This window comes from Bidens hawaiensis, unplaced genomic scaffold (assembly GCF_021521415.1).
Source record: "Bidens hawaiensis isolate Kalapana, Puna unplaced genomic scaffold, B.hawaiensis_p1.1 tig00053104_1, whole genome shotgun sequence".
Classification (NCBI taxonomy): domain Eukaryota; kingdom Viridiplantae; phylum Streptophyta; class Magnoliopsida; order Asterales; family Asteraceae; genus Bidens; species Bidens hawaiensis.
In genome coordinates, this window is record NW_027499559.1 from 1 (window position 1) to 72,089 (window position 72,089).

The window sequence follows — 72,089 nt, forward strand, 5'->3', positions numbered from 1 at the left end:
ATTATAATGCATATTTATGGAAAACTTTATAAATGATACCTAAAATTAGAAATTTGTTTTCATAAATGCTTATTTTGAGAATTTTCCCTTCTTAAAATGGATCATTTGAAGATAAAGAAAAAGAAAATGGCTAACAAATATTCAATATTCTCAAAATGTCCAAGAAATCTGGACCGAGGCGACACTTAGGTAGCGTTTCGACGAGATTTCTCGATAAATTAAAATCTAACACGTGTAAAGAATTTGACAAGTCCGGCCAAAAAGTTTAAAAAAATTGAGAGAGCCGTCCATATTTTCTCATTAAACTTTTTCCTCAAGACGCATAGTTGAGAAAATATTGGCGGCTCCCTCAACTTTTTAAACTTTTTGGCCGGGCTTGACAGATTCTTTACATGTGTCAGATTTTAATTTGTTGAGAAATCCTATCGGAACGCTACCCAAAGTATCGCCACAGTCAATCTTTTTAAGATATTTTGGAAATATTAAAGATTTACGGACAATTTTTTTCCTCTCTCTTCAAATAGTCCATTTTAGAAATTTTCCCTTAATTTAACCACAGCCATTATAAATACTTGTTTGAGCCCTACTCATCTTAGCAAAAATAAATTAAATAATACTTGTTAGAGCCCTACTCATCTTAGCAAAATAAATCAATTCCAATTCTTCAGCACACATAAAATAAATTTCTATTTTTGATGTCGCTTAAGAGCGTAAAAATGACAATAAGAACGCAAGAAGGGTCTCAAAAGTCAACAAAACATTTGACTTGTGGTTGTACACGTTATTAACCGTTATTATAGTTGTGCATTTCAGTCATGAGCATATAATTCAAGTACTAACAACTAACCATTGTGGTGAAATACATACAAGAGGGTGGTGTTGCCCTCTCGATCAAGCTTCTCAATTTGTTATTGCCAAATGTTTTCAGTTCTGATGCGTATTGCCAATGTTGCCACCTCCATTTTCAGAGAAATTAATGTTTTGGATTGTGCTATCTAGAAGTGTTCATGAATTGCACTACTGATAATAACCTTAATATACAGCAAGTCCTTGAAACTTTGTATTTGGATGTTGATGAAGCCTCCCAATATTTATTATGATTCATCTTTGTAAATTATATATGAAGTTAATGTTTCTTTTCTATAATGACCAAATTCCCCATCAGACTGATTCAACACGTTTACAACTTGTTTGCCATCTGCCAACCTGCTTGGCACGTTTACATAAATGGATTAAACATTTCATGCTCGAGTTACACGATTATAACTTATAAGCGTGTAAGGGTTAGGGTTAACATTTTTTGCACTAACAAAAATGCATGTCATGTTCAAGTTAAATAATTCAACCAGTCAACCTAACATAATTGACACCTCTAATGACTTGGGACCATATTACTAGTCAGCTCCAAAAACATACAACCTCCTTCCTACACATCAATCAGTGTGAAAGTTACTCAGGAAAAATATACACCATATTTTCGGCATAAAGAAACGAAAACAATTGTTTCCTAAAACACCAACTTTTCTCCCATTTTAAAACTCATGTGCTGGGATTACATGATTTCAAGTGTGTATAGGTTATGGTTGACAATTTTTGCACGAATAAAAATATGCCGTGTTTTGGTTAACCTAACACCACCAAGCACAACTGACAGATTCCGAGTTGGCTTCAAGACATATACTTACTATGCATCAATCACTTGCGGAAGTTGGTCAGGGTTTCAAAAGAAGACAAGATGTGGCAGTGTCATAACAAGTGAATACGAGGTCTACCTATTACAACTTAGGCTTTCTCTGTAGATTTTAAATAGTTTTTGGCACAATGTGTTATATTAAATTAGCAATTGAATAAGTCTCGCATATAATATTTATGCTTTGCATGGGCCTACATAACTCGTTGATTAAAAGATACCATCATATTTAAAAGAATATAATGCCTTGACCAATTCATTAAGTTTGGTTAGCAAGTTTCCTTCTTTTCCACGACTGGTAGGTTAATCACAACCATTATAAATACTTGTTTGAGCCATACTTGTCTTAAGCAAAATAAATTTCATCAATTCCAACTCTTTTTTCCTCACATCGGAAAATTGAATTTCGGTTTCTAGTGTCACTTTCGTGCATAAAGATGACAATGAAAGATCATGGAGATTCTAAAAAGTCAATTAACACATTTGACTTACGGTTGTTGTACGTATTAATAACTGTTATTACAGTTATGCAATTTAGGTACGTGTATATCACTCAAGTACCATCCATTGTGGCGAAAAACACACATGAGGGTTGTGTCACACTCTTGATCAAGCTACTCAACTTCGTCATTGCCAAATGCTTTCAGTTAAGATACGTATCACCAATATTGCCACCACCATTTTCGGGGAAATTGATGTTTTGGATTGTGCTATCTAGAAGTGTTCATGAATTGTACTACTGATAATAGCCTCAACATACAAGTCCTTGAATCTTTGTATTTGGATGATGATGGATTAGCCCACCAAATTTATCATAGTTCGTCTTTGTAAATTATAGTCACACTCGGGATAATTCAAATTATAAAATTATAAGTAAAATAAATAATTACATAGCGTATATAAAAAAAATATATTACATCTATGCTTGTCTATATACAATGTGTATATAAATTGATTTTATTTATATCATAAAATGATTTTTTTTAATGAACTTAATAAAAAAATGCGGATGCAAAATCGTACCCGAGAATGCTTCTTTCTATTAAAAAATTCATTCGCGGTGTCATATATGTATAATTGAAAGAATTTTGGTTATGAACCAATGTCAAAAATAAAACTTCTCATACGATAATAGTTCTAACCACTCAGCCTAAATACAAAAGAGGCGCTACCTTTATTCATATATTTATCAATTTACCACCCATCAAAGGAAAGTAGGATATTAAATTGTAGCAATGGATGTTCTTCAAGAACTATGTTTTTCTGATCTACACCATAAAAAAAGATTTGATAAGTTCAAAGGGCTTCTCGACTTTGTCATAATGACAACATAAAAAATAACATGCTAACCCATTCAATTCATTGAATATTTTATTTCATTTGAGCATAGTTTTAGATGACATGCTTCCTATACAACATTCTGATCACCATTGAAGGAAAAATTAATGTTGCCATAAATATTTCAAATTTGATAAAAGTTAGAAGCATTGATAGGCATGGGTGTGGCATGTCGAAAGTGTTCGCAATCTTTTCTTAAATTTAATAATTGAGGGAAAAACAGTCAATTTGCCAAATCCCGAACCTTTTGATTATTTCAAAAAATTCCCTTAAAAATAAATTTGAAACCTGAATCATGTTTAAAATTCTAACTTTCATACTTTTGACATTTAAAGTCAACACTTTGAACCCATAACAAATTTGACGATAAATCTATTTTGCATTCTCAAACTTTTAAAAATACTCAAAATTTTCGTTTTTAACCTGTAACAAGTTTTGACCTAAATGTAGTTACCTTGTACCAAACAATCTATTTACCAACTTTTGACCCATAAAATCAAATTTAACTTTCACAAAAAACCCGAAACAATTTTCATTTGAGAAACATGATTTGTTGTTGATTTTTGAAATTCACTAAGTATTTTGAAATATATAGTAAAATAATATGTTAATATTTATATTTATAAAAATATATAGATATTATATAAATATAGTGTAAAAAAAAGTGAATAATTATTGATTTATTACATATATTAGGGTATATTAGTTTTGTAGAGAAAAAAATTATAAAAATTAACCAAAACATGACAAGTATTCACATTTATTTTACTTTATTAGAATATGTAGATAGATATGTGAAGTTAATATTCATCAAAAGTTATATAATAAGAATATATATATATATATATATATATATATATATATATATATATATGGAAGGCTTCCTTTAAGGCTGAGGGGTGTGGAGCGCTAGGAAGGGCGCAAGAGGCCGGACCCTCGCGCCCCGGGGCGCGAGAACCACACCACCGAGGCGCGAGAGGGGCGCGAGAGGGGCGCGAGAGCTGAAAACGAGGCAGGCGCAAGGGGGGGTAGCGGCTGGAATGGGCGTGAATGATGTGTGGAAATGCGTGAAAAGAGCCGTTGGCTCGGTTTTTATTAAAAAAAAAAATTTTGTGCGCCTGCCGGAGCTTCGCCGGAAATCCAGATGGCCGGAAAAATGTTGAGGGGGAGGGGGCTGCGGGGATTATTTTATTTTAATATAATTTGAAATATTTACAGCTTAAACCCTTGGACTTTCATATAATATTAAATCATAAATTAAAGTATAATTGTTAAATAAACCTTGAACTTTGGAAAGTTTTAATGATCCTATAAAAGTTTAATTTCTTGGATACTCTACATATTATACCCGTTTTTTTAATAATACGTTTTTTTAATACATTTATAAAAAAATAAAAAAATAAACCGCTCGCAGAGCCCCCTCTCGCGCACCTCCACACCATGCCCCGGGGCGCTATCACCACTACCAACACCCATCTTATCAAGTTTCTCTCTCTGCCACACGTCACAATATTATTGGATGGCGCCCCCACTCACGCCCCCTCTCGCGCCCCCCACACCCCTCAGCCTAAGAACTCAATATTTTTTAAGAACTTTAAGAACCAACCATAATCAATCATTTAACTTGTTTCATTTTCTTTTCATTTTAATACAAGGGTATTTTAGTAAAATAGGTATATAAGTAGTTATACCAATTCTTTTTGAGTTTTCTTAATTATCTCCTTATGTCATTATTATCCTTTACCTTTTTTATTCATAAATTTATTTAATATGAAATTTTTGAACGGAAGATAATATGATATCGTTGAATTTTTCTATAATAAATCTCCATTAGTGCCATTTTCGAAACAAAAATTAAAATTATTTTGTTACATAGTTTACAATTTTTTTAACATATAGTAAAATGCATATATGTAATTCTTTTAATTTTGTAGATTTGAAAAATGAAATTCTTCAAGAAATACATATATGTATATTTGTAAATTTTTACTTTTCAATTATGTATATTTGTCTAATATACATATATGTAATCTATAGTATCTAACTTTGTTTTATATACGTAACATTATTTTTTTACATACGTGTAAGTTAAGTATATACATATGTGTAAATATTCAACACAACACGTGAATAAATTATTTACATGCGTAATTATTTTTCAAACTAACAAGCAAATAAAGATTTATTTTTTTGAAAATGGTTTGATGTTTATTGTTAAGATACTAAGGGAATTATTATACTCCTTTAAAATGTGTTAGCCATTCATAATGTATAATTACGTTATATGTTTTGATTTGATTGAATGAAGCAAAACAAAATAAAAAGAGAATTATTATACTCCTTTAAATAGGGAGTTTATTTAGGAAAAGAATTCTCACGGTTCTATCTTATTTTTTAATAAGCCTAAACTGCCCTTTTTTCTATATTAAATTCTCTCTAAATATTAGTATAATGACAATCATGCCATTATTGTTTTAAACCGTTGATCAAATAATCTAAGGATTATTATGAGTTCTTAAAGTTCTTACAAAAATTAAGGGTTCTTAAATGATACTAACCCTATATATATATAATAGACCCATTTTATACAACTGACCAACCTAACGCGTTTACAACTTGACCCCCCCCCCCCCCCACAAACAAAAATGTCATGCCTAGGTTAAACAAGTTAACCCGTCAGTCATAAACATGCCTAGTGGGTCCAAGTAGACGTACACAAACCGGGTATTTTTAGAAGCCGGACCGGGTATGATCAACAAAAGTCAAAAACCAGGTCCAGGTAGGAACCGGTTCCGGTTTTTTTTCGTGTTTCGGGTAAGGCTGGGTTTTGACCAGGTATTTCCGGTTCCACCAGGTCCGGATCGGTTCCGGTTCCGGGTGCGGCTTTGAGGAGAAATCCTATATCAAGTCCTACCCACAGGTAGGGTAGGAACCGGTTCCGGGTGTTGGGTTCGTAGGCCTTGTTGGCCCGGTTTATTATATGAAGTCAAAAGAGGACGGGTGTGGGCGGTCGGGCCCAAGCCCGGCCCGGTTTAGATTTCTTGCATAATAATTTACTAACCCTAGTTCAGTCTCTATATAAACAACATTATGTACTTGTAATATTTGGTCACTCAATAAAGATATACCTAGTTGCCACCCGTGGACGTAGGTCAGTTTAGACCGAACCACGTTAAATCCTCGTGTTCGTTTACTGCTTTCGTGTCGTGTTCAGTTTCGTGTGTGCGTTTAATCCTAACAAGTGGTATCTAGAGCTTAGGTTCGAGATCACACGAAGAACACAGGAACCAGTCAAGTCGCCGCCAAACCATCCAGCCGCCGCCACCTACTGCGCTAGGGTTCCGCCGCCGCCTACGGTTTTCCGATCGCCGTTAGGGGTTCCGCCGTCGTTTCGCCGCTACTAAACCTAGCCCGCGCGATCTGCGTTTTTTTTTGTTGGTTCTGTTTGGAAGCAGTTATACACTACGCTCGCCTGAGATCTGAGGACCGTCTGGTCAGGTTTAGGGCAGGAGCAGTGTGTTCGTGAACAAGAAAGACATTAAGGGCTTGTTGGATTGAGAATAAACAATTGAGTTTGGTGAAATACCATAGTGTCCACAGCCGCCATCAAGATAAGTGTTGACCTAGTTTTTTTTGTTTGAACCACATATTTATTTTCATTTAGCCACGTTCAATTGAAGTTGTGTTTGGGCTTAGGAGTTAGACCAGATCAGTTTTTTTTTGGGCTTTTAAATTATAAGGGCAGCAGGCCCTAATTTGATTAATTGTGTGGACCAAAGTTTGGGTAGTTTAGCCCATAAATAATATTGGGTCAAGATCATAGTTGCAAAATACGAGCCAAGAATAGTTGAATCAAGATCCTTTTTTTATTGAAGAACCGTTGTCAATCAGAAGAAGTCGTTTAAAGAAACGGAGAACCAGTGCCAACCGCGTTTGTCAGGTTTTATCGTTTCGGTTAAAGTTTCTGTTTTCTGATTTACAGTTCGTATTTCCGCTGCGGTTTAAATAGGTTGATTTTTAACAGAGTTCAGTAGAACAGTCGTTAAGTTCAGGCTCGTGTTGCTGTGTCTGTCTCTGTTTTTTATCCAGTTTTTCGTTTTAGTCATTGTTATGGCAGAAGACGGAAAGTTTTCGATACAGAAGTTTGACGGACAGAAGTTCGGTTGGTGGAAGATGCAGATTGAGGCACTACTTTGTCAGAAAGACTTGGATGTAGTGTTTGAGGATGAAAAACCAGAAAAGATGTCAGAAGCAGATTGGAAGAAGTTAGACAAGAAAGCTAGGGCTTGTATTACATTGTCGTTGTCGGAAGATGTGGCGTTTAACATCATGAAAGAAACCACAGCACGTGGTATGATGGAGGCGCTATCCAACATGTATGAGAAGCCTTCGGCAGCGAATAAAGTCTATCTTATCCGAGAGCTAGTGACAACAAGAATGAAAGAGGGTGGGTCAGTTACAACTCATATCAATAATCTTAATTCGATCTTGTCCCGCTTAGTGTCAGTTGACATTAAGTTTGATGATGAAGTTCAAGGCCTCTTGTTATTATCCTCTTTGCCCGACAGTTGGTCGCAAACAGTGACTGCAGTTTGTAGTTCGTCTACAAATATTATTTTCGATGGGATTCGAGATCTGATTCTGGGAGAAGATTCAAGACACAGAAGTTCAGGTGAATCATCAGGCAATATGCTAGTCACAGAAGGTAGAGGTAGGGGAAAACAGCGAGGCAGTGGGAGCAGGAAGAGGAGTCAGTCTAAGACTCGTAAGGATATTGAATGTTGGGGTTGTAAAAAGAAAGGACACTTCAGGAATCAGTGTCCGAATGGTAAGAAAGAGGTGAACGTTACAGAAGACGACACAGATGACGGGGTCAGTAGTGATGAGGCTTTGGTTTGTAGTGTTGAGAGTAGCGTTGATGCTTGGGTGATGGATTCTGGTGCATCGTTTCATGCCACTCACTGTAGTGATACGATGAAGAATCTTAAATTTGGGGATTTTGGAAAGGTTCGACTAGCGAATGATGATATTTTAGAGATTACGGGTATGGGAGACGTTGATTTGATAACTTCAGCCGGTACTTCTTGGACTTTGAAAGACGTGAGGGTTATTCCAAGTTTGAAGAAACGTTTGATTTCAGTTGGGCAGTTGGATGACCAAGGGCACGATGTTAAGTTCGGGAATGGGCAGTGGAAAGTAGTCAAAGGGAATCTTATGGTTGCTCGTGGCACGAAAATGGGTTCATTGTATATGGTCGGCATGTCATCGAAAGGAGTGGATCCAGTTTTGGTGAAAGACAAAATCCGGTTCACAGAATCTCGTGGGCAGAAGAAGGTTCGTTTTGCAAGTAACAAACCCAGAGCCAAAGTGAAGATTCAGGATGAACGAGCTAGGAAGGTTAAATCAGTTGGGGGACATCGTGACAGTGGGAGCACAGGTCGTGTTTCAGTTACAGTTCCAGGTCGACAGTGGATTAAGAAAACCAGTATTCCAGCTGTAAAAGTCTCTCCAATGAATTACTTGCTGAATATGGAGAGTGTTTGTTCTCAGGTTATCTCAGGATCCGGTAGTTCGTTACAGTGGGAGCCGGTAGGGACAGAGAACGGGTCAGGGGCAGTTTTAGCCGTGACTGACATGTTGGAGCTCCGGGGAGCTTCAACGGGCCTTCAGGTTAATTGATGAGAAGGCGGTGGCAACTAGAAGAAGTTTAATGTTCAGATTACAGAAGTACAATCAGGAGTGCAGACGGGAGTACTCAAGGCCTCCGAGTGGGAGATTGTTGGGTTCGTAGGCCTTGTTGGCCCGGTTTATTATATGAAGTCAAAAGAGGACGGGTGTGGGCGGTCGGGCCCAAGCCCGGCCCGGTTTAGATTTCTTGCATAATAATTTACTAACCCTAGTTCAGTCTCTATATAAACAACATTATGTACTTGTAATATTTGGTCACTCAATAAAGATATACCTAGTTGCCACCCGTGGACGTAGGTCAGTTTAGACCGAACCACGTTAAATCCTCGTGTTCGTTTATTGCTTTCGTGTGTGTGTTCGGTTTCGTGTGTGCGTTTAATCCTAACACCGGGTTGGGTCCGGAACCAGGTATTTTGTGCACCTCTAGGTCCAAGACAACCTGTGCACCTCTATGTCCAAGACATACAACCTCCTACACATCTACTCATCTGTGCACCTCTAGGTCCAAGACATACAACCTCCTACACATCTACTCATCAATCGCTTGTGAAAGTTGATCAGGCAAAATATACACCATATTTCAGCATAAAGAAACAAAAACAATCGTTTCCCTAAGATACAATAACTTCTCTCCCATTAAGTAAACGAAAACGACCGACCATCAAATCTCGACAATACACAACTTATAAAACTCAAAAAACACAAATCTTTACTTCACTCACCCGAACAGCCTGATCACACATGTTTCTCCTTCTATTCTCTTTTAATCTTTTAAACAAACCTTCCCCTGTGCAAGTTCAGCTTCCAATATTTAAAGCTTGTCTTATTAAAACTAATCAACCGAGCAGATCACTAAATAAATTAGGATTATGGCTTGTGGGGTTCACACCCATTTGCCTGACGAGTGCGTCCTTGTCCAAAGCATCTTTCAGGTTCGGACCCTTAGTCAGTGATGCGGCTTGGTTGCTTGGATTTGGTGCACCGGTCATGTTGTCTTTCAGGTTCTGACCTGATGGCTCTGAATAAAGAGCCATAAGATCAGGACCACTTGAACTGGCTGTACCAGCATTACCATCCTGGCTCAAATCTAGAAGACCTTCCAGTTGTTTAAACGGGTCTGCAACAGAAGAGTAACTACTCACAGCACCAGTTGGTTCACCCAAATCAAGCAAGTCGGGTGGAGGCGGCTGAACTGCTGCAGTCACGTTTGTGGGCTGCTGCACTTTATCTTCTCCATGATTGGTAATTCTTGAAACCTTACTGTGAGCCGCAGCACTACCAGATTGCTTCCTTTCAGACTTGCCAGTTTTACCCCCAAACAGTGATGCAGCCAGCTTTTGCTTTTCTTCTGAAACCTCAACCGCTGGCTGCCTCGATTCACGTGCTTTAGCAGTTACGTGATCCGGTTGTGTTGCACCGTTAACCGTGGTCGTACGCGAATCAAAGTTTGAGACGGATGAAGATGAAGAGGATGAGTAAGCGGCCTTACCCCACTTCTTTTGAACCCCATCAAGACGTAACCTCAGTTCATTCGAGCCCGAGACCGAGCCCACATCAGGTCCTGAAGACGAGGTGGGTTGATAAGACGACTCTGGTACAGATACAGGTACTAGCTCCGTAGGGTAAGTATCCGCTGTGGGTAGTTTAGTGGGAACCACAGGTTTTGGAACCTCATAAGCCTCAAACCTAAGAGAATGAGTTGGATGTTCATACGGGCTACGGTTTGTAATGTTGCTAATATTTAGAGTTCCAGATCGTTCATTCTCGGAGATATACGGTTCAGCCCCCTGTTCTAATGCCGTCTGGACATAATTATCAAGAAACGAAAGCGTTTTATCGATCTGCATGTAGACATTGGTAAGATATTAAGTCATTGTGTTTGAAATTAGGATTAATAATTTAACACTCACAAAAGGTTACCTCAATATCCTCACAGCTTGCATCTAATGGCATTATATTCTCTATGGCATTGGCATCCAGATCGAGGATTGCTCGGAATTCATATGCACGTTGTTGGAGATCGGTTGAGTGAGATGCTGATAACTCCTCTAGCAATGATTGGCACTACAACAAGAAATGAAAACTCTTAACTTTCAATTACTTTTGTATTTTGGAAAATTTTTAAAAACTCGGGTAAACATTTACTGACCTCTGGTAATAAACTCGTTTTTCTTCCGGCTGCTTTCTCAAAACAATATACTTTCATAAGTGCTGTCACTACATATGCCTTCAAAATTGCAGAGAACAGTAAGTCATTATGTTCAAAGAAAACAATATCCGCCGTTTGTTCATAAAGCTAGTAAGCAATATATGCCTTCAAAATGCTTATTTGTTCATAAAGCTAGTAAGCAATATCATCGTACTCAGTATATCCCACCAATAGCAAAGCTATGGTAGGGTCTGAGGAGGGTAAGATGTAGGCAGCCTTACCTCTACCCCATAGGGATAGAGAGGCTGCTTCCGGTGAGACCCCCGGCTCGATAGTAGTTTTGCATCAAGCCTTGGACATAAGGCACATAGCACTCAATCATCGGGACACCAGCTGATCGGTGCATGTACCCTTATCTTTCAGCTATCAACGCCACTACATGATGCCTGATTAACCGTCCGTCACTTTTAACGTTATTTTCACGAGATTAGTAAAATAACGTCAAAATTAGTGCAATTTCACTTTTGCCCACCCGAGGGTTCACACATATATACATCATATGTGCGCACCGCAAGCAGGGCTAAAAGCTAGTAAGCAATATATGCCTTCAAAATGCTTATTTGTTCATAAAGCTAGTAAGCATACCTTAACAGCATCATCACCCGAATGTGCTTCTGCCACGTCACATAGCTTGCCACTAATGTAGGAAGCAGAATATTTACCATCTGCAGTTCCATATTCACCCAATACCCAGCATATAACCTGTTGTCAAACTAATATATAAGATTTAAAAAGAAATAATGTGTTAACCATGTCCACATCAAAATGATCATGAAACGTAAACATACCTGGAGAAATGCCGATGGAAGTTTTGGATCATCAACTATTTTCAGGTAAGATTCCACCTACAAAACCAAAAGAATATATCCCGTATCTTAAAAATATATGTGAAATAAAAATAAAGGGTGTCACATGATTTAGAAAATACATACAGCGGATGATCTCAACTGAATATCTGCTGCATCATCATCCTCTCCAAATCCCTCAGCAATCAACCGCATCAAATTATGAGCCACTTTCGGGTTCACTAAATCCCCAGCATGCTGGAAAACTTTGTTCATAGTCTGTAAATCCAGAAAATAAAACTTTAAATTCATGAAAACAAATCTATGAAAATGTCATCTTAATGTGTATGCAAGTGTATACCTGGATAAACCAGTGGTTGCTGGGAGCAAATTGCTCTGCAAGCTCCACACATCTTGATGCGGTTTCAGTTTTATAATGACTATCATTGATGCTAATCATGTAATCAATCATACGGTCTACTATCACTTCCACGTTGGAGGACTTTGTCATTTTATAAAGCAATTCAAAGGTTTTCCTCTTTAGAGTGTCATCCGGATCCTGCATCAACAAGTAATTAATCTTAAGATTGATTTCATATATTACTAGAAAATATATACTCAAACCAAAATTAAAAATATCATATATACCAAGCATTAATGAACTTTTACATAATGGCCATCCTACCCCTTTCCATTATATATGTTCAAACTTTTTTTTTTTGGATTTGATCAATGTTGACGACAAGCAAGAGAATTGAAGCGTTGTCTCGCTTTCTTAAAAAAGTTTTTGAAGTTAAAGATGGGCATATATGACATTTTAAAGTTTTAGAAAAATAAGAGTAATATGGCCACTTATAAATTGTTTTTAATGAATTGATTACATTTGAGATTTTAACTACTTTTTAAGTGCATTTACAATACTTTTACTTTGCATTGTCATATATGATATTTTCCAAGTTTGTAGGGGTACATATGAATTGCCCTTTAATCTTATTTCCAAACTAGATAAACAAATATTTATTGATTTAACCGAGTACTGACCTCTAGGCAATCAATCACAGCAAGTTGATGTTGTTCAGCAATTTCTGGACTTATTCGTATCAATCGACCAAGAGCATCGATACCCATGTACTTCAAATTATGGCTGTCACCCTAAAATGAAAAAATATTTTCATATAAGACTTAGCATATATTTAAAAAAACCTAAACTTTTATAGTTTATAGAAAGTATAGAAGTAAGGAAACACCTTGAGGAATTTGGCGATTGCATCAGCAGCTGATTCCAATAACTTGGGGCTCGGTTGTATTGAAGAGATGCAACATATGCATTCAAAAATAATGGCATTTCCTATGTTGCTAGCTGTGTCACTTTTCCTCAATATGTCCCCGATGACTGTATACATTTGCTCACTGGACTTTTTGTCGCCACTACCAAGTAATGCCAAGATTTTTAGCAACTTAATCTGATATTGAAAAGAGATAATTATGACAAAAATTACGACTTGTTTTTAAAGAATCCAACATGAGGTAATAATATCAATAAATCAAAATTACATGTAAATCTAATAGAAGATAAAGAACTAGTTTATACAGTTTTTCCATAAAGTTAAGAAAACAGACACAGAAAATTTTATGTATAATAACCATAAGTATAATGAGCAAGGAATTATCTACAAAGACTTGCTTTATAACAGTGATGACAATTCACCAAAAAAAAACTACTTCATATATTGGACACACATGTAATAATCAATTATATTGGCCTACGTTCCTACAACTCCATCTAGAGTTTGTTATCGTCCATGTGAACGGCGTCGTGTGAAACCTGCGTCACAATCTTTTTATATGTATCAAGTAGCACGTCGGGTATGTTACAAGGTAAAAAGTTCTGTGTAAATGTGATATTGCAAGTTGATGGGATGCGAAATATATTGTTCAAGTCAGTTGATAGGCATATTTTACTATTTTTATTATTTTGTAATCCATGTTGAACTAAACATATACTGGATAAATCGAAGTGTAAATTCAAGTTTGATTATTCATGGCTGGATTAAGCAGTGGAAAAAAAAGGGAAATGAAAAACTGAGATTCAAGGAAAGTTCAAAACCCTTATCTTGTGCATGTATTAGATATGAAAATTTTAATACTACAGTTTATCCGGTAAAAGGAATGGTAAGATGATGATAAAGAGCACATCCAATCGAAGATGCATGACTTTAATTTGATTTGGGTATAAATCCAGTAAAAAAGAAGTCAGATATGCATCGGGCATTGCATGTATGTTTCTTACCAAATATGTTAAGATGTCGAGATCATATGAAATGGATAAAAATAGGGCATGTGCAGTGTTTAGATGATTGATTTAAAGTTAAAATCAAAAAAGTTTGCAAGTTCCAGCTGGTCAAGATAAGAAAATAGGCATACAGCACATCCTTACAGCTATTCTAACAAAATATAGAACATGAATTTCCTCTATTTGTCCTTCATATTTATATTCTTACAACTAGAATTGCAATTAGATTTTATTTTAGAGCTATGCAGTCAATCTCGGTGGTATATCGGTTATCGTTCCTCATGTGAAATATCGGTCATAATATCGGTACCGATAATATTGGCGATATTGACCAATATTTCACCGATATTCCCGATTTCCCGATATCAGTGTTGAGTCCTAATTTTCAACTTTTAGTGTTTAATACTGGTGTTTTGAGTCTTAATCAGTTCCTACTTGCTACAATTGTTAGTGATTTGCAAGTTGCAAAAGGATAATTTGTTAATAGTAGGAGAGTATGCTGAACTATTAGTGTTAAAGTGCTATATATATAAATTATGCATGATATTAAAATTACCGATATCCCACCGTGATAACCGATATCTCAAATATCAGTCCTCGACCGATATCCGATATTTTTCCGCATTAACTGCTTAGTTTCAGAGTCCATTACTATTAGATACATAGTAGTTTATACAATTACAATCATACCTCTGTTTTTGCATACGTTCTAGTCATGCCTAGTTACTAACATAGTATGATTGAGAATTTTAATCCATAGACGTAGATACAACCTTGAATAATGCCTTTCTATTTATGGGATGTGTGTAAGCGGTAAGTGAATACTGAGAATCAGAAATTCTAAAGGTGGTGAGTTTATAGATGTAAACTCACATCTAAACCAACCAAAGAAAGAAAGAAAGTTATTGCACAATAATATATTAAGCATGCCTGATATATCAAATATCTTAATATCCTTTTTTCCTAATGTGTCCAAATTTTTGCCAGGTACGATTGCGTTCCTGGATAGCTCGGGGTCGCGTTTCCAAGCATAAATCTGGCGTTCCAGTTTATTTTCGTTATAAAAGAAGAGTAGATACGATTAGAAGAGGGAGCTGACATGCCAGAAAATTTGTTGAAAGCGGCTTTGCAGAGCAATCGGATAAATAAGAAGAAGGGAATAAATAACCTAATTTATAGGGTGAAGTGGGTTATTTTAAAAATTAATGGCGGGCCTTTTTATATTTACGTGAGCCCAATATTTCTCTTATACTTAAAAGAAAATTTCAAAGGGAGGACCGAATTAATAGAGGCATGTGACTAATGTAAAAAAAATCAGTGTTTTGATATTTAAAATATATATTATTTCTTTTAATTTAGCTTATTGTTTATTCATTTCGTTTATAGCACCAGTTTAACTGGCACATCGTACCACATAATGTGGTACAACGTATCGGAGCAACCGGAAATGAGCCTACCCCTCTCGTACCGAATTTTAGGGGCCTAGCGAATTGCGATCCCGTTCCACATTCCCGTACCGGAGCATACCGCGAACCATTGACTATTTTCTAGTATCCCTATGAATTCATGGCGATGGTTACTAATTTGAGGATATCGTTGATTTGGCTTTAGGTGCGGGTGCACACCCTTAAGCGCCTTAGAAGAACTACACCACCAAACTCCAAAGCATCAACTTCTCAGCTAATAATAGAACTGCTGACCCATCTTATTATTCTTGAATAGTGCTAAGCACATTAACTATGTTCAAATGTACTTCTCATGATCCATTATCCTTGAATAGTACTAGAACTAGCGACCCTTGTGGATCCATCATCTCAAAGAAATTAACAATAACAAATGATTGTACTAAAATGAATACCAAAAGTAAGTGAAGAGATATATATAAATTTGCAGCAAGCAGCATGATACGCTCTAGGAACTCGATCAATCATTTTCAAAGAGCTTATCTAGTTCGGTTCTTTTTAAATACGTCAATTACAAATTGAAAGTTCATTTTAAACTAATTTCTAGAATTGATAACTAATAATCTTCACACAGTGTATGTGGTGCACAAATGGTGCATACAAAAAGGAGTTGGCCTACGATAAAAGTTAATGTTGAACTCTCTTCGTGTGTAGTGCCCTAGAGGTTCATTATATTTGCTTCTTGGTCGAAGGATAATTCGTTTTAAGTTCCGTTTTAGTATGCCTTAACTATGTCTAAAACAGTTGTTAAGCTTTTTGTTGCTTATGAATGTTTTCCGATTGAGAAAAAAGAAACGGAGCACATCCAAAAGCACTCCTATTAAAGATGTGCCCAAGCTTGCAGTTAAAGTTAGGCACACAAGTAGTAATGTAATCAATATATCTAGTAAATCATATATCTGATCTAGCTTCCAAGTTCCACCTTACATTTAACGCCATCAAGCTTTGATCCCAAGAAAACAAACAGAACATGAGAAACTAAAAAACCCAAATAAAATTAACACTCCTATCCGAGAAACAACTGCAATATAAATATTTGACTTGGCATGTAGTTCATAAAAATGTTTGGCTATTGATCAAAAAGCAAATCAAGATTTGTAGGCCAATAACAAAGTTACTAATTCAAGTAATATTACTAATGAGCAACAAAAGTAGAGTAGAACCGAAAACTCATCGAAGAGAAAATTATTGCATCCCATAACGATCAACCGAAAAAGGAATATTTCTTTTTTTAAGAAATGAGGAATCACATATTCTAAGAATAGAGCTAGAAAGTACCTACGCGTAGGGCTACTTGAAGTGCATACCTGTATAAAAGGAGCAGGTGTCGAATGATAGTCGTAAGTTTTTGGCAATCTGCGTTCAGCAACTTGTTTAAGAATGTTCACAAAGCTTGCAACTAAATCCTTGTAAGGATTTACATCTATTGTGATAAGATCATATAAAGGGCAAAGTGTAGCACCCATCACACCAGGGTCATTATCAGAAAGTTTCTGCAAAATGGAAAATATACAAATCAAAAATCAGGAAATCATGATATCATCACAAAATGAACTTTCAACGGTAAAGAATGCTGCCAGTAACGAAAAATAATAATATAATAAAAGGTCGACGCAAAAAGACTTAGCAGAGTGCATTTAATGGCACCCGTAGTCATTCATAACTCAACTCAATGCGTTATACATAATCAAAAAGAAGCACATACGACAAATATGAGCAATTTATAGATTCAGCTGTTATAAATCATTTGCCGGTTATTTGAGTAGTTGTGTTATTCTAGGCTAAGTTTTTAGCCTTTAACTCAATAAAAGTATTAGGCTGGCACTTTGGCACTAGCAGAGCCAACATTTTTTAAAGCTAACTTTGTTTTTTAACTAGAAAGATGAATCAGGTTGTATACAGTATACACTCTTTTTAAGCCAAGAATACAGGATATCATGTAAAATCTTCCCCTTTCAGACAAGCTTGATTCAGTTTCTTAGGTAAACTGACCCTAAAACGACAAGCTAACTAATAAATGCAATGCATTTAACAATAATATACCATTTCAAACACAAAATTCGCCCCATTAGTTCGAAAGCGTCCCAAAGCAATCTTATCATTCCCAAAACTATTCAAAAAACAATAGAATTACTCAAAATTGTATTTTTAAAAAGTTATCCGAAAATTCCGAAAATTCGATAACCAACAATAAAGCACCGACCTTCCGAAAATTCGATACAAGATGATTCACGGATGCGGGCGACCGCTGATGAAAACTATGCAACACCATGACCGCCTTCTTCCTCACCGCTTCCTTCTGATGCCCCAACAACTCCACCACCTGCTGAATCACAGCAGGCACAGTCTCCTCATTAATCAACTTACAGCACGCGTTCAACGCGGCACACACGACCAAAAAGTTATCCGATTTCAAATCCTTCTGGATCGTATTCACAATCAGAATAATCAAATCATGATCCTCATTCAGAAACAACGTAACCGCCAAATAACCAGTCCGTTTAACCAACAGCGAGTCGTCATGCGTCATTTTAACCGCGTGGATGTAGCCGAAGGAGGCGTCGTGGCCGAGCATCTCGATGTAGACGAGGCGGATGATGTACTCCTTCATCTTCCGCTTGGGGATGTCTGGATCGTTGACTCTGCGTTTAAGGGTTTCGATCTCGTGGAGAATGATCCGGTCTTCTTCGGATTTGGAGCGGGTTTCGCCGATGGACTTGACGAGGTCAAGGAACTCTTTTGACTGGTTGAAGCCGCCCTGGGATCCCATGGCGAGCTCACGGCCGATGGTTTTTAGCTGCTCCAGGGTTGCAGTCTGTGAATTAGGGTTTTGGATTGTGAAGATGATTTGGGGATGGATTATTGTTATTGTTTTAGTGAATGGAATTGGGGATTTTTGGAAGTTGGTGTGGTCTGTTGAATCTGGAGAGACACGTGGAAGGCACGTGGCTTGAGGCCTTGAGTTACTGTAATGTGTGTTTTGTGATAGGGTGGGGCGTTTGGAAGTTTATTGATTGTGCATTAACGGGGATTGGGTGTATTTTTATTTACAGAGGATCGATACAAGATTACAAAGTAATTGATTGTTTGATTATGGGGTTATTTTTTATATTTTTATTGTGTGTAACGGTAGATTGGGAAATGGGTGAGCTTTTATATGGAGTTGGAGCGTTATGTCTGTCATAAAGTTTTTCAAATTTTATTACATAATCAGATAACTAATAACAACTTACTTTAGGTTAATGTTGATGTTAACCTATGTGTGTTTGTGGATGCATATAAGTTGACAATGCCAATAACTAACAAGTTTTTTCGCTTTTTAGAGGATTCATTATTGCGGCCTATGATGAGTCATTAGATTTTCATCTACCTAGCGTTTTTATATCGTTATTTATTATATCACTGATGATAGTTAGCTTTTATTCTAAAATTCTTTTTGAATGTCGACGTGTGGATCGGGAATCAACAAGCAACAAAATACGAACTAGAAGAATTTAAGGGTGTTGTTATAGGCAAACACATCTTTTCGCAATTATACACCCTCTTATTTATCAACGCCCTTTACAATGTGGCCATACAACGAGGGGAGACCCACAAAATCTAGGAATAAATCTATGTTTTTTGTTTCTATTTTTTTGGATGAGAAGCAAAGAAAAAATTCATATTAAGAATAAAACCACATATGTATCCCTTGTAACAGATTTTTTTGTCTTTAATGAGGTGGGCCATGTTTTAATCATTTTCAGCGATCGTTGCGTAGAACACATAATCCTCATCTTGACATCATATTAGTCATCCGTATGCAATGCGATTGACTACTAAATAACAAGATTTGATGACATAATGTGAAGGCCAAAAACCCTAATAGTGTGTCGTTTCTTAGAAACGTGTATAGCATAAATTAAAAATTGCAAAGGGCATGCTTGAATCCATACACATTCTTTTAAAGATTTTACAAAGTGCATGTTTTGTATACTAGATGAATATAAATTTATAAATAAACTAGCATTTTGACCCCTCGCGTTGCGGGTGTCGGTCGAGCTAAATGTTTCCAAATTCAATTAAGAAGTCGGTATTGGTGAACCGTTTGACATCAACAATGTCACTAAACCGACTCAAAGTCGTCATACGCCACCACCATTGATGACCAAAAAGCCGTTGGCAATAGCATCACAAATAGAAATTTAAATAATTGTAATACAGTTGCTATGCATGTATAATGTAAAATTCTTAATACATACTAAAAGTTATTATATAAAAAAATTCAGGACACTTAACTTATTTTAAAAGGCTAAATCATTGCAGGACACTAACTCGTTTTAAAAAGACTAAATTATTGTAGACCGCTTGTTTATTGTGAGTACATAAGCAAATCCGAGTTCGTTTTTTTTCCAAATAAAATTGGAAAACCAATTAATAATCAGAATAAGCAAACGTTGGTACCTTGAGAGGAAAAGGAAAAAGTTGGTACCTTGAGAGGAAAACGAAAACAATGGAATTAGAATAGCATATGGATGTTCTTCAATATCGCTGCAATTTAGCTCCTGATGTGATAGAGTTTAAGCAATAAACCACTTGAGCCTCCTCATTTTGACATGTTTTTTGCCCGTAAACTGACCCGCTAACATAAATTTGATTCAAAACTACAGTAAAGTTGCCTCAAAATAAAAAAAATGTGTCGTTTTGAAGTGTTTTTGATCTATAACAATACACCCAAAATTGAAACACTCATACCCAACTATCCTGAACGCGAATCGTATCTATTGTTCCACTTTCATATCAACAAATAGATGTAAGAGACAAACCGACACCTACAACATTTTGGTTCAGGGTGATGTTCATGCCTAACCGTTAAATCGTTTAACTAAAGGGGTTGTGTTTGATTGAACCCCACAGGTTTATGTGTTGACCCTTTGAACCGAATTATGATATTTACCCATTCAAAAATATAAACCAAAGTGGTTCAGACAGCATCATCGCCTACAATAGTTGTTGGCTTCACAATGACCCGTTTAACACATCACAGTCTTTTAACCCAGTGAAGCCATCCAAAGAAGAAACAAAAAAGGCCCAGACAACATCATTGCTTGTAGAAATCCGTTTAGCTAAAGGGTTATGTTTGGTTGACGCCAACGGATTCGAAGTTTGATCATTTAACCTAATTACAATCGCTAACCAATTAAAACCATAAAAAATAGGTACAAAAAAGGCTCAGTCAACACCATTGCCCATAAAGCTTAGAATACCATTACAACTTTAAATAATCTCAACGAAAATCAAAAGCATAATGTTAAAGGCATATTGAAATTTCAAAACGCAATAAATAAAACCAATAATAAAAAACTCATAATTGCATAGATCCAACTGGAGCACCTGCATATGTTACCATCAAAATACACCACAAAAAGATAGCATCAACAACTCAAGAAAGTAACCGCCTTTTGACCTAAGCATTATGTGTTCTTTGCACCCGTCACATAAACGCAACAATAACAATAACCCCCAAGATCAAAATTCACCAGTTAGAAAAGTTAAACCTGATTGACGACTCGTTTCCCCTTTACATGTGTATAGGTATTACTCTGAAATCAAAAGCAAATAGGTATAAGATTTAAATAAAATTCAAATCAAATCAATTTTGCAATCTAAGAGTAAAGAATGTAAACTGTGTGCTTGTAAAACGCGGTATGATCATGAAAAAAATGTTATTGAGTATACATACCATTGACACCGGTGCCCAATTTTCGGATTTAGGTAGCCAGCACATACAAAGAAACTGGATGCGATTGTTATTTCTCAAACGTGTATGAATGTAATGGGATGGTAGGAAGAAGAGTGACCACCGCCACAGCCACCTAGGGTTTCGAAATCCAACTCGGTAACAATAAACGATAAAAACACCACACCGCCGCCACCAATGGTTCAAAGACTAACCCGGCAACAGTGAGCAATGAATCAGAGTGCGCGCGAGAAACTAAAGAATCATCATGGCCATTGCCTCCGAGGCATTGATGATATCGAAGGACCGTGGAGGCCTGGAAGAAAAAAATGAAGAAGCGGTGAGTGGGATACACTTTTAACTGCAGGATGTACAACTCTCAATGCCTAAGTTCACCCGAAATTGAATAAATGAGTTCAAAGACATTTTTTTTCATCCTAACAACCAACATCACTTGTGATATGATGGTTGTTGGAACCCCTACCAAAACGGTGATGAGGTGTTCCTAACGATACTTACAAGAATGGTGATGTATTAAATGAGTTATTGCTATGATTCATATGATTTGTGTGTCCCTTATACAATCTCCCTTTCCTTTATGAAGGAAGGGAGTTATACATATTATCCAAAGGATATGACCTTATTACACATTTCTTATGGTTCGATCATGCTTTAGCTCTTTGTCTCTTAGATCATGCTCCCTGTCTTAAGACAACATGCTTTGGGCCACCAACCGGGTCAGATGAACAGAGACATATTTCCCTTCTAAACTCCTTTCCCTCCAAGTTTACTTCTAGAATTCTCTTAATATTGGGTCTTCCTTATTGGACTTCAGTATTTCTTTCATTATGATGAACCTGAGCCTTTTTTTGAAGCCCAATCCAAAGGTAGGCTCTTCAATGTTCATCGTCGACCCAACTTGTAACGATGAACGCTACAAGACAAATAGGTATAAAACATTTTGTTGTAACGTCAGCAACCCAAAATTTTTCATTGCATTTGTCTTCATGCAACCGAACTTGGTGATGAATGGTCAACAACACAGAAATAATAATAATAATAATAATAATAATAATAATAATAAGTTATGTATCAAAGTATGATCAAGATAATATTTTAATATAACTAAAGCAAGCTATTAGTATAACGAACTTAAATTATAAAAAGTACAATCTTCTGTTGCAGCGAAAGTGAGATTTATAATGTTCCTGTGAACTTATAAGAGTATTGAAGTTTTGGATATACATGCCACTGTGTTAGATTAATGTATTCTAGAGGGCGCTTGTTATACCAAAAGATTCGTAAGAAATTGATGATGAAGTCAGTAATTATGATGTCAATAGAAATGTTCAGGGAAACCTTTGATGAATAGTCAAAAGAGGGCAACAATGCTTGGTTGAGAAAGCCAAGGGGTTTAAGCCAACAAAAACTATGGTCGGTAAGCCTTTTCTCCATGTCCTTAAAAAAAACACTCATGGGCGTCTTAGTTGAAAACCACAACACCATGAAAGATCACGCGATTTAAAACCAAAAGACCAAAAAAGACTATGGTTGGTGTTAGTTCCTGAAACGTAATTGTTATATATGTAACTGATGGTATTCGGTTTATCTTGAACAAAAAAAGATCTTAACATTCTTCTAAACTTGAATTTGGGAACGTTACCACTTCAAATTACTTAGATGCTTATATGATAATTTTTAAATCTCATAAAACCCTAATTCCTTCATCCTGATCAGTAGTTTGAGCGTACCCATGTCGTCGCTAAAATATGCTCACGATGGTGTCGTCGTAAAAAAGTTGGCCGGCTTATCAGACAAAAATTTTGCGGTGTCTTTCACAAAAGGATAGCCAGATTCAAAGAAAATTGGGGTCCCAATTTTAGCTCATCCACATCTACAAGTAGAACTAAACATAAGTTTCTTACTATTAGCATATGTACAATGTTAGCATAACTCAACAAGTATGCATAAGATTCTTTTTCATGACATAGTGCATACTTACATAGTAGAATGTTCCACTTTCTTTTGTAACAGAATGAAAAATACCTATATTGTCTCATCTGAAAAAGCTGGAAATTGGTCTCAACTCTCAAAACCAAAAGTAAAAAAGAGAAGATATCAAAGCAATAATAATATCCTGGCCACACCAAAGATTAACTAACTTAAAATAAGGGTAACCACTTTAACTTTGTCCCCTCAAAATGGCATCTTCATATACCTTCATTCCCTTACACACTTCAAAATCCCCTACTTTCATCATAAACAATACATTTCCCATATCCCACACTATGCATGCTGCCCAATGCCAAAGCCACCATACGCCCTCGGCACCGAACGCCGCACCGGCTTTTTCACGTGGTGCTGTGCCTTCATCTGCGCCTTCATCTTCACCATAATAATCGTCATTGGAATAGTCGTCTTTGTCGGGTACCTAGCAATCCGCCCCAAAGTCCCACTCCTCTACGTTCACGCCGCTCGCCTAGACAAATTCGACTACAACCAAGCTGGGGTCCTAGCCGTCCAATTAACAATCATCATGAGAGCCGAGAACCAGAACATGAGAGCACATGTAAGCTTCTACGACACGAAGTTAATACTCGATTACCATGGGCTGAGTATTGCACAGCTCGTGGCGGATCCCTTTGAAATGCGCAAGAACACGTCGACCGAGTTGAACTATGAAGAGGTATGCACCCGCCTTAACATCGAGCGGGGCGGGTCAACCCACAAGATATAGACAAGAGGCTTGAAATCAAGATGTCAGGAAGGCACAAAGCCAAAACCTATGCGCATGGCGCATATCACATATGCTCACGCATCACATATGCTCACGCATATCACATATGCTCACGCATCACATATGCTCACGCGTATCACATGCTCACGCACCATATATGCTCACGCATATCACATCTGCGCGTGGCGCATCTGCGCGTGGCGCATATCACATATGCTCACGCATCATATATGCTCACGCATATCACATCTGCGCGTGGCGCATATCACATGCTCACGCATATTACATATGCTTGCGCATATCATATCTGCGCATGAAACATCTGCGCGTGAGAATAAAGAGAAGACCTCGTGCATCCTCAGGATAGGCGCATATCACACATGCACATAATCAACCTCGTCCTTATCCAAATCAGGATAAGGACAACCCTGATTGTGCTCATCATACAACCTTCCAGAAGGTATCCTTTAAGGAATAAAGAATATGCTGATGTTGACAGCTGCCAATGAAAGGTGGACAACTCAGCAAAACTCATGTGCTACCACGTGATTGCACATGGGTCAGGTGAAATACCTTGGTCAGAGAATAATCAATGAAAAAGCACCAGGTGTCCTAAGGACACGTGGCGCGAAGCAATAGGAGGAGGCCAAAAAGGCCCTAATGGGGTCTGAGCCCAATCATTGGAAACCCTAACACTATAAATACCACACCACCTCCACAAGGGGAGGTAAGCAAGAGAATACATTCTAATTCCTTACTCACTTTCTGATTATTATTACCTTCTCCTACAATCTCTTATTCTCACACCGGAGGGTTACCCCAAAGAGGACCCCTCTGTCCCTTTCTGAGGGGTAAGTTCACGGTGCTGCTCGTTTTGTAGGTGGAAGAATTCATACTCCGGGAAACCATCGGTGATATAGAACACTCATACCCGAGGAAGGTTGATCGTCTACCAGTGAGCCGATCCACGTTTCTTCATTGGCGCCATCACCTGTTACAACGGTAACAAAACCACTATCTCATCTGTTCTCTCTAAAAATCTTCACCATGGTTTCCGGTGTTCGAAACAGCGATCAAGTTCTGGAGGATAATGAGCTTGAGGATGTTAATGAGGGACAGCAGTTTCTGAGGGCGCCGCGTGATTCTGCGCGCACCACCAGTAACCATCCCTTCATCACAACTCCTCATAGCCAGACAGAAACTCTTCCAGACGATCTCACGTTCCAAAATCTGACTGGTGCAAAACAAAAAGGACCAATGGGTCCAGAAGTTGAAACCAATGACCCTAAAGAATGGCTCATAAACGAACAACGGAGTTTAATGGACAAATACAATGAGCTGGTCAAACACAAAAAGTTAGCCGACTTAACACAAAGGCTCGCATTTGATAAGCAAACCATTCAGGGAACAACAAAAAGGGCGCGCGCGCCGGAAGATGGTCACTCTGTTCACACCGAACACGCTGATTTTAGTGATGAAGAAGTGCACAGCATGAGGAAGACGCGAGATACTCATGCAGGAGGCTCACAGCTCCGCGCGCACATGAACATAGCGCCTGGAGCCAAAGCCGATATGGATCTGTACACACCGTACAACCCACCAGCGAGAGGGAAAGTGGACGTAACCACACCATATAGGCCAGCCATCTTGGTGAAACATTCAAAATTCACTGAGCGCATCGCGAAGGCTCCCATTCAACACAAAACCAAGATGCCAAGTGGTTTGGGCAAGTACGATGGCACAACAGATCCAGACGATTTCTTACAAGGTTTTTACAACACTGGAAACCTAGAAAGCTGGACGATGCCAACATGGTGTCACATGTTTGCTCGCTGCCTCACGGGCGCAGCGCGTGTCTGGTTCGAAAGCTTGCCGACTGGACAAATCGATGGGTTCGAAGAGCTATTGGAGAAGTTCCAGGCTCACTTTGTACAGCAGCGCAGACACACGCGCGACCCCGATGACATCATGCACTGCGTGCGCAGGAATGATGAAACCATTGAAGACTACATAACCCGTTTCAATCAGGAATCTCTTGCAATTGGAGGTATCACTGAGCAACTCTTGCGCGTGGCCTTTATACAAGGTGCGCGCAGTGATCAACTCCGCAGAGCTCTCGTGAGCAGAGATGGCATGCCAACCACTTGGGCTAAGCTAATGGAAGCATCGCAAGTCTTCACGCGAAATGAAAAACAAATTGCCCAAGATAGAGCAAGAGATAGAGGGCATCAAACAGAAGCACCACGCAACAATGAAAGGAGGGGCAAACAAAACTCCGTATGGTCCAGGTTGCAACAAACCAGTTTTTCTCCCGCAGAAAAGCAGGCGCAACCAAGTTCACCCCAGCCCCAAAAAGACATTCGTAATCGCGGAGAAAGTGACAAGAGGGAAGGCGGCATAGAGCCTAACAGACCTCTACCAAGAATATGGACTCCCCTCACTAAAACGCCTTCACAAGTGTTAAGCACAGAGAATGTCCAGTTTAAAAGCCCCAAGCCATTACTCCATAAGGGACCACCAAATAGTGGCAAGTATTGTGAGTTTCACAAGTCCACAGGGCACAACACCGATGCATGCCACCATTTGAAGGGTGCGATGGAAAGAGATGTGAAATCAGGCAAGTTGGCTCACCTGGTGAAAAACCCAAGACCAGAGAATGAACAACCAGATGGAGCCTCAGCCAGTAAAAAATTCAAAAGAATCTGTGTAGCCGAGGGAGGAAGGCAAGGGCAAAGATCGAGAAAGAGAAGCACGCAAGTCCAAGGAGATTGGCGCGAGCAACAAGTAATCTTCCCAAGAATCAGAGGAGGCCCGTCTATCAGCAGTCCTCTAGTCATCACTACACACATTGCTCATTATGAGGTGTCAAAAGTCCTGGTGGACACCGGCAGTGAATCAGACATCATGTATGAGCAATGTTTCAGGAAGTTGGATCCAGCAGACCAAGCAAGGCTCGAAATTGTGAATGCACCAATCTCGGGTGTCTCAAATGAAATTATTCACCCCCTAGGTCAGATACAATTCGAACTAACTATGGGGGATGAGAAACACAAGCGAGCTGAAATTGTCAACTTCTTGGTCTTGCCCACCACTTCATGCCATAATATGATCTTGGGTAGAGGAACGATTGCCCAATTCAACGCCATACCGTCACCAGCGCACGGCGCGTTGGGGTTCCCAACACCAACAGGTGTAACATTTGTATACCGAGATCATTTGTGCGCAGTGACAAGTATACCGCGAGAAGGAAGAATGAGACTTCCAAAGGCAAACAACGCGCCGGAGGAATGGATTCTCAACCCAAAATTCCCAGAGCAAACAATCACAATTGGAGCTACAATATCAGACGACACAAGGTTGAGAATGAAAAGATTGCTCACAACGTATATGTCGGTCTTCGCGTGGCAACATTCTGATATGACTGGGGTTCCGCGAGACCTGGCGCAACATTCTCTCAACACGTTCAAGTCTGTAGAGCCAATTGCTCAAAAGAAGAGAGTCATGGGGGATGAGAAGGCAAAGGCCATGAATGAGCAAGTAGAAGATCTACTGCGCGCAAATATCATCCGCCCAATACGATACCAAACATGGGTAGCCAATCCTGTGATGGTTAAGAAGAGCAACGGGTCATGGAGGATGTGCATTGATTTCAAGGACCTCAACAAAGCATGTCCAAAAGATTGTTACCCCCTCCCAAACATTGACGCGAAGGTGGACTCTGTGGCGCCATTTAAGCTCAAATGTTTCCTGGACGCCTATAAGAGCTATCACCAAATTCAAATGGCACCACAAGATGAGGACAAGACTGCCTTTAGAACTGACAAAGGTGTTTTCTGCTACACAAAAATGCCCTTTGGTTTGAAGAATGCAGGAGCCACTTACCAAAGACTCATGGATGCAGAGCAAATTGGAAGAAACTTAGAAGTCTACGTGGATGATTTGGTGATTAAAAGCAGGGAGGAAAAACAAATGCTCAAAGACATCGAAGAAACCCTTTGGCGCCTAAAGGAAGTAAACATGAAGCTCAACCCGAGCAAATGCACATTCGGCGTAGAAGAAGGGAAATTTCTCGGTGAAATGGTCACCAAGGATGGTTTCAAGGTGAACCCAGAGAAAGTGGAGGCTATCCTTGACATGCCCTCACCATCCACCATGAAGGAAGTTCAAAAGTTGAATGGTAGATTGGTATCAATTAACAGGTTCCTAGCGAACCATGCAAGCAAATCTACCCCATTCGTTAACACATTGAGAAATTGCTTAAAGAAAAGCCAATTCAAGTGGACGCCTGAGGCCGAGCAAGCTTTCAGTGAGATAAAAGAATGTCTGATAAATCTGCCTGCGCTCACAGCTCCACTACCTGGCGAAACTCTAACGTTGTACCTGTCAGCAGGAGAGCGCACCATTGGCGCAGTGTTGTTGGTGGATCGCAAGGGAATCCAAACACCAATCTATTATGTAAGTCGGGTGCTGACAGATCCTGAGACGTGCTACACCATCATAGAAAAGTTAGTTTTATCACTAACACACGCGTCGCGCAAGCTTTATAGATATTTCAATGGTCATCCCATTGAAGTCTTGACGGATTACAACATCCAGCAAGTCTTGCGACGTCCCGCGCTCTCAGGAAGGCTGACAAAATGGGCGCTGGAATTAGGAGAGCACACGATCGCCTATAAGCCTCGTCCAGCAATCAAGGGACAAGTCTTAGCTAATTTCATCGCAGAAATCCCTGAAGAAAAAAATTGAAGAGGCTCAGCGCGAGGTAGACCCTCCGCAAGCCAATAATGAAGAAAATGTTTGGAGATTATTCACTGATGGAGCTTCAAACAACGAAGGGTCCGGCGCAGGCCTCAAACTGGTGGATCCAGAAAATCATGAGTATACTTACGCAATCAGGTTGGATTTCAAGAGCACCAACAATGAAGCTGAGTATGAAGCCCTGCTGGCTGGTCTGCGCATCGCGCACAAGTTCGGAGTTAAAAAGCTAGAGGCCCATGTTGATTCATACTTGGTAGCAGCACAGGTCAATGGCCTTTATGATGCCAAGGAGAACACTATGCCTCTGTATTTAGAGCAGGCGAAGAAACTCACCGAGCAATTTGACTTCTTCAGAATCATACATATTCCGCGCAGTGAAAACAAGTCTGCCGACGCGCTGAGTAAGATGGCATCAACCAGCTTCGATCACTTTGGCAAAGATGTCAAGGTGGAAGTAATGAGCAACCCGTCGGTGAGAGCGAAGTATGTCCTTGTAATTCATACAACACCTTCATCATGGATAACTCCATTAATGGAATTCTTGAAGGAGGGAAAGATACCGGACGATCGCGCACAGGCGAGGAAGATAAGACACAAGTCGCAGAACTACGAACTGCTTGATGGTACGTTATATCGACGCTCTTATCTTGGACCGCTCATGAAATGCCTAGATGCTGAGGAAGCAAGCTATGTGATCAGAGAGATACACGAAGGAATCTGTGGAATACATGCTGGCCCGTGCATGGTGGTTGCCAAGGCAATGAACGCAGGTTACTATTGGCCAGGCATGTACTTGGACGCGTTAAAAGAGATCCAAAAATGCAAAGCGTGTCAGAGCTATGCGCCAAACACCATGCGGCCAAAGAACAACTTGATTCCGGTGACCTCCGCATGGCCTTTCCACAAATGGGCAATCGATATTGTGGGTCCCTTACCACAAGCGCAAGGGCGAGTAAAGTTTTTGGTAGTGGCAGTAGACTATTTCACAAAATGGGTTGAAGCCAAGCCACTAGCAAAAATCACTGCCGAGGCAATGAAGCAGTTCATTTGGAGCCACATCATATGCCGTTTTGGCCTGCCAATGGAAATTGTGAGCGACAATGGCAAACAATTCACTAACAGGAAGATATCCAGTTGGCTCAAGGAATTGCGCATCAACCAAGTCTTCACTTCAGTATACCACCCTCAAGGGAATGGCCAAGTGGAGCGCGCGAACCAAAGCTTGCTGAATGGGCTGAAGAAAAGGTTGGAGGGAGAATCCCATTCATGGGTCGAGGAGCTACCTAATGTCCTGTGGGCGCACAGGACATTAAGCAAAACCAGCAATGGCGAATCCCCGTTCAGCCTAACCTATGGAACGGAGGCAATGATCCCAGCAGAAATTGGATGCCCATCCCATAGAGTGCTCATGATGAGTAAGATGGATAACGAGCGTGAAAGGAGGTTGGATCTCAACTTACTTGAAGGGCGCAGAGAGGCGGCTATCATCAGTGAAGCCAAATACAAGAAAAAACTAGAAAAATATTACAATCAGCGCGTGAAAGATTGCCACTTCAAGAAGAATGATTTTGTCATTCGGAACAACGAAGCTAGTCGCGCGATACCCCGGGAAAGATGTCCCCCAACTGGGAGGGACCTTATCAAGTCTCGGAAGAATTGGGAAAAGGCGCATACGCTTTAAAAGATTTGAATGGAAAGAAGATCCCGCGCGCATGGAACGTAGCACAGCTTAGAAAATGTTTCATGTAATAATTGTCAAGTTTGTAATCAAGGCTTTTTAAGCCATTATGAATAATGATACGCGCTATTTTCTCTTAATGTGTGTTCTATTACCTTTTGCATACATGTTTCACACTTCCCTTTATTAATTTTGAGCAATATGACAACATTGTATTGACATCAAAAATAAAAATAAAACGAAGTAAAACATACATGCGCGAGCTCCAAGCTCAAACGCGTTAACGAGTTTTAACTCTAAAACGTCAGGGCCTTAGCCTAATAATATGAGCCTTAGCTCAGGGCCTTAGCCCTATAATATGAGCCTTAGCTCAAATTACTCACAACATTCATCCTACATGCTGCACAGCTAGACCATAAAAGTACCTAAGCACAGCTAAGGCAAAGCGCATGCCAAAACATAGTTGTTAAGGTCTCAGGTCGAGGTCGCGCATGAGATTGTAATGGATATCATAGTAACACATACTGACACGTAAAGGCTAAAAAACTCATAATTCCCTATAATAAATGCGCGATAATGTCGCGCAAAAGGGGGAATAATAAAATGCCAAGGCACGTGTCAGCATATTCAGAATATTGTAGAATAACTTGAAATATGACAAGGATTAAGTAAAATAATTTCCTTACAACCTTGTTCAAGTTTCAATGTGCAAGCATATCTTATATTCAGCAAGCAAACACATGCAATATAAAGTGATGAATTGGGAATGCGCAAGATGCGAATAAGGGAAAAACAAAATTTCATTCCAAAACATAGAAGTTTACAAATTTACAAAATGATGAGATACAAACTACAAATAAAAAAAAAATGAAGGGCTTCTCAAGTCTCTATATCAACATCAGCCTCTTCATCGCCCTCATCATTACCTCCCTCAGCATCTGGCGCAGCCCGCTCCTCGTCATCTCCAAACTTACCATAATCAAGCTGTTCGTCTTGAATGGAGTCGTCTTCTATCACGATAGTGTCAGGAGTGGGTCCTTTGGCCACGCCAGAGCCGCTAGCAGAGGCAGCATTGCCCGCGCCATCATCGCTGCCACCAGTCCCTTCACACTCGTCAAGTAATTTCTTTAGGTCGCCGAGATCGGGCTGGTCAACAAGCGCGGCTATCTGCAAGTCATAAGGAAAAGTATGAGTACAAAAGACTAGGAAAATAAGTCAAGGTAAACTCATTAAGGTTAAAATACCTGCTCAAGGATGGGAATTGGAGTATTCAAGTACTTCTCCCCCACCTCGGCCATATCAGCGCAGACAACGTCGAGCTAATAAGGGTAGTCGGATGGATTCTTCTTCAGCATGCCATATTCATAGCCATCCTTAAACCCTTCAGCTCGACCCACCAAGCGCGACGCAGCATTGCAATCCATCACAAGGGTCTGAAACTCGTCTGAGTATTTCATCGCATAAGCGCAACGAGTCATACCCTGTGAAACTAGCCATTGGCGATCCTGTGCGAGGGAAGAAACAGACGTCTCAAGAGCAGGAATCTGAGAGTTTAACAACTCAACAGTTTCCTTGGTCTGTTTTAGCTCTTCTCTGTCGGACGCTGATGCCGCCAAGGCCTCATTCCTTTCCGCTCGCGCAGCATCGAGCTCTTCGCTGTTAGACGCTGCTGCCGCCAGGGCTTCATCCTTTTCTGCCCGCGCAGCTTCGAGCTCTTTCTTCAGGCGCGCAACCTCACTCTCTAATAAAGATTTGTCAGTGATAGCCTGCACAAGAGTTTGATCACGCGCCACTGCCTCTAACTCCAAATCACGCGCTCGCCGCGTGTACCTGGCCGCATCCGCCTCTGCATCCTGCAGCTTCTCCCGCGCAGCCTGCAGCTCATGCCCGTGCTTCACAAAGGCAGCGTTGGCACTTGCTCGGTTCTCGCTAAGTTCTACTTGGAGTTTCTCAGCTCTCTCTCGAGCGTCAGAAAGATTCCAAGCAGAAACCTTAGCCTCTTGCTTGGCCTCCGCAAGGGCATCACGCACTTTTATATAATCATTGCGAAGCTCTTGGGAGGCAGCAAAGAACGCAGACCCAGCAAAAAGATGTTCGTTGAGCAAGTCCACGCGGGCGCGGTCCTCCTGAAACCTCCTTTCAGCCGGAGGCACGGAGTGAGCCCAGAAGTCTTCACACACACCCATGGATTGAAATGAGCTATCCTCAGTAATATTCCATCTCGGGCGATATATGTGATCGGCTTCCTGCAAACACAAAGCAACGCAAAAGCAACGTTTTAGTCATCTAAACATTAATATGGAAGTCCGCATAGCGGAGCAAAACAAACTTATACCTGCGGAGAGCCAGCAGAAAAGTCAGCGCCAGCCCCACGAGAAGGCTGCGCCACGAAATCTCGTGGCGCTACAGGGCTTGCGCGGCCGCCATCGGAATATTCAAAATTGACCTCCTCATCATCCTCTGTAACAGGTCTTTTCTCCTGCGACTTGGAAAAATCAAAAACAGTCTCGCGAGGAGGGCTGCGCGCAGGAGGAGGTGAGGGAGGTCTCGACGCCGTTAGATCAGCGCGTAAAATGGTCTCCTGCTCCATAGTAATCCCAATGAGAGGAGATTCAGTGCTTGTAGGAGCAGGAGCAGAACTAACGGCGCCGGCGCCGGCCCCAGCAGTGCCACCAGCAGCTTGTGTGCCAGCTATAATTCCTATGAAAAAACCAAAGAGAAATGATTCATGACTTGATCTAAAAAAAAAAAGTCAGAAAATCAAAGCGCAATAATACCTTGGCGCACCGCCGTCCGCGAATTGAGCATCGCCATGAAGTCCATTTTCCCCCTTTTCGAGGATAAAACAGGGGACTTCAAAGCAACCTGCGGCGCAGCCTCGGTACCTTGCTGCGCCTGAGGTTGATCCACCAAGGTCGCCGGCTCTATAAACATTTGAGTGAGCAAAGATTCATTAATAACTCTATCGGAATCACGCTCATAAAACCACAAAATATAAACAAAGTATACCTGTTGGAAAAGAGGAAACAGCAGGCGCAGCGCCGCTTCCCTTGTCCGCCGCGCGAAGAGATGAGGTGGCGGCACCATACCTTGTGTGGACAAGAGGATTGCCCACACCTCGAGGCAAAGAAGACGAGGAAAACTTGGAGGTAAACCCCTTGGTTTTCTCAAGTCCCTTCGCTTGAGTAGGAGGATCCTGAGCAACAGGGGCATCATTTTTCTTCTGTTTTTTACTGGCCCCTGTGCCAGTTTTGCCTTTAGCTTTGCGTTTGAGTTGTGGCGCCTCAGCTTCTTCCTCCACCTCTTCTTCTGCGAGCTCCAGCTCATAGTTCTCGAGCGCATCTACAATACGTGCAACAGAAATGTTAACCAAATTTGGTATTCTAAAGGCATAAGCATAAGTACAAAGGCTTACCAGGCGCGTCGCTGTCAAAGCAAAATCCCAAATCAACAGGGATGAACATATCAGCGAAGCGATCGGGGAAAGCAACTTCCCCAGCGCGACAGAGCCACCCTCCATATGCTCATCATAGGCGGCGTGGACGTATTCCTTGCTTACTGCATAATACAAGACAAATGATATCAGCAAAACGAATTATATTCGCGCAGAAATAATGCAATGAGCTAATAACTCACCTAAGCCATCAACTTGAATGACAGGCTCAGTCGCGCTGTCGGTCCACCTCTTGCTCATACCAACCCCCACCAGCGCCTCCTCGCAAATATTCTTAGCGGGGGATGGTTCAGCAATTAACTTGTTAACCCACGTGCCCGTGGGGTTCTTAAGAACATTCTCATCCGCGGGCGCAGAAGTGATCGCAGCGCATGGTCATGCGGATGGGAATCACACCAGCCTTAATATAAAAAAATTTCTCAGACCAGTCGTGAAGGCTTTTGAAGGAAACAGTGCAGCACTTAACCTTCTGACTGCGAGGTATGAATGAGAACCAAGAATCTTGGATTTTTGGCTTGTAAAAATATTGAAAGCGCCGAGGGGTGGGCTCCTCGCGCTGAGCTTTGCACATGAACTCAAAATGAGTCATGCGCACTAGTCCACAAGGATGGACTTGGGATATGTGAATCCCATAAAACTGAAGCAGCGCACCCATAAACCTTGTCATCGGGAGACGAATGTTACAGTGAGTGAAAAAGTGACAGTATAAGGAGATATAGCCGGTGGGCGGATCTGCCGCCATTTGCCCGGCCGCCGGGAGCAGACAGCCGTACTCAGGGAGAAAACCCTGAGAGGCGATGAGATTGTTGAAATCAGACTGTTTCAGTTTGCAGGGAATCTCATCCCATCTCTTCACTGTTTTGCACTTCCCCACCTCCTCGACGAGGCCTCGGCAGCCCGTTTTCCCTTGCCGGTCTTCTTCAAAGTGGACATGACTAATGATTTTACACGGCGTTTGCTGGGAGAGATTGTGGTGTCTGGGTTATCAGACATACAACTGTGAATCAAACAGCGGTTACTTCAAGAACGGAAATCTGGAAGCAAAAGACAGGCTCTTAATCGGAATGAAAATTGAAGGAAAGAAAAAGCTCTGAAATAACAATGAAGATGAAGAAAAACCACTCAAAAGGCTTGCTTTTATAGGCCCAGGAGAGAGAAAGAAACAGGTACTGATCAGAGTTCACGCGCCCCCACTCGCAGGTGCAGGCCAACATGAGCGCGACACGTGTTCCTGACACTATGTGAGGAGACATGAAAGGCCACTGTAGCACCTCGAGCACACAAAAAGTCTGACACAACGTCTCCATCTCTGACGCATGTCAGCACCAACCAACCACGTACATGGACGATTCATTTCAACCAAAAGGATAGAATTTCGCGCAACGCACATATGAGAAATGAAAAAAGAAAAGACAAACCCTATTAAAAGAGCAAACTATTAAGTCTAATATCTATCTTACCCTCGCTCGCGCGAGACAAGACACACATTAGACTGGGGGGGGCTTGAAGAGGTATGCACCCCGCCTTAACATCGAGCGGGGCGGGTCAACCCACAAGATATAGACAAGAGGCTTGAAATCAAGATGTCAGGAAGGCACAAAGCCAAAACCTATGCGCATGGCGCATATCACATATGCTCACGCATATCACATATGCTCACGCATATCACATATGCTCATGCATCACATATGCTCACGCATATCACATGTGCTCAGGCATCACATATGCTCACGCGTATCACATGCTCACGCACCATATATGCTCACGCATATCACATCTGCGCGTGGCGCATCTGCGCGTGACGCATATCACATATGCTCACGCATCATATATGCTCACGCATATCACATCTGCGCGTGGCGCATCTGCGCGTGGCGCATATCACATGCTCACGCATATTACATATGCTTGCGCATATCATATCTGCGCATGAAACATCTGCGCGTGAGAATAAAGAGAAGACCTCGCGCATCCCTCAGGATAGGCGCATATCACACATGCACATAATCAACCTCGTCCTTATCCAAATCAGGATAAGGACAACCCTGATTGTGCTCATCAGACAACCTTCCAGAAGGTATCCTTTAAGGAATAAAGAATATGCTGATGTTGACAGCTGCCAATGAAAGGTGGACAACTCAGCAAAACCCATGTGCTACCACGTGATTGCACATGGGTCAGGTGAAATACATTGGTCAGAGAATAATCAATGAAAAAGCACCAGGTGTCCTAAGGACACGTGGCGCGAAGCAATAGAAGGAGGCCAAAAAGGCCCTAATGGGGTCTGAGCCCAATCATTGGAAACCCTAACACTATAAATACCACACCACCTCCACAAGGGGAGGTAAGCAAGAAAATACACTCTAAATCCTTACTCACTCTCAGATTATTATTATTCTCCTACAATCTCTTATTCTCACACCGGAGGGTTACCCCAAAGAGGACCCCTCTGTCCCTTTCTGAGGGGTAAGTTCACGGTGCTGCTCATTTTGTAGGTGGAAGAATTCATACTCCGGAGAACCATCGGTGATATAGCACACTCGTACCCGAGGAAAGTTGATCGTCTACCAGTGAGCTGATCCACGTTTCTTCAAACTACGTGGTGGAGTCGTCTCTGATCCCTTTGGATCCACCCGAGTAGTACCTGACCGAGCAGTCGCTGGCGAACACCAAAAGGATGCCGTTTTTCTTGAAGGGGAATTCGCGGGCGAGATGGAGGGTTGGGCCTTTAGGATCTGTAAAGTTTTGGTTGCATATTAATTGTCGGCTTCAGTTGTCGATTGATTATACCGCGGTGTATCCACACTGTAGCAGCAAGTCGCATTAACAAACTATTAAGATGATGATGATCGATCACACACATATATATGCAATATTATCTTGAGATCTTGAATTAATCCTGGAGATGGTTCGTTTGTTTTTGTATAAAGTATATATAGACACTGGTTCATTAAAAGATATGTGATTGTTGAAAATGCATGCCATGAATAATTAATGTGATCTATACTTTGGTTCATGGGGATTGGGGGTGTTTTCTTATAATTTAGGAAAGGGAGTACTTGCTTTTTTGAATGGCTAAATTCATAAAAGGAAAAGAAGAAATGAGCAACTTGTAAGTAGCAATCTGACATATAAAACAAAGGAAAACATAATTAAATGGGAAAGTTTACAAATTTAAACATGCATCAATTCGCTTCCTAATCCAAGGTCACTCTTCTACTCCTATGCTTAACCCACAAGAACGATGTCGCTATAATGTCGTTTACCACCTTGTCGACCGATATCAGGATGCTTTTGAATAGCTTGTCATTTCTGGTTCTCCAAATCAACCAAAAAGTTATGATTGTTTTGTATCATCTCACTTTCCAGCTTATTGTTTTTATTCTCGCAAGGGAGATCCTATAGCTCTTTAACCGACACCAAATCCGAAAGAACCGGAATTTTAACCCAATTTGGAATGATGGCCCAGATCTATTTCGCCACTCTGCACCGGATCATGAGGTGTTCAGGGAACATGTCACATAACACACATAATCATTACTCTATTAACACCTCTTATTAATAAGGCCATCTTTGTAAAAATTCTATCCAAAGCGAGTCTCCATATGAAACGATTTATTCTCCGGTCTTTGTAGAAATTCTCAGCCTAATTCCCTACCATTAATCCATATATATCATAAATTACACTAAAATCACTACATTTTCTCTCACTTGTTCAATTAAATAATACTTTTTATACTTTTATCATTATATTTTCTCTCTACTCTACTCATAACCACTTTTAAAAAATATTAAAAAACTATACAGTATGAACAATAAAATCTCAAATTAGCTTTCCCATTTAACATTTTTTCTCTAATCTACTCACAACACTCATAACCATGCCATATAACTTGCAAATATCCCTTACATATTTTTAGGGAATGGGTTGAGAATGCTCTTAACCATGCATTCCCTTCTATATTTGGATGAGCTATGTTGTCCAATTCCCATCTAAGATTCTTAACGAGGAATCTTTCTACCGAGCCCTTGTTACCTTTCCATTTTCATTCGTTCGGTGTTCGCCTTTTTTTAAGAAATTATCTGATTATCTCCGTACACTTGTTTAATTCTTCTCTAACAATGGCAGTAGTAGGTTCACGGGTCCATCTCCACGCCCAAACCACTTCATTATTGTTCAACTGATAACTATTCTTGACCAAGATACGTATCCTTTATTTTTTCTAAGGCAAACAAAAGAGGAAAAGAGATGCTTAAGGGGTTGTTCACATGCCTAGCAATCCAACCAAAATTGGGACTTATCCCCACACCCGAGTTGAACCTGTAACCTATCCAGCACCCTTAAATTCTCAATCGTATCATCATCTTCTAGTCTGCTGATGCTTCTCCAAGTTCCATTCAAGGATTTTTTTTATAACCGGAATCGTACCCCCAATTTTGTATACTCATATGAACCGACGATATAGTTCTATCGTTCTTATACTTTGACCACCATTTAGCGAAAATGCAACAACGAATACTGAAACTTTCTCCATGTTTTTTTAACGACGAACTTCTTATAATCCTTATCGTCCGTGGATCTTGAGTCCAAGGCATTCCCCTTCCAAACCCAAGTGCTTAAAAGTTTTATCTTTGCCAATGAACTTTCTTTATATGTTCGTCGTTTGAGATTGTTTGATTGGAAATCAATTAAAATAGTCTTTGTGATATGATCTTTAGGCCATTAACCCAATGTCCTTGACCTGACCCATAATGAGGATCGATCAAAGAGACTAATTTTTTAGTATAATTCATGGGTTCAATATTTGACTCCGTAAATATTTTTCATGACGTTAGTCTTATCTTTAATGCTCTTATTTGTCATTAGTATTTTTTTAGTATTCATAGTCTTCTAATATGAACTACAGAAAGCATGGAAGAATAAAATGTCTTAGTCTCTTCTTTAATCTATTATGTTTTTGGGGAGTAGTTATCTCGAATCAATCGTATCACTTTGTTTTCAAATTAAATAAAATTTGTTTGGGAGTTTCAAGTTTACTAAAGAGGTAAATTAATAATCAAGAGTAATTACATTTTTTCTTCGTTGTAAACGATTGGTACCAGCCTCTAAGTGTAATTGATATAATAATCATCCTCGTGATGTTGGGGGGGGGGGGGTTGGTGGACAAAACGCTAAAACTCATGGAAATAGTTGAGTGGCTTCACTCAAGGAACAAAAAATATGGATATATTTTTGTCACGTGTTTTTTCCTTTCTAACAACGTTAAGACTGACTATAATGGATAAAAGGAGGAGGAGGTCAACCCTTCAGGTGGCTCCGTTGTGGGGTGGTGGCTGTCGGTGGGGATGTTAATTACAGCTATGGCAGTAGAAGAGGGGAAGGCGCTAACATAGCGGGTGGTGGTGACGTGGTAGAGCTAAAGGGTGGTTTAGAAAACGGGTCAACTAGTGTAAACCGGACCGGTATGATTTTCTTTGTTTTTCTTCGCGTTTCTCACTTGTTTCTTTATTTGAGGTTGGAATATACCTGAAAATAGAAAAAAACATAATAAGTAGTTAATTGATCTAGATAATATGGTAAAATATGCAGTTTGAAGATTATTTGATGCTTAAAAGATGTATATTTTTGTATACATCGGCTTTTGTGGAGGAGCAAGTCAAAGGAACGTCTAGGGCGTATGCTAGTACTCTCATTCTCAAGTTGGTGACTACTAAGTATGATGGAAGAGTGGCATTCGTGGGCACATTATGATGATGAACGACATGACCATAAGCTGAAGGGATTAGACAAGTGATGGTTTTCTGGTGCACTTCATCATGACTTCTCTTCCAACTGCCTATGAAGCTTTCAAGATCAATTACAACACCTAGAAGGAGAAATGGACTATGAGTGAGCTGATAGCTATGTGCGTGCAAAAGGAAGAGTGTATGAAGATGGATAAACCCGAAGTTGCTTACCTTGCCACCAGTTCCAAGAAGAGGAAGAACACTCATCCAAGAAAGGAGTTTGCTAAAGTTCAGAAGACTAATACCGGTGCTTCATCCAGTTCTCTGAACTCCACTAGAAAAACCTTTCCACAAGTTCTGTAAGAAGTACATTCATAAGTAGAAAGACTGCCGAGACTTTAAGGAGTTGCTGGCTAAGAAAGATAATGATCTCTTTATGATATTTGAGTCCTATAATTTAACTGTTCCTGCTAATACATGGTGGTTTGATTCTGGTTCTATGGCTCATGTGACCAATTCTACTCAGGGATTCCTTTCAATCCGGAAGCTAGAAAGAAACCAAATAACACTAAGACTAGGACATGATAAAGAACTTGAAGTCAAGGGTGTGAGAACTTTACAATTAATAATGAAATCTGGTTTATGCATTAGACTTTATGACACCTTATATATTCCTGAGATTACTCGGAATCTTGTATCAGGACCAAAGTTAGACATGGAAGGTTTTGATGTTTCTCATGGTCATGGCAAACTTACTATTTCTTTTAATTCTCAAGTGACTGGTTATGGCTTTTTGGATGGTGGTCTTTATAGATTAGAACTAGATGATAATTTTTCTAAATCTTTGTTGTCGTATAATATGAATGAATCACTCACAAAGATTAAAGAGTAATGAAACTTAGAGACTTCTTTTATGTTGTGGCATAAACGTTTAGGCCACATCTCATGAGACCGGTTAACCCGACTCATGAGAAATGAATTCTTACCACATCTCGATTTCACCGATTTTGGAACATGTGTCAAATGCCTTAAAGGCAAAATGACATCAGCAAATAAGAAAGGCGCCACTAGGATCTCTAATTTATTAGAACTCATTCACACTGATATTAGTGGTCCTTACCCATTGCTGGCATAAACTGGACATACTTCATTTATCACTTTCATTGATAATTATTCCTACTATTTGTACCTGTATCTCATTCCGGAAAAACTGAATCTGTTACAACTTTTAAAGATTATATTCAGTTACAACTTTTAAAGATTATAAAACTGAAGTTGAAAAACAATTAGATCGTCAAATAAAAGTTGTCAGATCAGATAGAGGAGATTAATATTTTGGAAGACATACTGAGATGGGTTAGGCTCCTGGTCCATTTTATGAGTTTTGTAAGGGCCATGGGATCGTAAACCAGTACACCATGGTAGGTACTCCTCCGCAAAATGGTGTCGCTGGACGGAGAAATCAAACCCTTATGGATATGGTACGCAGTATGTTAGCCAACACTAATTACATCTATTCCTCTGGACTGAAGCCTTAAAAGCAGCCGTTCATATACTCAATAGATTTCCTTCAAAGTCTGTCCCTAAAACTCCTTATGAACTTTAGACAGGAAGGAAATCGAGTCTTAATTATATGAAAGTACTGGGATGTATTGCCGAGGCAAAACTTTATAACCCTTTCCTAAAGAAACTTGACCCTAAAATGTTTCTTTATTGGGTATCCTGAAAATTCAAAGGGTTATCGTTTCCATTGTCCTTCTAATGTCACTCATATTGTAGAAACCAAGTGTAACGCCCTGGAATTTGACTGGTAAACTAAAATCAAGAAATCATCGGAAACTATACACTTTGGGTTCTGGACGATAAGTTCGGAATCCATATCATTGGAAAAAATCTGTTTATTTTAGCTAAAAAAATGTTTATTTCATAAAAAGAACATTTATGTTTGAAAAATATTAATTTTTGTGTTTTCGAAAAAAAAATAAATAAAAGGTGTTTATTTAAAAAGATTTCAAGCGATTACTTGAAAAATGATTTTTTATAAAATTGTTACTGAAAAGTTCTAGCTCGTTAAAACTTATGAACTCAGCTAGCCTTGACCCGTAGGTAACCGAAACCCGAACCCGATAGAACCGAGTATATAAGCGTAGTGCAAGAACAAACTCCACCATTTACTTTCATCTCTCCCACACCCACACCCAAACACCCCATTCCTAGAGAGAGAGTAGTGAGAGAAAGTTGTTCGATCCAAAATTCGAGTTCACCAATCTGTTTATTATTGTTTTTGGTAAGATCTTCTTGAAAATCATACGTTTTTATCATCAAATCCGGCCTCGAATCGAGCAAAAACCCCAACTTTTGTTTCAAGTGTGTTCTTGGTCAAAAATCGTCATTTTTGGTGTCAAAAAGCATACTTTTGTTGTTATAAACGTTAGGAATCAATAGCCCTATGGATTCCGAGCATCTCCATGTATAAAACATTGATTTTGGGCGAAAAATCATGAAAATCGTCAAAATCCCGTAGGTTTCTCCGTCATCCGGCTTGAAGGAGTCGAATAGGTCTATTCGGTCGAATAGACCAATCGAACCATCTCCTATTCGGTCGAACAAGAGACCATTCGGTCGAACCAGTGGGCAAACGAACAGACTAACCGAATCAGAATACACATTCGACCGAATACGATTGTATTCGACCGAATGTACATCCTATTCGACCGAACGAGTCCTCAATCGTCTGAACGTGTTCTTCCCAGCCCCTTTGACCGAACCAGTACCATATTCGACCGAACAAGTAGCTGATTCGATCGAACCTGCCCTTATTCGACCGAATGTGCCAGAATCAGCTTGTTTTCAACTTTAAAACTTGGTTTTTGCTCGAGGTCGCGTAGGCTTATACTCTAAGACTTAAAGCGTGTTGTTAACCTATTATGTCCTTGTTTTTGACTTAGAGGATCGACGTTTGGCAGCACTCGACCATCCTAGCATTTTTGGGCAAACGAACAGACTAACCGAATCAGAATACACATTCGACCGAATACGATTGTATTCGACCGAATGTACATCCTATTCGACCGAACGAGTCCTCAATCGTCTGAACGTGTTCTTCCCAGCCCCTTTGACCGAACCAGTACCATATTCGACCGAACAAGTAGCTGATTCGATCGAACCTGCCCTTATTCGACCGAATGTGCCAGAATCAGCTTGTTTTCAACTTTAAAACTTGGTTTTTGCTCGAGGTCGCGTAGGCTTATACTCTTAGACTTAAAGCGTGTTGTTAACCTATTATGTCCTTGTTTTTGACTTAGAGGATCGACGTTTGGCAGCACTCGACCATCCTAGCAACCATACTTAGCCAACAAGGTGAGTTCATAGCCCCCTTTTTCTTTTAAGCTTTTCAAATCATTGGGATGGAAACATGGTAACTGTACACGTTTTGACAAAACTCATTTATTCAAACATTCTTTATCATAGACATTCTTGGCAAATCTTTTGCAAATAATGAACATTGGGGAAACAAGTAATCATGGCAGGTTACTCATACCTTAACTTTCTCGGAAGTTGTGTATGTCTAATCAGTTATTCAGGAGTAAACATGGGAATCATTGACCGCTTAGGGAACATTGGACGTTTGGAAATCAAAGTCATATGCCCGTTATACATTGTCATGAGAACACATCATTCATTGGACAGTCTAGTGGTCGTGTGAACATAGGCAGTATAGGTCACACTAGTGCATATGTTTGGTCCCCAAGTGGTCGATTGGTAGACAGGCAGTCACTAGATGTGGGATTCTAAAGTGTTCGATTTAGAATACACGTGACCTATGGGGTTCTTAAAGTGTTCGATTAAGAATCCGAAGGATTTCCTAAGTGATCGATTAGGAATCCAGGAGATACTAAAGTGGACGCTTTAGAATTCTCTCATGGTATCCAAAGTAATCGATTTGGGTTACCATCATGGAAATCAAGTAGCATCGTGTGGTCTTGTGTGGGTTGATGTCAGGTCTCGTGTGATCATTATGCATTATCATCATTATCATCAAGACATGGTTACATATGATTCTTTGGTATCTTTATACATATATCCTTGATATCATTACACCTGTATGCATGGGAACAATACATGGGATCATTATACATAACTCTTGCAGTCTTGGTTGAGTTGATAAGCATACCCAAGCATAGTGGGATATGTAGTAGGAGTGGTGGGTTAGCCGATGGTACACCCTATACATAAACCCCTACAACTTAGCCTAGTATGCTTGTGTAGGGCTTATTACTACATTATTAGTTGACCTATCTTTATACCTTGGATTTACAAATATAAACAAGCTTAGCAGAGTAGGTTGTAGGAGTGGAGGGTTAGCCGATAGTACACCCTATATAACAACCTAGTCTGGTACGCTTGTCTTGTCTTACAAACCTTTTTAAAACCAGGCTTTATACCCAAGCATGGTAGGATAAGTTGTAGGAGTGGTGGGTTAGCCGATGGTACACCCTATATATAAACCCCTACAACTTAGTCTAGTATGCTTGTGTATAATCCCTTTTTCCTTAAACCTATGAATTCACTCATCTACTTTATGTAGTTGACGTTTTGTTACATGTTTTCAGGAAATGAAGCAGGAAGTAGCAAATAGCTGATAGAGGCCTTAGATGGAAGACATTTAGGATTGATGTTAGCATTATCTGTTGTAATGGAACGAATTTGCTACCTGTTGAATTGTTGTAATGTTGGCATGTTTTAAGTTTATGCATTTAGACTTTTAAATCTATTGTGCTCAATCAATCACGACCCCGTCGCCACGCCTCGGTTTTTCCGCCAATTACGACCGGGGTGTGACACCAAGCGTATCGTGTTCCTGGAGGATTATGAGATCAGTGAGAGCAGTACTAACCCTTATGAAGAATTGCAAGAAATACAATATACGGAGGGAGACTCGTCGATTATTATTATTCCTCTTTTACCCAATGCAATTAATCCTACTGCACCAGCTTCTCCCTACTCAAAACCCGTTATAACAGAAAATGAAGGCACATCACACACTCAAAACCAAGATAATGTTGATCCCGCTAATCAACTCAGGAGGTCATTTAGGTCCAGAAGACCTATTAACTTTGATGATTGTGTAACCTACCTGACTGAAGCTGACACCGAAAAGCTTAATGATCCTATCTTTTATAATGCAGCCATAAGCAGTGATTAGTCTTCTAAATGGAATAAAGCGATGAATGGTGAGCTTGACTCCATGAAGAAAAACAACATTTGGGATTTGGTAGAATTGCCTGACAGTGTCAAACCCATAGGATGTAAATGGGTGTTCAAAACAAATCTTGATCCAAATGGGAATGTTGAACGCTATAAAGCGAGATTGGTTGCAAAGGGATACACTCGGAAAGAGGGAATTGACTATCAAGAGACCTTTTCACCTGTCTCTTGAAAAGATTCATTAAGGATCATTATGGCCCTAGTAGCTCATTTTGATTGAGAGTTGCTTCAGATGGACGTAAAAACCGCTTTCCTTAACGACAATTTAGATGAAGAGGTGTACATGAAACAACTTGAAAGTTTTAAATCTAAAGGTCAAGAACATCTAGTCTGTAAACTGAAGAAGTGACTATATGGGTTGAAACAAGCATCACGTCAATAGTACCTAAAGTTTGATGAAGTCATGAAGAAATAAGGTTTTGCAAAGAATCAAGTGGATCAATGCACCTACCTTAAGATGAGTGTGAGTAACTTTACTATACTTGTCCTTTACGTAGATGATAGTTTATTGTCAAGTAATAGTTTAGATATGTTGCATGAGTCGAAGTGATTACTCTCGCATAACTTCAACATGAAGGATCTCTGAGATGCTTCTTATGTTAATGGCATCGAAATTCACCGAAACAATCACAAAGGGATCTTAGGATTATCTCAAGGCCTACATTGATAGTGTCCTTACTCGTTACAACATGCAACACTACTAGAAAATGGGTACCACTGCTACGAAAATTTGTGATGCAAATTTTTTAGTCGGAATTTGTCACATGCTTCCGACACATTTCCGACGGAAAATGAAACCCTATTTTTTGTCGTATGTTGTGACACATTTCCGACAACAACTAAATGGAGTCAGAAATGCGTCGGAATTTCTGACGTTATTCCGACGCATCATTTTAATTGCATATTTTATGTGTAAGGCCTCGATCCCGGTAACCCTACTTTGGTATTGGATTTACTCATAAACACAGTTCTAAAATCAGAGTTAATTTAAACTTTCACGGAATAATTTAAAACCTCAAACATCACATTACAAACATTCATTTTTGTCTTAACATACAAATTTTTTTTTCATAACATAACATAAAATAGTCATGACACTTCTTCATAGATGCCAGTCTCTTTAGCTCGTGCCAAGTGTCCCTCCTCAAGCCAGCTGCCTCAACCAATTTGCTTGCGTGCATACTAAAAGTCAGCTATGCTGAGTGAGTTCTAGTTAATCAATTTAACATACAATACATTCCTATCCTTACTCATACGCGTCCGAAGATACGCATTCATACCTTACTTTGCTATTACTTCTTTCACACATACTTTATATACATGCATACGTACTTACATACTTTCTTTCATAAAACACTATGGTATACCATAAGCTATTCTATCTTAAACATCTCAGATATTATAAGGGTCTGGTCCCTAACATCTCAGATATTATAAGGGTCTGGTCCCTATCATCTCAGATATTATAAGGGTCTGGTCCCTATCATCTCAAATATTATGAGGGTCTTGTCCCTATCATCTCAGATATTATAAGGGTCTGGTCCCTATCATCTCAGATATTATAAGGGTCTAGTCCCTATCATCTCAGATAATATGAGGGTCTGGTCCCTATCATAAACCCATACTTTACTTGTCTTATGCATATAATATTTACATACACATTCATTCACATAACCATCATATGGCAATAACTTTCAATGCACGATCATACACGTATTATATACCTATCGCTTAAGATAAGCCTTTTACTGCCACATAGGAGTATGCACACAGCCCCGAAAACATAACAAGGAAATGGGGCTAGAACTCACTTGGAGCTGGTTTCTCTCGCCGTTAATGGTAATGCCCTTCCTTAGTTGTGCACGGCTAACTGTACAATACATTACGTGTGTCAATTATCCATTACTACTACTTCCTACATCTAAGTTAGTGAAACTCTCAACTAACGGGGGTCCGGGGGCAGCGCCCCTGGTAGCGGGGTCTAAGGGCAGCAGCCCCTAACAGGGTCCAAGGGGCAGAGCCCCTGGATGGGGTTGAGCTGCCATGTCAGCTTGGAAAAATTTTATTTTCGTTAATAGGTCCTTTAACAAAAACGCATCAGAAAATGAATCGGGTCACATTTTAATAACAACTTAAACAATTTCACATGGGAGGAATTTCACTTCGCATAACCTGTTTCGCTTCTCAAGGCTGAGCGAAGCGAAATGACTGTTTCGCTTCTCATGGCTGAGCGACGCGAAATGTCTTCTTTTCTTCGTTTTTACCATTTTAAAGCCATTTTACTTTGTGGCTCTCCTCAAGACCTGATTTTTTTACTCTTTCTCAACTTTCGACACATTCTGACCCCATGCACCTAATCCTGAACCCATCTCTCAAAGTCCAAACGCCACCTTTTTATCTTAAAGTGCATCCGAGAGGTTATAACTTACCAAGTTTATATTTTTCTTATATTTCATAACCCGATCTATCATTATATCTGTTTGCATGCCGATTCTAACCATAAAACTTAACCATTTAAACCGAAACTTACCTTTTGCTTTGGGTTCGAGTTCAGATATGGACGTGATTCTTGTTATTTGATGATGTCTACACACGAGATTCTTCCTCTTTTTACACGGATTTGGATCCGGAATGTAAAGAGAAAGTGTGTGTGTTCTTGAGTGTGTGTGTGGTGAAAGGTAACAAAATGGTGAAAGGGTGGAGATGTTACGCTTATATAGGGGGCCATGGGCCCTACAACCCACTCACAATTCCAAATCCAAATATTATTCAAACACTTAACACACGACTAACTTAATGACACACAGTTAATAACAAAAATTTCCGTCATTTATTATTTAACAAAAAGTTGGATGTTACATTATGTCATGTATTTACGTAATAATACAACTTGTGTCGGGCATGAGTCGGAAATTCCAACACATTTCTAACTCATAATTATAGTTTTGCAATTTTTTTAATATGTTAAATTAAATCATATTACGGGAAATGTGTACACACTTCTGGCGCAATTCCAACACAAAACTTTAATTTTGCAATTTTATATTTTTTAATATTTTTTAATATATTTTTTCTGACGCATTTTTGACGCAACATTTCAACTTTGTATAATTTTTTTTATTAATACGGTAGGTAAGTAAGAAAATACAAATTGCGTCGGAAACGTGTCGGAACTTCTGACACAATTCCAACACAAATATTACTTTTGTTTTTTTATTAATACATTAATAAAAATACCAATGTAAGTTTCAACGCATTTGTGACACAATGGTTATTTGGTGGCAAATGCGTAGAAAATATGTAGCAAGTTGCTACCCATTTGCTACGCGTTTCCAACTACAATAATTTGTTTTTGGTCTCTCAAGGCTTAAACATTTGTTTTTTAATACATTTCTTTATACAACTTCGCTATATGGGTAATGTCTTTCTCCCTAACCCATACATGCTATAAAATTTACACGCACACATGTAACGCTACAGTTGTACTTATGCGATTATTAAGAATTGTATGTTCTAATTATACCCCCATATTTATGTAAACGTATAAAATGTTTAAGTTTGTGAAGTAAACATGTTTCGTTTATAATAATTTTGTGCAAAAGATGGAATAAGTTGCATTCAAACGTTTGTCTTTCTATCCATTTTTTTTGTATAGTTCACTATATGTGGAATACTTTTATTTCTCCAAAACCAATTAACGGGCTGAAGAATTGAATCGAAGCAATTACCCACGTTTTTATTTTTTTTCTTGGAAAATCAATTATTTTTTGTTCGTTTTCAGTTAACCGGGTATTCAAAACCGAAATAACCGAACCAAAGTATATAAGAAACCGATTTAAGTGAATTCGGGCCCCACTAGAATATTTAATCATATTAGCACAAGTTTTAAGTCCACTAGTGATTTTTTTATTTTCTAATAAAAGCCATTTGAATTAGTTTTTTAACCCTGCAGTTGTGACTGCCGTCACTCTCACATACTTCTCAATAGCAGACCATCGTAGCTGTTCATCTTCACCGGAGAGATAAACGCACGAGGTTACTGTGGTAACTGTATGACGTCGTAACATTCATCGTTGTTCTTCATTATCATCATAGGGTAAAAAATAAAAACATTAATAATAGCTTGCATGTGTATGTGTGGTAACTGTTTGATGTCGTAATATTCAAAATTGATAAGTATAGATTGGATGGCTGATTCAAGAAGTGCACTTGTGTGTTAATTAAGCTTACATGTGTATGTGTGGTAACTGCACTGTGCACATAAGGTGTTTGTGTTAATGTTTCAATCAAATGGGTAGTGCAATATATGTTTAAAAATGTTCTTAAACATGATTACAAGTTCTACAAAATTAAGCTAGTCTCAGGTTAAGTTCAAAAATAAAATATTTTTTGATATTGTACACTTAGAAACATAAATTGTTTATTAGTTTGTTTGTGAAGAATACTTTGTTCAGTTGTTGAGGGGTTAAACTTGAGTACACAAGAAGCATACACTCAAAAAGTAAACATTATGTAAACCATTTTTGTTTTATAATAAATGCAGGGTGTATTTATTATGTCTGGTAGTCAAGATAAGCGACCTGGTGGTGGTCGTGGCATTCGTGGACGTGTACCGCATCCGAGTACTAGATCACGTAGACAATAGTCAGTTGACTCTAGTCCTGCTAGTGGTGATGCTAGTAGCTTACAGAAATACACCTCATCAGGAGGTCGTGTCGTATTTCGTGGGGCAGGAGGTCGTGTCGTATGTCATGGGAGACATATTGGCCCTGGTAATAGTAGTTGTACTAGTACGCCTGATTCCATACACTCGTGACACTTACAGTCGATCTCTGACAATGAGGATGATGATTATGATCATGAGTTGGACAATGGCAATGACAATGACGATGGGGATGAAACACCTCATTATGCCTCTCAACGCGACTCTACTTCCGGAGGCAGAGCTCATGGCCTTTCTCAAAAGCCACCTATAGAGCGAGTAGGTCAAGAGTATGTCTTCAGTTTCTTCATTTTAATCTATGTTATTATAAATATATTTGGGTTATTTTTGGAATTTGAGATCACTTGTTCAAAGTGTGTTACGTCTGGTTTGAATTTATCCTACTTATTTGATTATTTTTAACATTACAAGTTTGGATCATTTAATGTTCACCAAAGTATTTACGCCATTCTACGTGAGCATCTCAAAGGACCATGGACCACATTTAGACAGGTCCCAAAGGATGTACTCGATAAGATGTATGACAAATTTAAGGTAATGCATCACATATTTATTTATTAACAGTTTGGTTATTTTTGTTAGCTTAACACGTTTGACTTTCACTTTTTATTTTTTGCAGACTTGTTGGAATTGGGATCCTAATTGCAATGAATTTAATCGTGAAGCTTTTCTCAACATGATGAAATCACGATACAGGGACATCATATATAACTTAAAATTACAATCTTCAAAAAAAGCCAAGTTAGACGGATGTAAATCGAGGAAAGCGATAACAAGTTTGATATCATTCGAAAATTCCCGCCTGATTTGATTGCTGAAAATGTATGGGAAGAGATGTGTGATGTAAGTGAGTTAATAAACAATTTGATATCATTCCTTTTCTTGTTTGTCTTTTTTATATTATGCATACTTTTTTTGTCTTTTTGTTTTTTAGTTTTTACATGCTTGGGACACTGAGGATTGGAACAAAAAGTCTAAAAACGCGAAAGACAACCGCATGAAACCGACAGTAGTGGCAAGTTTTCCTGACATACAGGTGGATCAATTGGATACGATGAGTATCATGTTAGACTAGTAAGTAAATAATATTTTTCTTACTTTTAATATATGTGTATCTTTTAACATTTACTGCATTCTATATCCTGTTATTTCTCTAGAGGAAGGTCCTTGGTAGGGAACCAACTTATAAGGAAATATTTCTTGTTACCCACCTTAATAAAGAAGGTAAAGAAAAACTATTGGCTGGAGAGCTAGACATTAACAACTTGGAGGGGATGGTGTTTTGTACTGAACGAGCCAGAGAAGCTTATGTAAGTTATATGTTTCATCTTAAAATAATTATTGTATGAAGCTTAGTACACTAACAATCATATTGTTGGTGATGAACCGTAGGAGGAGTACTTGCTTGTGATGGTGGAGAAGTACAGACCCGATTTCAGTGAAGACGATCCTATTGTTTGGTCACAAGTTGTTGCAAAAGGCCGCACGAAACGGGTTTTTGGGATAGGATCTTCGGATTTGAATTACGTGGTGACCGGGAAACCAACATCTTACGAGATTACACGATCATCTATTGAGCAACCATTACAAGAAAAGGTATGTTGTTATTACTGTTATCATTATTTTTATTATTGTTGTTGTTATGTGTTGTTTACTAATTATTATACATGTTTTAAAAATATGTAGATTCCTAATATGGAAGTTCAAATGGAAGTTGATAGGAAAGCACGGGAGGAGATGGAAGAAAAATTGCGACAAGAAATGCAACAAAAAATGGATGAAGCGATACAAAGAGGTATAGCAGAGGCCATTAGAAACTTGCTACCTTCCGGTCCTCAGTAGTAGTTTTATATCTAGTGTTTTAAACATTTTAGTTTGTAGTGGATTTGTGGTCGTTTAAACTGGTTTTGTGGTTTTCTTATGGATGTCCATGACTTCGACTGTATTTTGTTTTTAAAACGTTAAAAGTTGTTTTGTGTGTTAATTTGTTGTCATTTATATATAGGTATTGTGGTTTTTATGTATTTTTAGCATAATAAACGAATCAGAATGCAATTCATATTTGTCAGAATTCTGTCGGAAATCAATTGATGCATGTGTCAGAATTGCGTCGGAAAACATTTCATATTTGCGTTGGATTTGAGTCAAAGAATAATTTAAAGTAGTGTCGGAAAAAAATTTGTATGTGTCATAACTGCGTGGGAAATGTAAAAATTAATACCGTATTTTGTAAATATAGTAATTATAAATTTATAATTATTAAAAGGTATTAAAAATACAGTGATTATAATTATTAAAAGTTGTTAAAAAGTGTCGGAAACGTGTCAAATATTGCGACAAAATTATACGTCGGAAATGCGTTTTAATTTGCGTTGGAAATGTGTCATAAAGGAATTTCCGACGAGGGTTTTTTTTTACACGCAAATTGCGTCATAAATGCGTCGGTATCGGTTGTTTCTGGCGCTTTTCCGACGCAATTCGGCGTCACAACCCAATCAGTTTTCTAGTAGTGCAATATTGTAACCCAACTGCAGCTCCAGTATTTGAAGGAGACGTTTTCGGTGCATTCCAATGTCCGAAAACAGAGGTTGAAAAGGAGCAAATGAGATTGATACCATATGCATCAGGAGTCGGGAGCCTCATGTATGCTCAAAGTTTGTACTCGTCCAGATATTGCTTATATTTCTGGAATGTTAGACAGTTATCTGACTAATCCTGACCTTAAACACTGGAAAGCAGCTAAGAAGGTGCTTCGATATCTGCAAAGGACGAAGACTACAAACTAACTTACATAAGAAGTGATAATTTAGAAGTGGTAGGTTATTCTGATTTTGACCTTGCTAAATGCAAAGATGACAAGAAGTCCACTTCGAGGTATATCTTTATGTTAGCAGGTGGGCCCATCTCATGGAGGAGTCATAAACAATAGCTAACGACAACTTCCATTACGATGGCAGAATATATGGCTATTTATAATGCAACATGTCATGGAATGTTGCTTAAAAATCTGATCACTGAACTCAAAATAGTCAATTCCATTTCTAGACCATTGAAGCTTTATTGTGATAACAGTTGTCGTTAGTTTCTCGAACAGTAACAGTTCGACTAGAGCTGGTTTATATCTTGATACAAAGTATTTCTTCGTGCGTGAACGAGTTGTGGAAAATAAACTTTGTATTGAGTATACTAATACAAATAATATGCTAGTGGATCCTATGACTAAAGGTCTCCCACTTAAAGTTTTTAAAGAACATATTTCTAATATGAGAGTTATTGAAGACCTTATTTAATTGCATATTGTACTTGTTCACATTTTATTTAATAAAATTTCCTCAGTTTTGATTTTGTGTGTCTCTTAATATGTTCTGCATGCATAATGATATATAGACAAATTAATATGCAAATCAAATATTTGAAGGGCTTACTTATAAATTTGGATCATAACTACTTAGATTTTAAACAACGACTGTGGTATGATTAATGGGGGTCTTGGACTGATGTTCAATTCAATGAATGTATTTCTTTACTCCAGTTTGAGTTTAAAGCTAAAATGAGTGTTAAAATCTGCAGACTAATCTAATGCTCATAATAAATGATTGGGCCAAGTGGATTGTTACTCGACGAGATGAACCGACGTTCTGGAAATAACCCTAGGCCCAGCAGCGGTGTTACTCAAACACTAGGGTGAGTTCTGATGGGAGATTGCATGTTGCGTGTCTAGAAATCTAGTGACCTAGCATATTCACCCGTAGAAAACGATTTTGTGGCGACCTTCGGCCAAAAAAATCCTAACTTTCTTGTTGGTGAATTTGTATTCTATATTTTAGAAAAAGGATAGCAAATTAACGTGATCTAAATAATACGTGGACTGTGTATATATATTGTTTTGAAGACAAGAAAATCAATGAAAATTTGAACGAAGGCAGGGGAAAAGTAAAAAGACAAATTGCTGTTATGGAATATAAAAAAAATTTATAACTATTATTTAATTTTCTAACAAGCATAAAAAATTACACAATGAGCCTGAGAAAAATGATGATATTTTGAACGAACCTACATAAAAAATAAAATAATAGTGTGGTATTTTGGTAATTCAGCGGTGTGTTTCTTTTAATGAAAATGTGTTTTTGTTCTTTGTGTTCTTGGTGTTGTGTTTTAAATTTGGTGTTGTTTTAAGAATTTGATTTAAAACACACTGTTAAATATCTTATAATGTTTTTGGTGGTGTGTTTTAAGTTTGAATTAAAAAAATGATAATTATTGATTGATAATGTTTCCATATATAATATAACACACTGGACGATTATGCCCATGGAGTGTTTTAAAACAAGTATTAAAATAAAACACACCGCCTATAAAACACACTTTCCATCTAGACCATCAGATCACCAAATCTAACGCACCAGATTACTTCTTACACTTCTTAGACACACTCCACTTCTTATTATAACTTCACCCTATATATATATATATATATATATATATATATATATATATGTTTAAGTTCAGGAGAGAAATGAAATTACGGTGAGAAATGTGAGAAATGAATATAGGCCACTAGTTTTATTTTATGTTTTAAATGTTTAAAAATAAATAAAAAATGTAAATACAACAATAAATGTATCATCTCTCTTTAATTAATACAACTAATATAACCATAATAAATCTCTCTTTTTTCAATTAATACAACCAATATAACCATAATAAGTCCTCTTTAATTAATAAATATCATAACATAATATGTTTTTTCAATTGATATACTTAGAAAAATTATTGTTATAAATAATAATAAAAAAATATCATACAAACGTGTTCATTAAAAATAAACAATAAATATACAACATACACAAAATTATATAACTTACACTTGTTTTGAACAATAAAAAAGTACAACATGCAAAAAATTATACAACTTACATATGTAATTCGACATCAATAATTATATAAACTAGACAAAGATACACATATCCTATACGTGTGTAGATTATATGTGTTTTCGTGTGTAGGTAATATGTTTGCTTATTCTTAGAACAAGTGTATGCTATATGTTTTTGTGTAGGTTGTATATTTTTTATTGACATTTAATGCTAACATATGTAAGATAGTTTTTTGTATTATTCATCACAATGTACTTGTTGATGAATATTGATATATTCAGTTGGAAGAAATTGGTTTTGAATAGAAAAAAAAATTAATGTATGAATAAATTGTATTTGTGTAGCATAAAATTTTTGAGTGCAGGTTATATGTTTTTCGTGTGTAGGTTATATGTTTTCTTGTGCGTGTGTAGTTTATTGATGCTGAATTTTGTGTGTCGGTTATATGTTTTTCGTGTGTATGTTATACGTTTTCTTATTCTTAGAACAAGTGTAGATTATATGTTTTTGTGTAGGTTGTGTACTTTTTTATTGATATTTAATGCAAACACGTGTAAGATAGTTTTTTGTACTATTCACCATAATGTAACCACGTGTTGATGGATATTAATATATTGAGTTGGAAGAAATCGGTTTTGGATAAAAAGAAATTTTAATGTATGAATAAATTGTACTTGTATAGGATAAAAATTTAAGAGAGAAAAAATAAGTTATAAAAATAAATGAATTCTTAATATTTTCCAATTATAATAATTTGATTAGTTATATTAATTAAATAGATAACTATTATATTTATTAGTTATATTAATTGAAGAGAGAGCATGTATTAATACTTTCCTCATTTATCTTTAAGCATTTAAAACATAAAATAAAACAAGTGGTCCATATTCATTTTTCACAGTAATCTTATTTCTCTTCTAAACCATCCCATACACACACACACATATGGCCATCATTATCATCTATATAAGGAAAATTGATTTTAAATACTCCCAACTATGACCTATTGGCAAATAACAGGCCCAACTTTGCACTTGGCTGGTGTCGGTCCTAACTAAAAAGGTATTTGTTTTTAACGGTCCGCGACTAATGGATGACTAACTCCATTAGTATGTTGCTTATTTGGCACGCCTAGTTGTCAAAAAAATATATGTGGCAGCTTGCGTGACAATAATCTCAAATCTTCAAACCAAAATAAAAAACCCAGATCTTCAACCAACCCACCCACCCACCTTTCAACTTCAATCAACACCCACCTTTAAATTTCAATCAACAAACCTTTCCACTGGCCATCACCACTCTGCTCCAGCTGGCCGTAGCCGCCGCCACTATGTTCACTAACGGACCACCACCACCACCCCGCAGGCACCCACATCGTCCACCATCTTTAATCACCATCTAAAATCCTGTCATAAATCACCATCTCAAAACCTTAGAAAGAAGCAATCAGAATATCAAATATAGGCGGTTTTAGGAGAGGATGGTTAGGCTTTTTAATTAGGGCAAAACTCCAGTAGTGTTTAGAGCGGATATGGGTTTGTGAACAAATTCTAGTAGAGATCGAAGAAACGGGGTTTTTGTGAGTTGCATGTCAACGGAGCAGGGATTGAGGTTCGACGAGCTCAGAATTGGGAGAATTTGTTCCGTTGAGAACCTGCGAAAGCAACCACTCAACGAGGACAACGATGGTGGAAATGCACCAGAAAGAGTAAACCCACAAATATTGAACTTTGAATTCGCTAAATCAGAGGATAATGTTAGTATGATGTATGAAGAATAAAGGAGATTGTAGTAGGGTAAGAAGTTAGGGTTGGTGGTGTAACATCTTAGATTTTTCGAAACTGTATTCGTTGCGTATAACCCGACCCGGAAATATTTTGAATCACTATTATTGATCAAAAACCAAATAATTATAAATATTTAAGTTTCTAATAATTCACTTGAAGCCCTTGTACTTTAAATAGTGTTTAAATCTTATTTATATTGTCAAAAGTATATAAAAATGCTCAAAGACCAAAATACAGGGACTAAATGTGACAACGTGTGAAACTTATCCCTCACACCCTCCGGAGCGCCGCGTGACAGCTAGCCTACCTGCTGGCCGCGCAGCGCGGTGGCCACACTGCACCCAATCTTGGTTCGTCTTCGTTCGTTATCTCGTTTAAGATATAAAATCGTTTATTTTAGGCATATTAGAGATAATTAAGGACCAAGTAATCATACTATAATTAAAATACAACTCTTAATTCGTTTTCCCTTTTCCAAGATTAGATCTTTATGAATCTTTTGGTGATTCTTTCCTTAAAACATATTTACTTGCTTAAACGGGCCAAAAAGCCCATAATTAGTTTGTTTTATGTTTTTCTATATAAACAACCATTAAAATCTACTGTAAACATTAATCTAACCCTAAAGAACATCCTCCAGCCGTCCCTTACCTCTGATCATCCTCCAACCCTTCGGTTTTTGCATATTCGTTAAAGATTCAAGACTTGTTCGTTGATTTTGCAAACTCAAGGACCTTTGACTTCCGTTTCTCATCAATCCTTTCACTTTCCGGGTAAGTTGTAAACTGTAAAATCATTCATACATATTCCCTAGTCAATAACCTTCAATTAATTTCGGTGGTTGAAGGGTGTTGACTGGTCAATTGCTTTAAAACTCGATAAAGGGTAAAACAGTCAACAAGTTTGACTTTGGGTTTTCTCATGCTTCTCTTTGGATTCAACGTTTGGTCCAGAAGACTTTTATTCTCGTAACGAAATTTTAAGGCTATTGCCAAAAACCCGACTGCCGACTCGCTGTTCAGATTCCGGTCAGTACCAGCTCGCTTAAACGTTTAATTCAACATAACTAGATTTCTACTCATCCGTTTGCATTGATTCCAGCGGAAATAAGTTTGTTTTTATTTATAGTTTCATATCACAAAGTTTCAGGTTCTGATCATTTATCTCGTTTGACGCGTATTGGACGACTCGTTTATCCATTTACTCGTTTATTCTTAATTATACTCGCTTGCCTTTAATCTAAGTTGAGTTTGATCATTCCCCTTTTTATACACTGTTTTCTAACGTTTTGGGGACATATGCGTACTTACTCATATTTCTATTCTATATATATACCCAAAATCGCAAACATAATTATTATGTGAATATCAATTGAATGCTATTCAATAATTGCTACATGTTTGATTGTTTACTTGATAACGTTTCGGAGAGGTCCAGCATATCCCCTTGTATAGGGTTCTCATTAGTATGATCATACGAACGTCTTAGTAACCGGAGTCCGATTCGCTTGGCGAAGGTAAACAGACAATTTAGTCATTGTAATCAATGCTCGATTCGTTTGGCAACGATTTATTGGCACACGAATATACTTGATTTTGTTTTGTTAAGGTTTGATTGATTATTATCACATAGATTGGTTTGCGCATTTATCATTTATCAACTATATATATATATATATATATATATATATATATATATATATGTTATTAATTAATGTTTCAAAATTGGTGATCATCTCACTCAACATGTGTTGTTGATCAAACTCCATTTTCTACGCATATGCAGGTTGATTGAAGATTGAATTTTGGACATTTAAAAAGACCTTAGGATTATAATGAAGACAAACTTAAATTTAATTGATTGTATTTATTTATTTGAATTGTATTGTTGTATTTAAATATTGTGTATTATTTGAATTAAATAATTAATTAGATATTATCACATTTTATATATGATAGTATCTTCGAGCTGTGAGCAATCGGATCACGCCCCGGGATTTCCGCTTTAGGTTGGGGTGTGACAGATTGGTATCAGAGCCGAAGAGGTTATAAGATAGGTCGTTAGAAATGGTCCTAGACATATGTTAGGAACCCTATACGTGTTTATTTAAACTGCCTTATGTGCTAATTAATAATTGTTTACAGCTTGCTTAGATTAATTATTTAAATTGTATTTATCTTGTTTATTTGTTGCACACACAAACAAATTCCGAAGTTATGTCTCAACTCTCAAAATAATTTTAAATTCTCTTAATTTTAGTAGATTACCTTTTATTATGGGAAATTTCTTAAAAATTCACGTGTTTTACTCTTTCACCTTGAAGCGTGGGGGTATGACAAATCTCGTACAACCATAACTTCAAGTGGTACCCGTAATCGGCTAAACGGTTACGTGGTAAACATAACCGGCTAAACGGTTATACTTCCAAGTTGTGTTTTTAAATTATTTTAAATGCTTAGTTGGGTGAAAAATCCATGGAAATCCATGGGCACTCCAACTATTCATTTCTTAAACTATTTTCGATTTAATTTTTGGTTGGAACGTATCGTCCGGGGTGGTTCCCGAGATACACCAACTACTTATATTTGATTCGTTGATTCGATATTTAGTTGAGTCGGTTAAATGCCATGTAACGCTCATGGTCCGAACAACTTCATTGATTCGATAACTCGTTAATTAGTTGGGTCAGTTAAATGCCATGTACACGCTCATGGGCTGAACAACTCAATTGTTTATGGTTGGAACGTATTTTTGGTTGGAACGTATCGTCCGGGGTGGTTCCCGAGATACACCAACTACTTATATTTGATTCGTTGATTCGATATTTAGTTGACTCGGTTAAATGCCATGTAACGCTCATGGTCCGAACAACTTCATTGATTCGATAACTCGTTAATTAGTTGGGTCAGTTAAATGCCATGTACACGCTCATGGGCTGAACAACTCAATTGTTTATTACTCGTTATTTGAATTGGGCCATCAAATTGCCATGGAATGCTCATGGAAGGCCAATTCACAAACTTTATGTTGTTTATCTAGTTGGGCCATTCAAATTGCCATGGAAAGCTCATGGGAGGTCAACTCGTTTGATATGCTTGGTTATTTTATTTTTGGAAAATTTTATAAAACATTATTTACTTAAATACTTCCAACTCATATATATTATTTTAATTCTTGACTTGTCCTCGAGTCTTCACTAGTACTAATACATATACATACGCATCCCCATTATTTCTATCAACTCATTCCTACAACTTACCCATTATTTCATTAAAATCTCATTCTTGATCCTCGTAGAATGTCTTTCCTAGGAAAACATCGTAATCAACGTCGTTCGCCTACTTCTCGTGATTTCCATTTGACTACTAGAATCGCCATGGAGTTTGCTGCTGTAAGCTGTTAATCAAACGACCGCCAATCTCGACAAAACTAAAATACACCGAATAAGAAATCTTATACTAACTCATATCCGTTAAAATCTTATTTAAATTATATTTTCTTAATTGTATCCATATTCTCGAACTATAAATTTCTAAGTACATTTAAATCCTTATCCTCAACTTAAACTATAAATATTTTATTATCTCTTGTTTTCCTCAATATTATGATGGTTTTTCACAACTTATTTTCCACTTTATAAATCTTTATTATTAAAATTTTATTATTGTAAATTTTATTATTATTAAACTAAATTATGTATTCTCTAAATTTAATTTCCATTTTAAATTAAAAATTTTTCATTAATTAATTTAACTTTTATAATTAAATTGACTTTTTGATTGAACATTAACGTAAATATTTCAACTCCCTACTTTGAAATTTTTTTAAAAATTTTGAAATGTTTCAAATGATAAATTCGTAGTTGTTAGAATGGTCATGGTGGTTCACGCATTTCTAACCTCGCATTTATCTTATCTTATTAAATGTTTCGCATCTTATTTTTGCTAACGCAATTAATTTAAAAAAAATTTGTTATTTATTTAAATTTCCATATTCAATTTGCATATTTCCTAATAATTATAACGATTTTATGAAAAAGGAAAAAAATCCACAAATTCCCAATTTAATCTAATCTCGTCAATTACATACTTTATATTTTATCTAATTTAAAGATTTAATTAGAATAGGACTATCTCGGTGGTTCGGGAATATCCGTTTCCCAATTTAATCTATTAACAATTTAATTCAAATACGTATATTTTCGCATTATCATTAATATTTAAATTATTAACTATTATAATATTTTAAAATATCTTAATCGAATTAATCTCATCTCAAAATCACAAACTTGAAAGGCTAAAATTTTATATTAACTTCTCTTTAATCTCATAAGTACTTAAATTAACCAAACTCGACTCACCAAAATTTTCGTTAACGATGTTTAAACTTATATTCTCGATCTTAAGAAATTCATTCCTAAAGAATACGATATTTAAGGACTCCATATGCCATTAACTATTTGTTATAAATTAAACCTTTGCGTAATCCATCCCCTGAATAAAATTTCTTTATCGAAGTTAATCTATTAGGATCTTGTATCTCCATCTCATTTCCTTAATCTCGATTATCACAATAACATCTGTTTCACCAAACCTATTTTCTTCAATTTTCAAAATTTTACTTTTATAAGCAAAAGAGTTCTTTGAAATCTCACAGTTTTATTAATTCAACACGAACATTTATTAATTATCATTTGAAATTATATCTAGAATTTTCAAAAAAATTGTTTCCTCTTAAAAACTTTATTTAAAACGTTTTATAACCCACATGATGAAACGAATTATGTGGACCATCCGACGATAAGAGTAATTATGGTCGCGAACATAATTATTCAAGTCCTCGCATGGAAATCATAATATGTACAATTGTGTGTCATGATTTAGAACCGAAAGTAATTTGAGTAACGGTACGAATGAGGAGGTGATAAGGACATGGTGGATACGCTGCTGGTACATCATATACATAAGTGCCCTTATCGGATTGCCATTCGAAGCGTTGCTTCAGTTATTGAAAGTTCTATTTTATGATATTTTCTTTAAAAGTATAAATTATTTTCAAAACGATGATGTTTTGGTTTTCCTTAATTTCGGGACGAAATTCCTTAAAGTAGGGGAGACTGTAACATCTCGGATTTTTGAAACTATATTCGTTGCGTATAACCCAACTCGAAAATATTTTGGATCACTATTATTAATCAAACACCAAATAATTATAAATATTTAAGTTTCTAATAATTCACTTGAAGCCCTTGTACTTTAAATAGTGTTTAAATCTTATTTATATTATCAAAAGTTCATAAAAATGCTCAAAGACCAAAATACAAGGACTAAATGTGACAACGTGTGAAACTTATCCCCCACACCTCCGGAGCGCCACGCGACAGCTAGCCTAGCAGCGCGGTGGCCCCACTGCACCCAATCTTGGTTCGCCTTCGTTCGTTAACTCGTTTAAGGTATAAAATCGTTTATTTTAGGCATATTAGAGATAATTAAGGACCAAGTAATCATACTATAACTAAAATACAACTCTTAATTCATTTTCCCTTGTCCAAGATTAGATCTTTATGAATCTTTTGGTGATTCTTTCCTTAAAACATATTTACTTGCTTAAACGGGCCAAAAAGCCCATAATTAGTTTGTTTTATGTTTTTCTATATAAACAACCATTAAAATCTGCTGTAAACATTAATCAAACCCTAAAGAACATCCTCCAGCCGTCCCTTACCTCTGTTCATCCTCCAACCCTTCAGTTTTTGCATATTTGTTGAAGATTCAAGACTTGTTCGTTGACTTTGCAAACTCAAGGACCTTTGACTTCCGTTTCTCATCAATCTTTTCACTTTCCGGGTAAGTTGTAAACTGTAAAATCGTTCATCCATATTCTCTAGTCAATAAACTTCAATTGATTTCGGTGGTTGAAGGGTGTTGACTGGTCAATTGCTTTAAAACCCGATAAAGGGTAAAATAGTCAACAAGTTTGACTTTGCGTCTTCTCATGATTCTGGTCGGATTCAATGTTCGGTCCAGAAGACTTTTATTCTCGTAACAAAATTTTAAGGCTACTGACCAAAACCCGACATCCGACTCGCTGTTCGGATTCTGGTCAGTACCAGCTCGCTTAAACGTTTAATTCAACATAACTGGATTTCTACTCATCCGTTTGGATTGATTCCAGCAGAATTAAGTTCTTTTTTATTTATAGTTTCATATCACAACGTTTCAGGTTCTGATCATTTATCTCGTTTGACGCGTATTGGACGACTCGCTTATCCGTTTACTCGTTTATTCTTAATTATACTCGCTTGCCTTTAATCTAAGGTGAGTTTGATCATTCCTCTTTTTATACACTGTTTTCTAACGTTTTGGGGACATACACATACTTACTCATATTTTCTATTCTATATATATACCCAAAATCGCAAACATAATTGTTGTGTGAATATCAATTGAATGCTATTTGCTAATTGCTACATATTTAATTGTTTACTTGATAATGTTTCGGAGAGGTCCAGCATATCCCCTTGTATAGGGTTCTCATTAGTATGATCATACGACCGTCTTAGTAACCGGAGCCCGATTCGCTTGGCAACGATTCATTGGCACACGAATATACTTGATTTTGGTTTGTTAAGGTTTGGTTAATTATTACCACATTGATTGGTTTGTGCCATTTATCATTTATCAACTATATATATATATATATATATATATATATATATATATTTATATATGTTATTAATTAATGTTTCAAAATTGGTGATCATCTCACTCAATATGTGTTGTTGATCAAACTCCATTTTCTACGCATATGCAGGTTGATTGAAGATTGAAGTTTGGACATTTAGAAAGACCTTAGGATTATAATGAAGACAAACTTTAATTTAATTGATTGTATTTATTTATTTGAATTGTATTGTTGTATTTAGATATTGTGTATTATTTGAATTAAATAATTAATTAGATTAATCACATTTTATATATGATAGAATCTTCGAGCTGTGAGCAATCGGATCATGCCCCGACATTTCCGCCTTAGGTTGGGGTGTGACAGGTGATAGGTTGGTAATGTGTGTGGTGGCATAAAAGAGGTAGAAGAAGGTTATGGTGGTGGTGGTTTCCGGTTGGTGGGAGGGAGGGGGTGGAGCTAGGGGTAGGGTATGATGATGAAGGTTCGTTTTACACATTAGCTGCCATGTATATCTTTTTTGACAACTAGGCATGCCACGTAAGCAACATACTAACGGAGTTAGTCATCTGTTAGTCGCAGACCGTTAAAAACAAATAATCCTTTAGTTGGGACCGCTACCAGCAAGTGCAAAGTTGGGCCTGTTATTTGCCAATTGGTCATAGTTGGGAGTATTTAAAAACAATTTTCCTTTATATAATAATAAATCAAAATAATTAAATTATACCTTATTATTATATTAGCTAGGTAATTGTAGATGAACCATATTACCTTTTCTTGCTAATCAATGGTTTTCTCTTGGGTGTATATAAATATATGGAGGAGATTAATTAACATCGTAACATAACCACAAATCTCACAACAAATTCGTGACCCCCCCCCCCCTCTCTCTTTCTCTCCATATTTTTCGGTTTCATCGAGAACCATAATTCCCATCATTAATATATATTCGAAAGGGGAACTCGACCAAGCTGACAATAATGTGGTATGGATCATTCTTATCAGCCGTGGCTACTCTCTTTGTTGTAACAAGTATATTTTAGTTAAATGTTTATCATAATATTCATATTTTCCATAACCAATGTGAAGAATTAATCAACATTTCAGTATTTTTTGGTGTGGTTTAGAAGTAAAAAAGTTGATGAGGCAGATGAGCCACTGTTGTAGACAAAACCGATCCAAAGCAAACCGCATGAATTGTAAACGGATTTTCTAGGGACACCCATCCCCAATTGCTAAAACACCGCACAATATGCCGCGTATAGAGCTATACGCGGCGTATTGAGCGGTGTTTCTGGAAAACACCGCCAATATTGTCTTATTATGTTTTTTTATTTTTTATTTTGTTATTATAGTTATTGTTATTTATCATTATTATCATTACATATTAATTATTTATTTAATATTTAATATTATTTTGGTGAAAACAATTAACACACACATATATATATATACCAAAAATCATTGTTATATTGATAAACTGTACAAATAAAAGAAAATACGACAACTAAAACATAAAAATCTACGACAGGAAGTCGTCCATGTTTATGCCCAAGCCGTCGTCATGGCCCCTAAACGCCGCGCCAACGTCGGCGTCGTCCTTTCCCCTGCGCTTAGGCCCCAAACCGTCCGCGGCATCCACGTCGTCGCCCCGTCCGCGTCTCAAGCCAGACGTGCTCGCCTCGTGGTCAAAACTGGGGGGTGGTGGCGGTGGCACGGTGTACTGCTGTCCAGACAGCTCCGCTACCCGACTGCTAACAAGCTAGTCGATCTGGCGCCACATCTGGCTCATCCGCCAGTCTATCTGGCGCGACATCTGCCTCATCTCCAACTCAAGGGCCTCCAACCTAGCGTCGGTGGCGGGACCCAGATGCACGGCGCGATATGTGCGTGGAACATGCTGCGTCGGCCCCTAACAACAAAACAACATAGATACGTTTAATACGAAGACGAATTAAAAGAAATGATAAAACGATAATATATTAAAACTTGCCTGAGATGCGCGCGGATCCTCACGTCCATCACCACTGTCGTCCGAATCCCCGCCGGCTCCCTCCCCCGTGTCGACAGGCTCATGGACAAGCTCCACCTCCGGTGCCGCGACCGGGGGGGGGGCTCGACTAAAGGCACCGGGACTTAAGGCACACGTGCCCCCGCCCCGGCCACCAGTCGGTCGTACGGGCCGTTGGGCCCCGGAAACGAACGCACAATGTGCATTCCGCCACAACGGATGCGGTCCAGCGCGCTTGGAGGGGTCGGATCGATGAGCAGGCCGTCCACCAAAGCTCCCTGGCCTAGAGATATCGCAAGTTGGGTGACGTACCCGCCACCCATCAAGGACCCTCGTGCCTGCTGATGTGCGTCTGATAACCCTATAACAATGACCCTCACAACTAAGCTTTAAATATAAAACTAAAATCCTAAACCACACACAACCGGCAAGTGTACCGATCGCAAGTAGTATAGACCTAGGAAGTTCGAGTATCGAACACGTGGACACGCAAGAACGCTAATGATCTCTAACCCTAGACAAGACCTACCTAAGAATAATATTTAATTGATTTTTGATTTCTTTTAACTTAACTGAACTAACTAGACTGACTGACAAAAGTTACCTAAAATAGAAAACTTAACGACAAACTAACTGTGTTAACTTAGGATGGAGAAAAGCGTCTACCTAGGTCTGAATTAACTGTAGGCCTAACAAGCTAATGGATTGAATGATATCTAAACACCGGTCCCTAAAGATGACACGACTAATGATATCTAGACACCGGTCCCCAAAATCGACTAAAGTGACCAAACTGGGAAACAATTGCTAACGTGTTCTAATGTTGACTCACCTCTCGGTCTCACCAACACTCGACCCTAATGGCAATGAATACTACACCACCAAGGATAGAGGAACAATTCAACTTAAACCAAAATAGATCAACTAGTCGCTCAAAACACCTAATCCTGACAAGAAATGAACTCGCTCTCGCGCAATTCTTATTCTAGCATGCAAAGGCAATGAGACAACCATAACTTCTTATCACCTCTCGGTCTCTAAGAAGGTGTTTAACCGCTATACTTTAACCTCAAATTCATGCAACAAAACCCTACGGTTGTTCCTACCGCAAACAAACCTTAAACACAAAGTCTATAATCAAACAAGCACCGATCAATCAATACAAAACTAATCAACCAACGCAAGGAGTTTATGCAATGAATTACCAAAATTTCCAGCCCTTAAACACAACCTATTTCATGTCTAAATCAAACTTTACAATAACAATTAAAGTCTATTAATCAAACAATCCAACAAACTTATCAAACACTAACAATTATCATCATTCCTAGGTAGAACTAACAAGTTTAGCCTCTAATCATATTTGGACAGTCATGAACACTTAATAAAAACATCAATAAACTCATCCCAATCATCTTAACAATCATTCAACAATCAATAGCAATCATAAACAAGTCAATCTCTAACACAATTGCAAAACTATGTACCAATTGATCAAGTAAAATAATATGATGAACAATGTTTAAGGAGAAAGGATATGAGGTTGAATCCGAGCTGTTATTGGCTGCAATAATCGATGGTAAATGATCCCAATACTTGTCCTTGTCTTCTTCTTCCTTCCCTAGCTGCCAAAACTCCAAGACCTGGCTTCCACAAAACTTTTTCTCTTTTCTTCTTTCTACCTAGCTGCCGATCGCAGGTGTTGCCCAAGTTAGGGTTCTTTTATTTTTTTTATGTTATAATATTATGTATAGAATGGGCTTGTCCATGATGCATATGGGCCGGGCTTTGAGTTTTACTTGAAAACGTATGCGTAAAAGGCTCGTAAACTGCTTAAAAAATCTGGTTTCTCTTCCTTTAACCGAAACCTACAAGATAAATATAAACTATGTAAAACCTATATAAAACAAGCTAAAATACATAAAATATAATACAAAAACGTAGATAAAAGGTGCAGAAAATAAGTGTGTTTTACAACACATCAAATATCCCCACACTTAAGACTTTTTCGTCCCTGAAAAAGAATACTACACAGGATCATACCCGAGTTCAACCGACAACTCTTGGTTTTATTTTTTTATTATTATTATTAATATATTTTATTTATTTTTTTTAAAGTATTAGAACAAGTAACCCGTTACCCAAATATTTCTTCCAACTTTCACCTAATAAGCTAGATCAGGTTGATTGCCGGTATTTCTATCCATTTAAACCCATGCCCCCGATACTTACCGAGGCCAATAAGACGTGACAATTTCATTAGTTTGTATAACTAAGCGGGACCCACACTTGAAAGCCTTGCCGCCACTTCACCACGTTCCATTATGGTTTTACCGGGCCGGATCACCCCAATTTGACTTAAACCTATTGCCACATGATCAAAACATTTTCGACTCATAACCTATAAACTCTAGCTTGGTCCTTGATCGACCTACAGTAGTTTCCTTCATGGTGGTTTTTATTTGAAATAATTTTTTTTCTGCCTTTTGGCTTTTTGCAGTAGTTTATTTTTTGAAAAGTCCACCATGTTGGACGATATTACAGACTGCATCAAGGCTCAGGTCTGCGCCACCGCGCAACAAAGGGGCGAGCAAAACTGTCTTCTGCTATTTGCAGGAATAGATACGTATACATAAAATTATATATATAGGTACGTATACAAAATTAGGTTTTTATATAAAGGTGATCATATGACTCGAGGCTTGAGTATAACCCGACTTTTCATTCAAGTCCTGTTACTGGCTTCGCTAAACAAACAAAACTCTAAGGGGACGTTTGGTTCGCAGAATGTTTCGGAATTGGAATTGGATTTAGAATTGGAATTGGAATCGGAATTGGAATTGGATGGATTCCTTTGAATTCCATAATGTGTTTGGTTATACACTATGTGAATTGGATTAGAATGAGAAGATACAAAACATGACAAAATTACCCTTCAAAAAAATTCACGACTTTTCACCATCTCTAATGTCGGCGGCTACCATCACCATCGGCCACTACCTGTGTTCGACCATCAAAGGAGGTGTGCTTCAACTGTCAATCGCCGACGACCACCAATAATCCAAAGCCAGTGTCTGTTGAAACCTAAATCGATTGCCGACCACTACCAGTGATCAAAATATACAAAGAAAAAACTGGGCTTTCGTTGGTTCAAACTCGCCGGAAAGCATGGTTTAGATATCATCGGAAAACACAGTTCAGACTCGCTGGAAAACACGGTTCAGATCTCGCTGGAAAATTTGGTTGAGATATGGCAGGAATTATGTACTGACGATGGCCGGAGATAAATGTCTGTGGTCTGGCTGGAATTTAGTTGAGATCTGGCCGGAATTTGGTTGAGATGTGGCCGGAAAACACAGTTTAGACTCGCCGGAAAACACAGTTCAGATATCGCCGGAAAAATTGGTTGAGATCTGGCCGGAATTATGTAGTGACGGTGGCCGGAGATAAATGTCTGTGATGTTGGAGATGAGCATAATGAAGAACAACTAGGGTTATTTAGGTATTTTTATAAACATACCAAGGGATTTCAAACTTTCCTTAGATAAGTTGAAGGATTGTGAATTCCATTAGTTGAAGGATTTGATTGGAAATCAAATCAAATTCCAATTTCTTCTCTTAGCTAACCAAACACAATAAGGAATGGAATTTAAATTCCAATTCCATTAAAATCCCATGAATTCCTGCGAACCAAACAGGCCATAAGATGTTTCCCACTAAAGTCAGGCCATTTAAAAGGTTCAATTAGGTCAACAACCAAACCGCCCTTTCATTCTCAAAGGCTGAGCCTACCAGCATATCGATTACTGAGTCTAAACTGTTCGGTTGCCATACATTACGTGGGGGTCTAATGGGCACTGTTCTTATTTATTATATATATTTTTGAAAACACCAAGAATTTATAAAATAACCACTACTAGGTAATAATATCATCTCCTGTTTAACGTAGAGAAAACAAATTTCAAGGGACTATTTTTTTCAAAATTTTTCAAAATTTTTATTTTTTATTATTATTTTTTTATTTTTTTATTTTTTTTTCAAAAATTTTCCTACAACTAAATAAAATAAACCCCATCCCCACACTTAGAACGAAATCGTCCTCGATGAGTACAAGGAAAAGAAATAAAATAAAATAAAAATTAAAACTAAAATAAAAAATTAATATACAAGGATAAAACAAAGAACGGGTTACTCCCCTGGTTTGTGTGCAGAATCTTCAATAGCTGAGTAGTAAACAAGCGACCGTATAGCATTTCATTCGCGGCCTCAACCTCGGGAGAACCTGTTCCAAGACGCCATCGTAGCATATAACCTGCAAAACTCAAACTCGCTCGCATGTAGCGGTGAACATCACGGAAAACAAAAACATACAGAAATAAACATATTTTTGTGTTTTTGGTTTTTTATAATTTTTATTTATTTATTTATTTTTTTTAATAATAATAGAACACCCCTTAAATCGACCGACTCGAATGGAGATTGAGTACGAGTGGTTTCATCTTGGAACATCCTGAAATAGACAAAAACAAATAAAACGGATAGCACAAACAAATAACAGTGATACAAACTCTACAACTCGGGCAGTCTCCCGAGTGATGCATCCACACGTCTACGTCTCGGAGAATGAGTCAAGGTAGAATACCTCGACCGTCTGATCAGTCATCGGCTCGCCAATGTGGTGCTTCAGTCTATGACCGTTCACGTTAAACGTCCCGCCTTTATCTTTTATCTCAACAGTGCCATACGGGAAAACCTCAGTAATCGTAAACGAACCTGACCAACGGGATCTCAACTTTCCGGGGAATAACCTCAACCGGGAATTATACAATAAGACCAAATCCCCACAGTTAAACTGCTTATTACCCTTCAACTTACGATCCTGCAGTTCCTTCGCCCGCAGCTTATAACGATATGAATGCGCGTAAGTATGGTTCCGTAACTCCTCCAACTCATACAACTGATGAAAACGATGATCTCCGGTAGATAACTCAGAATCAAGGGAGGACGACTCAGTGTCAACATCAAAGGGTTGTTCAGTCAAGGCGACCATCTCAGCCTCTGGAGTCTTCCTATCTAAAATCTGGGTGTCTGAGGCGGAGCCTCCACAGAGGTCACTAGAAAACTCCCCCACATGAATCATGATCGTATCAATGAAGTATAGGGAGTCATCAGCCGATTTGGGATGCTTAGGTGACTGTTGAATGTCAAACGTGACGTTCTCATCCCCGACTCGAAGAATCAGTTTGCCATCGCGAACGTCGATCAACGCATGCGCGGTGCTAGAAAAGGTCTGCCCAGAATGAGTGGAACATTATCATCCTCATTCATATCAAGAATAACGAAGTCTATCGGGAAGATGAACTTACAAATGTGAACGAGCACGTTCTCAACAATCCCACGCGGATACTTCACAGAACGGTCAGCAAGCTAAATACTCATCCTGGTAGGCCTCGGTTCGCCTAAGCCCAGCTTGCTGTACATGAAATACGGCATAAGATTAATACTGGCCCCAAGGTCGGCCAGTGCATGAATCACCGTATCATCACTCAAGATGCAGGGAATTGTGAAACTCCCTGGATCGGCCATCTTCTCTGGTAACTTCCTCTGTAAGACAACAGAACAACTAGCACTCAAAGGGATGGAAGCGACATCAACTAACTTCTCCTTATTCGAGAGAATATCCTTAAGGAACTTCGCATGTTTAGGCATCTGAGTCAGTGCCTCAGGGAATGGAATATTAAGGTAAAGCTACTTCAAAATATCAAGGAATTTGGAGTTCTTCTCCTCATCTCTATCTCTGCGGAGTCTCCCGGGGTATGGCACTCTAGGTTTGTAGACTCTTGGTGGCTCGATCGGTAACTGCTGTCTCTCGGCCTGTGCTGAACTCCCTGGGCTGCTCCTCTGATGCACCTGGGCCGGCGGAGACTCCATCTGAATCTCCTCATCCACCTGCTCCTCTCCATTGACTGCAAGCTGCTCGATAACTCATCGTCTGGACCTCTCCTGAATCACGGGCTCGTCTCGTGCCCCTGCACCGCTCCTAGTAATAACATCTTTCACGAATCCTCTCGGGTTTTGCTCGGTATTGCTAGGAAGTGTACCCGGCGGCCTCTCATTTAAACGACTAGCTATCTCTCCCATCTGCCGCTCTAGATTCTGAATCGATGCTCCCTGATTTTTCATGAAGGTTTCGTGCTCACGGAATTTCTCTTGGGTTTCTTTATAACGGGAATCCTCTCGTGTCATGAGCTGGGATAGCATATGTATCTGCTGTGCCATCATCTCCTCTAAGGTGGGCTTCTTCTCTTCACTGCTCGCTCCTTTACCCGCATCCTGGAATAGACTCTACCGCTGCTAAAAACCAGACTGATTGCCGCCCCTCCAGTTGGAGTTCTGATTGCCTCTCTAACCCGAATTATAAGATTTGAAAGAGTTTTGATTTCGGTTTGGATTGCCTATGAAGTCTACCGCCTCCTCCTGCGAACTGACTGGTCACTGAACGGTACCATGTCCTCCTCTACAAATATCGCACGGCTTGCTCTTCGTCTACAAGTCCTTCACGATCTTCGCCAACTCCTCCACCTGTGCAGTGAGTGCGGTGGTCGTGTCCACCGAATGCATACCGCGTGATATGGAATCGACGGTCTTACCACCCTTGGCGGGCGGTCTCTGGTATCCACTCATAGCTAACCCGTTAAACAAAGCGATACACTCATCCGGGTCCTTCGTCGTCAGCAAATTTCCTCCCGCAGCTATGTCGAGCATATTCTGCGTCGCGTACGTCACTCCATTATAAAACTTCTCAACAACAGCCCAATCTTGCAAGCCGTGGTTCGAGCACAACGTTAACAAATTCTTAAAACACTCCCATGCCTCGTAGAAACTCTCGGTATCCTCCATTTGAAAAGAATGTATCTGGTTATGTAAGGCCCCGTTCCCGATAACCCTACTTTGGTGTTGGATTTACTCATAAAAACAATTCTAAAATCAAAGTAAATTAAAAACTTCGCGGAATAATTAAAAATTTCAACATCAAATTACAAAACATCCATTATTGTCTTAACATACAAATTGTCTTTTCATAAATATTTAATTAAAACAGTCATAACACTTCATCATGAATGCTAGTCTCTTCAGTCCATGCCCTGTGTCCCTCCTTAAGCCAGCTGCCTCAACCTATTTGCCTGTGTGCATACTAAA

The 72,089-nt window shown here is 38.3% G+C and overlaps 1 protein-coding gene and 1 pseudogene across 1 annotated transcript; one reads left to right on the forward strand and one right to left on the reverse strand.

The window, feature by feature from the left end:
* Positions 1-9,252: 9,252 nt before the first annotated feature.
* LOC143599941 (AP-4 complex subunit epsilon-like) lies at positions 9,253-18,284 on the reverse strand. The gene is made up of 11 exons (XM_077077765.1): positions 17,670-18,284; positions 16,774-16,959; positions 12,958-13,173; positions 12,752-12,862; positions 12,072-12,269; positions 11,858-11,989; positions 11,714-11,770; positions 11,511-11,627; positions 10,866-10,943; positions 10,637-10,780; positions 9,253-10,557 (listed from the first exon to the last, which is right to left on the reverse strand). The coding sequence occupies exons 1-11, from the start codon at positions 18,234-18,236 to the stop codon at positions 9,553-9,555; spliced, it is 2,811 nt and encodes a 936-aa protein (XP_076933880.1). The 5' UTR covers positions 18,237-18,284; the 3' UTR covers positions 9,253-9,552.
* Positions 18,285-23,323: 5,039 nt separating this feature from the next.
* Positions 23,324-36,639, forward strand: LOC143599936 (NDR1/HIN1-like protein 12; annotated as a pseudogene).
* The last annotated feature ends 35,450 nt before the right edge of the window (positions 36,640-72,089 follow it).

What these genes read in the sequence shown, in the direction of transcription:
- LOC143599941 (XM_077077765.1), bottom strand. Translation starts at nt 18,236, where the DNA reads ATGGGATCCCAGGGCGGCTTCAACCAGTCAAAAGAGTTCCTTGACCTC. An exon ending in CAATCGCCAAATTCCTCAAG is followed by an intron (nt 12,863 to 12,957) that starts GTGTTTCCTTAC and finishes TTTTCATTTTAG; the next exon opens with GGTGACAGCCATAATTTGAA. An exon ending in GCAACCACTGGTTTATCCAG is followed by an intron (nt 11,990 to 12,071) that starts GTATACACTTGC and finishes CTGGATTTACAG; the next exon opens with ACTATGAACAAAGTTTTCCA.